The sequence below is a fragment of the Selaginella moellendorffii genome, unplaced genomic scaffold (genome assembly GCF_000143415.4).
Source record: "Selaginella moellendorffii unplaced genomic scaffold, v1.0 SELMOscaffold_0, whole genome shotgun sequence".
In the NCBI taxonomy this organism is placed as follows: domain Eukaryota; kingdom Viridiplantae; phylum Streptophyta; class Lycopodiopsida; order Selaginellales; family Selaginellaceae; genus Selaginella; species Selaginella moellendorffii.
In genome coordinates, this window is record NW_003314261.1 from 973,439 (window position 1) to 1,035,324 (window position 61,886).

Sequence of the window (61,886 nt, forward strand, 5' to 3'; positions counted from 1 at the left end):
CCTTCATGCAGACCAAACCCCTCTGGAAGACCATGCCCCCCACCTGATGTTCTGAAGCATCAACAGATGACCGTAATGCCTCATACACAAAATTGCGAGCTGCCTTCCAGGACAATGTCTTGTATCTGCCTCTCTCTCTTTCAATAGCATCCCAATCAGCTTGTTGACAGCACCTCCTCTTGCAACAAGCAACTGTCGAGACCATTCGAACCTCCATCGCCATTTTCTGCCTTTTCGGTTCGTTGCTCAGATCCCTTTGGCTGCGCTGTAGGAAGGTGTACTTTCTTTTCCCATGAAGAGATGTTCTGTCATCAGTTGTAGTGGTGTTTGATTGTGAATCCTTCACATTCTCAAACACTAAATGCCTCAATTTCCACCGCACAATGCTTCCAATAGTCAGACTGTTTTCTTCTGTGTCAACAACCTCTAAAATCGCAACTCCAATATCATCCCAGCCCAATTCTTGATTAGCAACCGCATCTCTTGGATCGACAACTGTGGCTAAGCCCTCAGCTACCACCTCCCCCTCGGGGTTGTTTAGAAACACCTTTGCCTGAATCCATGTAGCACGGTTCTTAAGATCCATGGAGGGAACATGCGTCGCACTTGCGCTGTCCCTAACATCTACTTTCTTCTGCAGATTTTTCAAGGCAACAACAACATTTACCCCGACGACCATCTCTCCTCGTTCAATAGCGACCACATTCCCATCGAAGACGGTCTCTACTGATACAGCAGCATTGCCTTCCCCAAGCCTTTGACAGTGTATAACAAAGTTCCGATCCATAGACACAAGGGTCCCTTTTGCAACTCTCTTCCCACCATTCAAAATGTAAACCTTTTCCCCAACCCTGAAGGCCATTCTGAAAGTGCAGAAAAGAAGTTAAGACCATACAAAAAATGATTGGAGAATGGCCTAAATCATAACATACCAAATAGCATGAGGCCACATGCCATTATTCAAACATGCTATTGACACCCACGTGAAATTTCGCATTCACAAAATTGGCATGAGCCCTCATGCCATCTTGATATACACACAGCTGCAGGCAAGTAAAAACATACATGACAATACGCTAGCCATGAAATTGCAAGGGCCCAAGATGGCATGTGGCCTCATGCCATTTCTAAATGTGGTCCTAAACCATTCCATGGTGAACATACCAGGAAGCACAAGTGCCGAATATCAAGAGGAAGCGGTAGCCACACCAAAGACAGTGCCGCTCGCAACACCGCAACTACTCGTAGCGCCGCTCGCAACACCGCAACTGCTCGTAGCGCCGCTCGCACAAACTGCCACTCGCATAAACTGCTGCTCGCAATGCCGCAACCGCTTGTAGACGCAAAAACCACAGCTCACAACGCCGCTTACACAAGCAGCGCTCACTGCGCTCAGTGGAACCAAGAACACGGCGCACAAAAATGATAGACCTAGGAATGAGTTCGAGAATTCAAAAATAACACACGCTTGAACGTCACATCAAATCCTCTGACAAACCAGATCTTATGATTCCTCTGACAAATTTCAAACTGAGTAGCTTCTAGACTTTGCTGTCGGAGGTTGAACTTTGTCACATCATGTCCTTGCCTCGATTCAGCTGTGCCATGTCAGTGATTCGAACTTTCCCATGCCATATCAGCGATCCGCGCCAAGATTATTCGCCGTGTAAAGGAATAATTATGCTGTGTGTGTACGTCCATTTATGGCAATATAAGGCCATACGCCATTCAAAGAATAATGCTAGTCGAGCATTTTTTGGTGCATTTTTTGGTTCAAAATTGCATGAGCCCACACGCTATAAAGTTTACCTGTACCAAAAATAGAAATAGCTTTATTTACTTGGGAATTTAAGTGGTTGAGGCATTTTTAAACTTACAAACACATGCCCTACTTACATTCATTTGGTTGCTTAAAATTCAAAAATATTATAAACCTTTCTTTTTGCATTTTCAATGTTTTCAATTATGGTTTTTGATTTTCGCAGGACCAGCCTAGTAATCTATTTGCATCCCGTCATGTTTATAGCTAGCTTTCGTTTGTCCCCTTCGCTAGCCTGAGATACATCTGCTCGGCATCTGCCTCTTACAGCATTTGCCCAGAAAGGGCATCTTTCTTCACGCAGCATTTGCCACATGTTTAGGGTTAGGGTTTAGGGTTTAGCAATTCAGTAGCTTGATAAACATGCAAATACAGAACTTGATGCAAAATCCTTTGATATGTCACAATGCCCCTAGGACCATAAACACATTTCAATAGAGAGGGTCCTTTCATTTCATAACTCCTTACGTAGATCTTGGTGAAACCAGAGTTAGTGAAGTTGGTTTTTTGTGATCCCGCATCTGATTGTGATGTCCCTTTGCAGTGTCGATGGAAAGGTCAATGCACACCAAACTGTAGAATCTTGGAGCAAAATAACGGTCGGATCTATGGCAAATGCCCCTGAAACATTGTAAGGCTCGTGTGGTCTCATGTGGTGTCCGATCGAGATGCTTCTTTGCAGGGTCATTAAGAAGGACATTGTATACCATTCTGTAAAATCTAGTTGCGATCTAACGGTTGGATCTCCAGGAAACTCAAAACAATCTCGCGCGTGTCAGAATATTCTAGGAATATACTCCTATGTGCTCCTGAAAATGGCATGCGGCCCCACGCCATTCAAGAGATAACGCCAGATGACGCCGAGCATTTTTTGGTGCATTTTTTGGGATCAAAATTGCATGAGCCCACACGCTTGAACGTCACATCAAATCCTTTGACAATTTATTTAGCTGAACATCTGGCATTTTTGGAAATACAAGATGCTTTGGAATATCCAATCATGCATGGTATAAATATAGCGAGGGTATTAAATGATATCCCAATCATGATCTTTCTTTTGGATTTCGCGTGCATGCAGTCCGAGGAATGATGACGTTGCGGATTTCTTTTGGATTTCACGCATGCGCGTGCCGATCCAGAAATTAATGGTGGCGCCCAAGTCCGAGGAATGATGACGTGGCGGGATTACCAACCGTTGTGACATTTCGCGCGTGTGAGGTTAGGTTTTGCATTTTGCTTCGTACTCGCGCTCGCATACTCGCCCTCGCATCGCGCTCCCACTCGCGCTCCCACTTCTCTACAGGTTTCTCGTGTGCATCGGCGTCCACTCGCGCTTGCATCACACTCGGGCTCGCATCGCGCTCGTGTGCATCGGCGTCCACTTCAAGACACACCCAGTTTATAACTTCGCCGCCAACTCCGCCGCCCACTCTGCCACCCACACGCAGCCCACTTGGTGTCCCGGGAGATTTCAGCGCCACTCTCCAACTGTAAGTGGCAGAGTAGCCTTGCTGCTATGATCCGCTGCACACACAGTGCACATTCGCCAGCGAGTCCGGTTGTCACGCCTCCATTCGGCTTCAAATGGTAAGTCTTTTAGGCCAAGTAGAAAATGGCATGAGGCCACATGCCATTCAGTAGCAACATTGGCATGCACCGATTGGGCTCTCGAGTGCAGTCCGGTTACAGATGGCGTGTAGCCTCACGCCATCTTAGGATGCAGCCTTAAGACATCTGATGCAGTGGTGAATGGCGTGTGGCCTCACGTTATTTCCAGCTGCTAGCTTTTCATCTGTCAGCTCTAATTGTTGTGCATTTCTGAATAGGCGAGGAATTGCGTTCTTCTTCCAGCCACTGTCAATGTGGATGCAGAGAAGGGGGAGGAGCTCACCAGTTGGACTTTTGGGATGAAAGGCGAGGATCTGAGGCTGTACAACACAGATGGTGGGAGAAAAGAATGCATGGGGATCCTCATCTAAGTGACAGACACTCCATGCAGTTCCATGCAAGAATATGGACTGGCACTTGTGGTAGAGACAGCGTCTGCCTTCAAGATCCACCTTGCACATCCTAGCGGCTTCCCGGAGGGGGGCAGCGGCTATGAGGAATTCCTAGAGGGAGCTAGGGAGAGGTTGTCCAGGAGGCCCACAATTTCAAAGACGCTGCGGGTCTATGAAGATCACATGGAATCCACGGACCTCACCTACGGCGATGTTCAAAAACTATATTCCAACATTGAGCCGTTGAGAGTGCCTCCAGTTTGCGAAGCGAAGGGGAAGGGGGTCGATCTGGAAACTACCCCGAAGCAGAAAAGGGTGGTCAAGCTCAAGCCGACGTCCGACTCTCCTCCAAAAAAGAAGCTACTCGGTGATGCCATTGCCTTGGGTTCGAACACTACACCCACCAAAAAGAAGAGCCGCAAAGAGTAGAAAGAGCAAGAAGAGGCAGCAAAAATCGTCGCAGATAATAGTACTTGTTACTATTCCAACAAAGTATATACAATCGACGTGAGCCGTATCGACATCCAAAGCAAATACAACCACAGGCTAGTATCTGATGAGTGGGTGGAGAAACTGAAGCAGAAGATGCTGGCAAGTCCAGTAACACCCGACATCACAGACGTGATCCCCTACTACCGAACAATGAAGGGCGAGACGAGGTTTCTAGACTTGATCAATAGGAAGGTGTTGGACGATCAGAACATCCGGTTCTATGCCGTCTCCGGGCAGCATTCTAGCTTGGCGATGCAAGAGATAGTTGTGGATATTATGGTGGGTGAGGAGGTGAAGAAAGTTTTCAAGACAAGAGTTGTCCGCCTGATAAAAGGCAACTCGCCCCTCCGATCTATCATATACATTTCCCACGCGCAGAATGTCAAGCAAGAAACGTGCTACAAATCGGGTCTGCACGAGACATTGGCACAAACACGGAAGCTCTAGGTTCAACTGAAGAAGCCACAAAAACCAGGACAAGGACGTGCACTAGCAACTAGCGCCTGGCAGGTAAGCCTCGTTGCATGTGGCCTCACGCCATTTCCATTGCAGGAATTCTCGAGTCTTCTCTCAAAAACACTGGGAGTCAATGACACACTCAGCATCCATAACATTCTACTCGCGACAAAAGTTGTTTTTGACAAATGGGTAGATGTGCTGAGGAGGTACCATGACAGAGAGTTGCCAAACTCAATGGGTGTGGAGGACGGCCGGAAGCCCAATGATTTGAAGCTCAACGCCTTGCGTTTCTCGCGGTCTCTAGACGACGACGACCTTTTGACAGTGGCTAATGCTCTTCTACGTGGTGAGGTAGTCTTCAACAAGACCAAAATGACTCCCGGCCATATTGTGACATACGAGGACTTGTGCACGACTCTGAGAGCTCGTGCGCTATTGAAGGATTGGATCTTCGAGCAAGTGGCCGTGGAGAGGGTGAGCATCGACACCACGCAAGAGATGATGGAAGCGCTAGATTTGTCAAATGAAGACATCGACGAGTACGTGAAGGGGGCCCCCAAGTTCATCGATCTGCTGCGGGATGCCACGAAAAGTAAAGCTGAGAAGTTGGATCAGTATCCAAATTTCATTAAGATTGATGTCGACCGCCGGCTTCAGAAACAGCTCGACCCCGCAGCAGAGGCCTATCGAGAACCTTACCGGGTATACTTGAATTCGGATGAGGATCAAAGGTGGAGGAGCATCGTTTCCCGCGGAGATAAGCAGGTCAAGAACATCTTTTGTGTGATGGACTTTACAAACGAGGAGATCACTCATGCAGACGAAATCAGCTCCATCATTGACTTAATGGTGGGACTTGCGGAGGTGGAATCTTCAGTCCACTATATGATCTACGACTTCGAATCCTATCACAAGTTCTGGAAGGCCTTGAACGAGGTGAAGGCTCGGTTGAAAGGCAAGGAGATGTGGGAGATCCATGGGATAATGGCTAAGAAGAAGATACCGACGAATGTCCGCATCTTCACATTCGCCCTTGTTATTGGTCCTGCAGCAGAGTGGGACTGGAGTGACTTCCCAGCTTCGTTCGACAAGGCCAATCGAATTGATCTGAGGGAGGTCAATTTACCCGTGCCTGAGGAACTGAAGACGGCTATGGAGCTTTCGAATCCAAAGAAAGCTCCAGGTGCAGCATGGGAAATGCTCAGCTGGGTCTTCAACGCAATAGCGGGTGGGTCACCTGCTTCCGACTCCAAGGGCAAATGCGTTGTCGAGTACAACTGCGGTGGACTATTCTTTCAAGCCGCACTACTCAAGGGTGTCCCGTGTGTTGCGGTGACAAACTCCATTGAAGAGGTGACTTCAATGGAGCATATAATTACAGTTGCCAAAGAAAAATAGTATCTTCTCTGCGAACCTGGTGAGTACACACTTTAAGTTTAAATGTTATCTCACAAGCTCTGTATGCAAGAGCGTGGCCACCCCCAGATGCTGAAACGGCGTTAACAGCTACTGTTGAAGATACCCATGTTGGGCCGAGCTCACAACCTGTACAAGGTAAGGTCACGTGAGGCCTCACGCCATTTTGATTATAGATCATTGTGAATATTCAGACACGAGGACTGAAAAGCACACTGGTGGCGCATCGAAGAAGGACAAACAGACAAGCAATAGGAAAAAAGGAGGTACAAATTATATTTGCAATGGCGTGTGGTCTCATGCCATTCCTTGCAGGAGACACTTCTTCAAAGGCAAAACAGGCAAGCACCAGCCAAGCTCAAACTGACAGTGGTCATAAAAAGTGAAAGCACGTTGGACAGTCGTCGAGATCAGAGGCATTTGATTCGAAAAGGAAGAAGGGCAACGAAAAGATGATAGGTAATGCCTCGCGGTTATGGCGTGTGTGCTCATGCCATTCATTGCAGATCAAGGGCTGAGTGAAGCAGGCAGTCACCACCTCCTGACTTAGATTCCTATGGCGGACTCCCCTTCCCCAATCTCAATGGAGAGGTACAATGGATGAGGGATGCTTTTCAAGTCAGGGCCACGTTTTTCTCATCTCGTCGTCTTCGAAGGGTGCAAGAACGTGCAAAAACCATGTTAAGACAGTCGGGTGAGGATACGGTCCTAGGTCACGCACTAAAACAGGCTATGGATGTCTTGTATTTTGAGATGGAGACTCGGCCAGATGATTTTCCCAAGATGGTCCTGGAAGAACAAGCCATCCAGCCTGAGCAGCCTATGGAAGAAATGCAGGAGGGGGATGAGGAGCCAGAGAAAGATAATGAGCAGGAAGAGCAGAAGGACGAAGAGGAGGACAAAGAAGAGGAGGACGAAGAAGAGGAGGACGAAGAGGACTTGGATGGTCCTCACAATGGTGACGATCACAATAACGATGACGACGATGATGACGACGATGGCCAGCCTGAGGTGGCCAAAGAGCAGCGGAGGAAGGTCATACAAGACAAACCATCAGGTAAATAATAGTACATCCATTCCTAACCTTTTACCATTTCTAACATTGTCCATGTAGGTCGCAGAGCAAATGGTAAGTAGAGATTATTCAGTTGAATTTACAAACTCTAGCCTTTAGTGTCGAGGAAGGATAGTGCCAAGCAAGGGTCGAAACGTATGTCCAATCCTTCAGAATCAGCAGTGCGCCCAAGTGATATCGGTCATAGTTCCTCAATAGCAGTTGATGGTAAATACAGTATAGTCGATTCAATGTGCTAATGAGTTTGTTTTTAGTAGCACGGGAGGATACCATCTCAATCGAAGGGAGATATTTGGACATGCATATGGATCCACCAGTGGACTCTACTTGCCTACAAGAGTCATCAGAGCTGGTGGAGGCTACTATCCATATCAACGCCAAGCAAGCTGACCACGCTCCACTTGATGCTGCCCATACCACTAAGTCAATCTTGTCCACGTATCCAACTGACGGTGACTAGGCGCCATTGGACCCGCATGAGGCCGCCCCAGCCGCCGAGCCGGTCGTATCCTCATTTCCAACGGACTCAACGTGTGCCCAATCGTCTGACTACGCGCCGTTGGAACCTCCCTACACCGCCCCTGCTGCCTGTTCGGTCATGTCCACTTTGCCAACGGAGGCACCAACTGAAATGGCGTGTGATCACACGTCATCGGAACCACCCCATGCCACTGTTGAGCCAGTTGTACCAGAGTCTACAGCTGAAATGGCATGTGCCCACACGCCATCGGATGCGATTGACCCCACATTGTAGAGGAGAGTATTTCCGCCCTTCACGTTTCCTCGACCAAAACCCTCTCAACGACCATCGGGAGCACCATTCGCTAATATTGTAGATGGTAAAATTGACTTGTACCATTTTTTATGCTGACGCATTTCATTTCAGAGTCACGGCGAAGGTACTGTATCATTTTTGATCTGAACGGTGTCCTTTTCTCCCATGAGCGTGGCTCGTCCTCGAATGTCATTGCACCCTCCAAAGCCTGCAGTCGCAAGTTGGTCAAAAGAGACAGATTCACATTAATCACACGGGAGAAACTGCGGGATCTAATAATGACTATGCGACACTTAAAACAGAGGGCCGGGTTCAATTTGCAATTGGGAGTTTGGACATCCATGATGCGCCACAATGCATTAACGTTGCTACAGATGATGCACGATCAGATGCGAGTAATATTACCATTTGACTTTCTCCTAACGCAGGAGGATTGCTTGACTATGGTCCATGTGAGGGGTAGCAAGCCCATCTTTGTCAAGCCAGAGGCTGTAGTGATGAACCGGACTGCTAGGTCAAGTGAAATCCTCATCATCGATGACTCGCCGATTAAAACTGCAACGAACACGCATACATATGCAGTGCACCCCATCTCTTGCAGTATGGAAACTAGGGAGAAGAAACCGTATGTTCTGGGGGACCTTGCAAAACGGCTTGGAGCGATGGTGATAGAGAACCGGCCAGTCCAGGAGGTGGCTGCAGAAATCAACCAAATGGCAGATGGAACGGTATATCAGAAGCTATTTGATCGGACAGACACCAGTCATCATTTATGGCATGTATATTGTCTAGCCAAGCACTATCCGCATCTCCATAATCTGCTCAACCGGATGGGTTCTTTGACCACTGAACATGAGCGTGGACGTATTAGAGAAGAGATGGCATTACTATTGGGTTTAAATCCTGATAGTGTGGAGAGTGATGAAATTCCAAGATTATTGTATAGGCGTTGGAGGCAAAAAATAATAGTCTGAGATGGCATGTATTTATTTAAAAATGTAACTTATTATGGCATGGGGTTCCATGCCATTGTATTAATATTAAAAGACAATTCTTTGAGAGGATTTGCATTATACTAGAAGTGTTACAGCATGTTATTGGAAGTCTACAAAGTTGTTTTATTAATAAGGGGAAAGTAAAGATTGAATGGGGACTTGGGCTCCACCTAGACTTGGAGCAATTGAGCCAATATTAAAAGGATGGAAAGAAATTAGACGACGATGACAAGGAGAAGAGAGAGGTGAAGCAGTGGCAGGGGGAGGAGAAGTGATTGAGTAGACATTTCCTTGTTTAAAATAAAATGGCATGTGCCTCAATGCAGTTGAATTTTGTTATATTTATATACTATATAAAGGTTTGGAAACCTTATTTTACAAGTGGGATAATGACAATTCCCACTTTAACGAAATAGAGCTTAAGAGAAATTAATCTGAAAAGTGATGTTCCCACTAGAACATCCTAATTTCCCACCATCTAACCATGACTCAAGTTGAGGTAAACAACTTGTGTTTACATAACCATCTTCGTGCCACCACATCTAGATTTTATTTGCATTTGCCTCATGTTCTTCTTCAAAGGATGCAACTTGCCATTATTTATAGAATTCCTTAAACACTAATTAAAACTCTAGTTTGATAAGGTGGTAATATTGGTTTAGGTTTGAGTCTAGTGGAACTTATAAGTCCTTTCATGACCTTTTAAGGGTTGACCATTCCTAAAAAGTACTCAAACACCATTCCAGTTCACAAGCTTATCAATTCACTTTAGCACAATATTGGAGAGAAACTTCCAAAATACGAAATGCTCAAAGAACGAGCACGAAGCAAGCAATAAGTGAGTCTCTAAAAAAGGGACACAAGAGGACCAACACATGATATGTGGAGGAGTCCGAGATGGACCTGATATGGAGTCCAAGATGGAGTCCAAGATGGACCTAAGATGGAGTCTGAGATGGACCCAAGATGGACCTAAGATGGAGTCTGAGATGGACCCAAGATGGAGTTCAAGATGGAGTTCAAGATGGACCCAAGATGGAGTCCAAGATGGACTGACGTGGAGTTCAAGATGGAGTTTCAGATAGACCCGAGATGGAGTCCGAAGTGGTGTCTGAGATGGACCTGAGATGGAGTCCAAGATGGACCCGAGATGGAGTCTAAGATGGAGTCCGAGATAGACCCCCGAAATGGAGTCTGAGATGGAGTCCGAGATAGAGTCCGAGATGGAGTTTGAGATGGACCCGAGATGGAGTCTAAGATGGATATCCAAAAGTATAGTAGGGAGAGTGTGGAGGTTGCCCAGTGGAGCTAGTTTGGCCAAGAAAGGCTAGTGTGACCCAGAAAGGCTATGCCCACGTGTTGGATGATGATATATTTACTGAGGAGTCTAAAGTCAGATGTAAGCAACCAAAGGGAACGACTCGAGAGACGATCCATGGGGTTCAAATATAGAGGGAAAGGGCCCATGAACAAGAGTGCACCCCCTTTTCCAATCGGTTAAGGGTCTTGGGATAGTTGGAGTTAAGCGTCCTTGGGTTTGAATAGTACTAGGCTGGGTGACCTCCCGGGAAGTCCAAACTTAGGAGCTTACACTAGAGTGAATATAGACAGACAAATGGGGTGGTTTGGTGAAGTGTTCAAAAGTCAACTTTAGTTCCCCTGGGAGATCGAATGGTCGATGCTCCCAGTCCAAACATAGGTGGCACTACCTACTTGGATAGTTGGTGTGGCTCAACAAAACCTCACTCTAGCCCCATGGCTAGAGCACCCAAAGGTGGAAGGTGGGGAGAGTACCCATGATGTTTACATAGGGCCACGAAAAGTCCTAGATTATGGAAAAGAAGAGGGGTAGTCCTCTAATGTAGTGACCAAAGATACGATCACATAGTGAGGAAGTCCCAAAGGATAGTGGGACTTAGTGGTCGGGCTGGTGGGCCTTGACCCAATGGCAGTGTTGGTGAATATGACCATGGAAAGAAAGGGACTTGGTGGGGACTGAAAAAAGGATATTAGGGAAGGTTGTTCTTCATGTTTGTAAGCATCCTAAAGATGCTAAAGAGTGGATTTGAGATGATCACTCATGGATAGCCAACTTAGTTTTTGAGAGATGGGACTGTGATGCAAATGGTGTTGGACCACTAGTGTGGCAAAGATGAATGGACATAGCCTTAGTGTAATGAGCTGATATGTCAGTGGTACCATTGGGTGTCGGTCATGGGATCGGACATGTAGAGCACTTGGACCAAGTGCAAAGGTTGAGTGGCATAAATGCCATTCTCAAAGGTAGCAAGCCCTAAGTCTGGAATAAAACTTATGGAGGTTATGAGTAAGAATCCTTCAAATGGTCAAAGGTGTGGTTAAGTGACTAAAGTAGAATGGAAAATTTAGCGCTTACAATCTGTTTGAGAGACAAGATCTACACTAGAGGTGGGGTCCATTGTAGACATCTTGGAACGATGGGGTGCTTTTACTTATTGACAACTTGGTCTAGAAATAATTTTTGTGGATGAACTCATATAGACAAGTTTGTTTTAGTTCAAGAATGAAGTCAACTTTTTATCACAACTTCCCTTCTCAAGATTCACACATCCAAGATTTTATCTTAAACAATATAATATGAACAAAAGATATTATTGTAACATATAAAATACAACAGACATATCTCCTTAAGTTAGTAACAAGTTATACATGCCATAGTAAGTCCTGCAAGTTAGCCTTGTTTAGTTAAGTCTTTTGCTAATACAGATTGAGTAATGTGATTGCGATAAAATCCTTAAAGATGGTCTTTTGAATATACTTTGGAGTTTGTAGATGAGTTTTTCACAACCTTTTTCTACACAACATTTTTAAAATGGTTGAAAGAACTCCTTTATATCCCTTCTTGCATTGGATATACATATATGCTAATATGCATTATAGCTTTTTTAGCCATTCTATCCCGAGGAAAAAAGTAGTACATTTTGGCCTTGTAGATAGCATAACATATAGGAGCATTTTTGCATAATCGACACTTAAATATAACAGCAATGGTATCATGGGTAGAAAGATTGTTGCAAACCCTTAAAAATTATGGAATTTCTACAATAATCTCAATTGCATACTTCATCCACACAATCCAAATACCTACTATAGTGAACTATACATATTGTGCCTTTGAAATGTTAGAAGTGTGTAATCTTGATTTTACACTAGTTGTGGATATCCTACTCCTTTTTTGTTTGGAACTAATATTGTTGATAAAATCTGGTAGCTTGAAAAAGATGTTGCCATTGTAGTGGGATGGAAGCTCACTCACGAGCCTATATAGAAACAAGTGCATATCAATTGAAAAGCGGGAAAGCTGGAAAATATTGCTAACAACTTTGAATATTTTTTAAGATGGAGTAACAACGTTAATCCCGGTGTGTGGGATTATAAGATGAGCATACCTGGATTGAGAAACCACTCCCTAGGCTATTGGGTAGGTTCATCTCTAAGAATACTTGCTAAGGCATGATAGAAAGTGCAAAGCTATCCTCTTAATCTGGAGGAGAATGACCAAAAAAAAGATGTGAAGCCAAAAGCAAGTAGTAAGAGGATAGAACCAAACCATAGAAATCAAAAGGCATAACCAAGGATGGTTATGCTAGTTGGGAGTGGAAAATCAAGTGGGGGCTCGAGGGTGTTGTTGCTAGCAACCGTGATGCCATGGAGAGTTTAAAGTATGGAATTGTCCATACTAGACCATATGGCAATTAGAAAGCTTGCTTAGAAAGAATTTAGAAAATGTATAGCAACTTTGAATGGCACCTCATAAAGCTTTCAAAATTTTCAAAAAGCCTATAAAACCCATCCTTCTTAACAACACCAAGATTTGGGTGAACTACCTTAGACAGCTCTACACTTAGCAGATAAGAGACTTAATCACTTCCCAATCACAAGCCCCAATCCAATTCAATGAAGATAATAGTCTTGCTACTATTGATCGCCTTCACAAATGAAAAGCCTTAAATGCCTAGGGTCTCATAGATGAATTACTCCAAGTATATGACAAGGAGTTCCTTGCATACATATTCCACCCAATCTTTGAACCATCAGTAAATGAAGGTTTTCCTAGGGTATAAACAATGAATTGTGTGGTTCCTATCTACAAATTTGGAGATCCCATGATCCCAAAAAATTACTAAACTATTACGGTGAGCTCTATCTTCTCCAAGTTATTTACAACCATTTTAGAGGGTCATCGAGTCTCTTGGAGTGAGACTAACTCCAAATGAGCTACTGTAGATCATCTATGCTATAAATTGTGTATACAATGATATACCAATTGTTTTGTTGCTTTGTGGACTTTTGCAAAGCATTTGACATAGTCCCACAAAAGGAATTATTTCAATGACTTTGGGAGTTAAATATTACACTAGAGCTTGTATATGCTATTCAACAGCTCTATGCAACAACTTTTGTAGAATATCCAAGAAGTCACAAATGGAATGCACAATAGGTGTCCAAGCAAGGGTGTCCTTATCCCCCATGTTATTTGGATTGTATATTGATGCATTAGAAACACTTCTTCACAATGAAGATCTTTTTGACATTCTCATAGCTAATCTCTACTTATACCTCCTCCTATATGCAGATGATTTGCTCTTGTTTTCCACAACTTAACAAAGCCTCTAATGCTAGTTAGACTTGCTCATGACCTTCTATTGCACTACTAGTTTATCTATGAATTTTATAAGATATAAGTCATGGTATTTAGCCATCCGCAACCAAGATCCATTTGATGAGTTTGTCAATACAAAACACCATTATATGTTCTTTCTTCATTAGGATTCTTTGTCATATCTTAAATATATAAACTTGCCACCCTTTAAATGTGTAAAGGTGTCTTTTGAAAAAACCTTTATGTAAATATTGGTGATAAAGGAGTTAAAGTCAGGAAACTCTTTAAGCTCATCCAAGAAATCACTATATAACTTCACAAATGAGATAAAATTCACTATCTTAGATAATCCATTAGCCATCATATTACCACCTTCATATTTATACCGAATCTTAATAGATAATTTTTGTAGGAACTTTTACCAATAAGCAAAGTGGCCTTTTGACCACTAAAATATTGGAGAGATTGATAGTTTGAATTTATATGAAAGTTTGATCTATGTTATCATTCCTTCACAATAACAATCATGTCTTATATAAATAATGTTAAAGTTGTGGTTTATATATGCCAAAGGATGCCCAACTTGAAGCAAAATGGATCCAATATATAGCATGTCATTTATATCTATCTAAACCATAAAACACTTCTTAGAATAAAAAGAATCCTCAACACTAAAGCAACATTATTTCAATTGTTGAAAAAACATTTAACACTTCTCATCCCAACCATGAATAGTAATATACTTTAATGTGCTTTAGAGAAAATCATTCAAGAGAATAGCTATCTCTAGGAAGTCTTTTATAAACTGTTAAAAAAATCTAGCCATACCAAGGAAATTACAAAGATTATACATTATTGAAAGCATAAATCAGTCAATTATGATCTCACACTATATAATCAAATCAAATGTTTTAGATATTTAATATCCTCTAAAACAAATTAACTTCAAATAGAACTTGTTGTCTGTCAAAAGTTCCAAAACTCACATCTCATATTCCTCCATAAAGCTACTAAAATATCATCAAAACAATCAATTGCAAACTTCTCTAAGTAAAGTTATAAAACTTGATTTATCAACTTCTAAAATTTATAAAAATATTTGTCAAACCAAATTGGCATCACTAAAAACTTATAATTACCCATACTTGCCTTGGTGGTCATCATTGTATATTCCTCATCCACTCAAGTCAGCCCTTAGAACATTGAATACTCTTAGAATATTCATGTGATTTATGGTCTAATTAAATTGGAAAAGCACGCTATTTGTCTGTGGAGGTAATAAAAAAGTAAAACTACAAATATTTCTTCATTTTACTCCTCCCCAATGTGGTGAGTCACTTCTCAAGCATGCCATCTGGAAGGCAGAGAAGAAATGTTATGAAGAAAGTATAACATTTCTGTCTACATTTTAATTGGTAGTTTTTTCCTACGGAGCTGAAGTGATTGTTTCAAATCCAAATGCAACCTCCAATGTGGATCTTGTCAAGTTATGGAGTTGTAGGTGATAAAATTTCTTTCCTCTTGGTGGCTCATTTAACGTTTGTCACTCTTTTCATGTGAAATTTGCATGACCTGATCTGATCAACACCATAAAACAAAGCTATGGACTCTGCTCTTGCAAAAGGAATCATGAGATTGCAAGCTTGATTCACAGGTTAGTTTTCTAAGAAGCAAACTGCCTCTGTGGCAGCAGCATTCCAGGTGGGAGAAAGCTCTTTTCCATCCAGCTTATGTGATTGCGTTCCAGGGAGTGTGGTCGCCCAAAAGCGGGGGAATGTGGATCTCCTCGAAGAAGGTAGAATCAACCTCTTTGAATCTGCGGAAGAGAATGCTGACCATCTACAACTCACTATTGGGAGTCCCAGTTTGTCTCAAAGCCCACCCGAAAACTTTGCGATCCTCTTGACTTGTAACCAATGAGTTTTAAAAGAAGTTTCAGATCAGTCAATGACAATGGAGAGGCATGTCAAACCTCCATCACCTTTGTGGAACTCTGAAATGTTGGCTGGAATGACGCGCTCGGCAGAGTTTGCGTACAACTCGGCCAGATCGCTTCCGCAAGGATAAGCAGACGGATAGACAAGCGTGTTTCCCACCCAAAGGAGATTTGCCGCACCTTGGTGTGGAGTAAAGACGCAGTCGCACGAATCCATGGAAGCCTTTCGGATCAGCTCGAGCATCTGTTTGGCGTGGAAGGTCTCCTCGGCCAGAAAAGAGTTCCGGCCAAGCGGAGACAAGACTGCAAGCCAGCAAAGCAGCAAGAGACTTTAGAAAACAGAAAGAATACCAGTACCTGATTTTAAGTGCAAGGTTTCAGCAACGTCGATTGGAACAACAGGTATTGGAGAGAAGGCCCGTGCCAGTGCCTCGATTCCTCTCGAGTTTGTCCTCCTAATCAAGGAGATGTAAAAGAGTGAGTACTGAGTTCACCTATAGAGAGGTGCCTTACATGCTCTTTCCAACAAAGAGGGTGTTTTGGACGTAGAGAACATCGCCACCATCAATGGTACCGGGAGGCTCGACGTTGTGAATCTCGAATCCAAGATTTCTAAGCTCTGCCTCCACTGCTTCGACTTCTCCACGCCTCAAACTTGCTCCCTGTTATTGTGAGTTCACTGACTATCTGTGATAGATACGATAGATAACTCACAGGACGAGTGATGAGAGCTTTGGATCCAATCACGACCGCGGTGTCCTCGATGAAAGGGCAGTCGGGGAATTCGTCCATCGGTGAGAGCTCCACGACGTGATCGACGAGCTCTGGACTGGAAAACACGAAATGTGAGAAAATGGAAGCTCGATCGAGAAAGAAAACGAGGGACAAGAGAACCTCTCAGGATGTTCACGTAATCCGAATGCTGCTTTCTCGCGAGCTCCACATCGATCGCCGCCTCAGACTTCTCCATTGTAATGCAGCTGGAGAAAGTGTGTGGAACTCCACGGACGAGCGCCAGGCGTGGCTTGCTAGAGTTCGTTGGCACCGCACCAGCTGCTGGACAGGAATGAGCTGCTGGAAGCGAGATAATCGAGAATACCTGACGCCACGCATCTGGCAGGGCAAACATCGAGCGCGCGCGCCATAGCTTCCCCTAGAACCCTAAAAATTTCCTCTAGAACCCTAAAAGTATGAATTTGGGGGAAAATAGAATCTTTGCGAAATATTTCCTGTGATCCAATCGAGCGCGAATGAATCGAGCACGAATCGATCAACGCGATAGCTGAGATTTTAGAAACCATCTCTCATTACACAAATTACACGGTGTTCTTGGATCTTCTTCTTTCGCGCAGCTGTCTGTGATCCTCGTCTACCTGGGAGAGACGGTGATGTTGCCAGCGTCCACCACTAGCTTCCCATTCCTGAATTCGCTCACGGCAGCCAGCGGCCACACAAATCCCTTCCATATCAAGCTCGTCGCCAGCGGCACATCGATGATGATCTCCTTTTGCGTGGGCTTGGCCTCAGTGCTGACAGCGATCAAGTAGCTCCGCCCAACCCATCCAATCCATCCCGCGATGTAGAGGAAGATGAGCCCCGGATAGACGAACTCGCCCAGGTGCTGCTGATCGCCATCGACGATGAGATGGGGCAATCCATCCGCGCCACACAAGAGCCCAGCATCGCCATAGAACTTGAATCGCCGCTTGGTCTTCTCGATCGTGGCATTGATCGCCAGCGCCGGCGCGCTATCGTCGGCGTAGAGCTTGAGCCGCGACTGGAGCTTCTTGATCTCCTTCTTCTCGCGCTTAGCAAAGGCCGCGGAATCCTTGCACTTGGTGAGGCCGGCTACATCCGCTGCTGCCTCGGGCGGCGCCGCCACGATTGGAGCGCTGCCGATGATCGCCGCCGCCGCCAGCGCAGCCGCCATTCTACCAGCATTGGATCTGGCCGCCTGCTGCTCACCCGAGGTGGAGGAAGCTTGGACGAGGAGAGACTTGGATCTCTTGGCGCTGCCGCTGCTGCCTCGAGGGGGCAATGCCAAACCCGAGAATGTGGAGCGCGAGGAGACATCCATGGCGGGGTTCTTCAAGCTGGAGAGGGCGACGGACGATGCTGCAGCCATGGTAGATGGATGTTGGTGGAGAAGAGCCCCAGAAACAGAGCAAGGAGATAGGATGATGGATGAATGGTAATCTTTGCTGCTACACGTGGCTGTGCTTGAGTGGAGCACACAGGATAGCTAGATCATGTTAAATTTTAAATTAGTACTAGCACTTAACTTTGCCTTCAAATCTGTTTTAGCCTATAGTTTAAAGGTACCATTAGGTGGATTCAAGCTTCCAGTTTTGATAAAACTTGGCAGGTTTGTAGTGGATGTTATAAAAAACTCATAGCATCTGAAAGGTGGAATTTCCATGTTGATGAAATATTTCTACTTCTCATGACATAAAAAAAGTAAGTAGTTCAAGTTTTCTCTTGTGAGGTTCTGATTAGTTGAGTTTAAACTAAGATACGTGTTCTTAGCTTAACTTTACCTTTGGTAGTTCTCTTGTCAACTATTTGTTCATGTCCTGCTGTAGAGATCCGAATGTATTTAACTTTGAATGAGCACCATCAAGTTCAGTTGATATTTATGGCAAGTGAATATAATTGCCTGCTTCACAACTTCCCATTGACTAAAACAGCATCTTTCTTCACCATGAAGCTATTACAAGCCATTGTAGATGCTAATTAAGCATGCAGTTAGCTTGCATCCTACCAGTGACACAAATGGAGTGGCTAAAGCAGTGGAACAAAGTTAATAATGTCACATTTCTTTGTGCTATAATATTACTCACATGCTTCCAATCTATAATAAGTATTATTTTATTAATAATATTTAATAGTTAATTTACTAATTGAGAAATAAATTACACAATCCCTCATATATACTAAGGTTTTTCAATGTTCAATTCAGTTCATCATTTTTATAAATAAGTTCGGTATGTGGATATTTATTAAACTTAGTGTTATATTCATATGGTATAGTCAACATAAAAGTATATGAAATTAAAATAATATATATTAATTAGCCCAAAATAATAAATTAAAAAATTCAAGAGATAAGGAAAATATATAAGTTATAAAAGAAACTAAATTAAATTTCTAAAAGGAGCTATAGTTTTGTAGCTTATTTAATTTTTAAAATGTTTTACTATTCAAAGATATAAATGTTATTTATGAGATTTACATAATAAACGTGGCTATTTTTAAGTTAACATAGAGATTCAATGTTAACTTTGAAAGTTAAAAACTTTATTTTTTAGAAATTAAATTAAATTATAAATTACGAAAATATTCATTAATAAAAATTCATACTCATGAAGATGACCAATTTCTGTAAATATGACTGGTGAAATATCTTGTCTATTAAAGGAAAAAAAGATCAAAATTTATTTTCACATCTAGCATTTTCCAGCTAGTTTAGAATATTTTAATAAATTTTTTAAAAAAAATAAAATTCTCATTATTTACTAAATGTATAAAAATAATTTTAATTTTTTATTAACTATTAAAACTAATTTACTTGTGTTTTTAATAATATAAAAATATGCAATAATAACTATGAAACTATATATATAGGGATGGTAGTGGATATATCTAGAATATGCTTGGATATTCTAGGATATTCTACCATCTAACAGTTATTGTTCATTTAGATTAATTTTGTATTTATAATTTATAAACATGTTTATAATTTATAAACTTTCTTAAACCCTTTCTAGTATATTCTTTTTGATTCTATCATCTAATGGTTGATATGCAATAAGATTAATTTTGTGTTTATAAATTACGAACATGCTTATAATTATAAACTTTATTTGATCAATTGGATTAATAAGTAATAATAAGACTATTATTAAACAAACCAAGTGTTGTTACGCAATTTATTGCATATAAAGGGGTATAAACCCCAATTAATATACTATTCCTTTATCTTGAGCACTCACATTTGTGGAATTGAAAGGCACTACAATTTATCCCTAGAGGACAAAACTTTATGGCAATGCTTTGTTATTAGTGTTTAGGATTGTGTTTTTATTTTAATTCCTTTGTTCTCTTTTAGGTTTAGATTTGTATTAGCTTTTTGCCAAAATTAAAATTCCAATTACCACTATGCTTAGGTTTGCTTTTCCTTTTGAGTTTCATTGCATTTCTTTCCTCTATGCTATATTGTCATCAATCAAGGAATATATCATTTGAGGTTGTTAATGTTGCTCTGTTAAATTGAGTTTTTGGTGTATAGAGTGTATTGGTGATTATATGAGTGTTGTGCCTGTTCTTGGTATGTTGTTGTTTTTAACTTTTATGGGATATGATTACATGATTTTTTTTATTCTTGATGTTCTATCAGCTTTAACTGATATAGAGCATAATTATAACATTGATTAGAGAGTTATGGAGGTTTAAGAGAATGTTTAAGGATTAAATTTATAGTAAAAAAATGTTTATGAACTCAAGTGGATTCCAAATTATGATGAGAAGCTTAATTATTATGGAAATAGCTTTAGATATGAATTTAAAATTTCACAGCATAGGTATCAATCTTTTAATTTGTCATTTGATGCCTTCTCTTTACCTTTTACTCTTTCCTAACATTTTCTTATTTCTCGGCTTGAGCTACTTTCTTATATTCCTAGTGTTTCTTCCTCATCCACAACATTTTTTTCTCTTGACACATTAATCATTTGTGACTCTTATGATTTTTATTCTCAATTTAATATTGAGTTGAGTGTTTCTGTCCTCATTATATTAGTTTAAATATTAACCATGTATGTGAAGTTAATTTTGTTTATTTTTTTATCAATTATAATATTAAGTATTCCCCTATTGCAAAAGTTGAATCACTTTGGCTAGAGTTTTAAGTTGAGTATATATCCCTATTTATGAGTGCCACTAAAAGCCTTTGTTTTATCATTATTACTATGTTCCCTTAAGAATATAAATTTTTCTGTTAATTTTCCTATCTCAAATATTGAGTTATATGTTAAGGAGATTGAATGATGTGAATCTCTTACTTATTTTATAGTGGTGAAAATATTTTATTATAGCAAGTCCTTTATCTTGCTTTAAGCACATTTCTCCCTATTTTTACTTTGTCTTCTGTGTAAGTAATAAAAAAGAATGACTCAAGAGATGATCATTTCTTTTTTACTTAGGATACTTAGGGTTAAATGTCCTTAAGTTTGAATAATGACCTTCCAGGAAGTATAAATTTAGGAGTTTATATTCTAATATTTTTTATCCACTTTTTATTTTTCTATAATATTTCTCTTCAATTTTGCTCATTTTCTCCTCTTTGTCATGACACTTCAAATATTTTTTTCTTTAGAGGAGGGGGTAAAGGGGATAGAAAGGAGTCCAACCTCGATGATGGAGTGAAAAGGAATGGATACAATAGTGGAGTGAAAATGAATAATATGTATTGTGGAATAAGGATGAGCATATTGAGTCTAAATAAAATATTTAGTTTCAATATAATGAGGTTGAATGAATATAATAGTGGAGTGAAGCTGAATATAGATGGTAGAGTGAAGATGAGCATAATGAATTTGAACGAAGTTGATGTTTCAAAACCTTTTTTCATTTGAAGAAAGGATAAATAGAATGTGAAGGACAAATAAAGTGAATCCAACCTCCTTTGTATAGTGTTGGACAAAGACAAATAAAGAAAGTTTGAGTTAACACAGGTATCAATAGTTGACTAAGGAGAAGATGCAAAGGCAGATTTTACTAATGGTTATAAGTCCAAATTAACAATGGTTTAGAGAATGGTTAGTAAACTGAATTAGAAATATGATGTGTTGTTTGTTGTAATAATGCTTTGTGGGCTATAGTGGTGCTTGAAATCCTCTACTTTGGTTTGAAATTAAAACTCCAAGGTTGGTTCAAGCATTTGGTTGCACATGAAGTTATAATTGGTTTATCAGGATTCTGTAGTTGAAATATATTTATGCTAGTCATGGTTATTAGCAATTATGCTACTAGTTCTAAAGGACTATCAAATTCTTATAGTAATTTATAAACACTTAGCAAAAGCTCTAAATGTTCCACCAAACTTATTATCGTTATTTTTTTGTCTTCTGAAAAGGAGGATTGTAAGCCATAAATTTTTCTTTCCAATTTACTAACTTACTTTGTCTATTCAACTACCACGGCTTTAACTTTAGTTAAGTTCTCTCACCAAAGTTCCTGCTTATTGTATTAGCTCCTACTTAATCTTATTTAGTCTTGGCAACTCATTGCATGAGCAATAGAACATTAGTCATCCATCCACAAATTCCCAAATTCTCTCCCAATCCCTCTCCCTAGGTTAAACTAGATTTAAGGTTAAGCTACATTCCCTACAGACACAAGCAACCAAGCACACCAAACCTCCAGGTTCTTAACATCCCTTGGTATAATAACACTTGATCATAGGACTCTCTAAATTTTAAGTCTTGGGTGCAACATTTACTTCGGGTTGAAATTATATTGATTATTAATGATTCTTTTTGTGCTTGTTATAAAGTGAGTTATGTCTTACTATAAATGGATTTATGGAGGATCAATTTGAAGGTCACTTGTTGAGCATAACTTTATTATTCTTATCTTTTAAATTGATGCAGAAATATTTTTCATTAGCTTTGGCATTTTAAAATTTAACTTATAGATGTGTTGAAGAGGATATTGTGGGTTGTACTATGATATCTTCTTAACATTAAAGTTAGTTTATATGAAGTTTGTGATCATTGTTAGGCGAGACCTAACTATAGGCTTCTTTGAGCTTTAAGTTGTAGTGACGACACTACCAAAAGAGGTATTAGAAGTGGGAGCCTTGACCTAGACCCTAAGAAGGGTGAAGACCAATGAGCTGCAAGGTACTCAAGTGGGGCACCACTCCACATGAGCCAAGAGCACTATAATTGATTTCCCTTCCAAGAGTGGGAGTTGCTCTTTAGGTGGCTTTTTTAGAACCACATGAGTCCATATTCACTCCCACCTAAGGCCCTTAAGCCCTAATCTCAACCTTAAGTCAATTTGGAAGCACTAAAGAATTCCTTCAAAACTAATTCTTGGACCTCACTATCCCTACTATACTTTTGGGACCCCCCGCCCCCCCTATTGGGAGACAATATACTTTGGGATTTCACTCTATGACTTGTATTAGTCTTGGACTTGATTTTAGCTCTATCTTAGACTCGATTTTGAACTCGATCTCGGACTCGACCTCGGACTCAACTTCGGACTTGGTCTTAAACTCAATCTCGGACTTGACTTTGGACTTTGTCTTGGACTCGATCTTAGATTCGATCTTGGATCTCGAACTCAGTCTTGAACTCGGTCTCAGATTTAGTTTCAAACTCAGTCTCAGAGTTGGTCTTGAATTCAATCTCAAACTCAATTTCGAATTTGGTCTCAAAGTCGATCTCAAACTCGATTTTAAACTCGGTTTCATCCAATGAACTCTTTATCATTTTGGTCGTGCTTTTGGGGATCCTTCAGCCTACAACACCTCAGGGAATTGGTTCTTTAGAAGGATAATATAAGGTCTATAAATACATATATGTATATAGATGTATTACTTTGCTTAAGTAATATGCTAATTAAAGTACTATAATATATAAACTGTCCATTTGAGACTGAATTTATATAAGTAGGGTTCTAAACTTTAATTAATATATCTATTTCTATATCTTGAGTATTTATATAGAAATTTTTAAAAAATTTTAGAAAACTAAAAATGAAATAGTGAACACTTTAAACTTAAAAAATATTTATAAAATTATAATTATTATAATATTTATATACTATATTATGCATATGGTACATTTCAAGACTGATAAAACTTAAAACTGATAATCTATTTAAATTTTTAATATATATTAATACCTAAATTTTATATATATATGTATGTATGTATGTATGTATGTATATACACACACACACGTATTTACAAACCTTACATTGTCTATATATTTTAGAATACAAGAATATATAGAAGAGAATATAAAATATAAATTTTTATAACAGCTTAATTGATAATATAAGGAAATAAAAATATGGATAGATCTCTTTAAAATATGATGATGTTATAAAAAATGATAAGTTGATATGGTATGTTTAATCAATATTATTATAAGAATATCATTATAAGGAATTTTTTTTAGCATACATTAGCACTCCATTTGAGTATTGAACACTAAAGATTAAAAGGACAGAAAAAATTTCTATTAACATTCATTGCATTGTAGTCTCCAAAACATATATTATTATTATTATTTGTTCAAATCTATTTTATATATATATACTATTTTTAAAGCTTGTAAGCACCCGTCATTGCACGTCACGCCCATAATTGTCAAGTTGCCGTTTTCCACAGGCCAAACTAAGCTCTTTGGTTCCCATTTTAAATTTCCAAGCTCCAGGCGAGTAAAGGAGCATGTCCGTTTCGGAGGTGCTCTAACTTATTAGGGTTCTTCGCTGCCTCTGCGATTATTTTGCCCTTCCCACAAAACCTCTGCGCACAAGTTCCTTTTCTTCCTCTGAGTTCGTTCGTGGGTGGATAAAATCTTCCACGCAAAATGCCAAAACGCTTTTGTTGGTGTTGGGAGTTCCAATTTGGCTGCTTTTGATCCATCGTCTTCTACAGAACCCAAATTCCAGTGAAGTTCTTCGAGAGAGATGTCGCGAATTTAGAGCGAGCGAGCTTTCCAGAATGATTTCTCTCGCGAATGCGAGCTCTCCTTGGATTCCTCACGGCAGTTCCTCAGATTTGAGGTAGAAATTGATGATCTTCTCAACGATTTCCCAAAGTTTATGTGTACTTGGCAGCAGTCCTGGAAATGCGATTCTTGGCATGGATGACGAGCTCGATCCCATCCTCTCCAAGGTGTTCTTCACGCAAATTCTCGCAATTTCCTTACAGATTGTTCTTTTCAGGACGACCACAATGCCGCATTCCCGGACAGCGATTGGTTTATCGCAACGCCGCCACCGCCACCGCCACCGCCGCCACCACCGCCGCCAATTCATCACCCGGGAATTCTCAACGTCGAGGCCCTCCAGCTCCAATCCTTCCTCTGTCGCAGCATTTTCGAGAATTCCTCTGGGCAGCCATCCATCGTGCTCGACAGCGATGGATCGATACTGCTAGACGACAATGGCCACATTGTCAGTAGCAGCAATCCAGCCGCGATCGCGAGCCCCGCCAAGAACAGGGGAGTGGGAGGAGGATTCCTGTGCTCCTCCAGCCCCCTGGGAGGAATCCCAGCGTCAGCCACTGCTGGAATTCCTGGAATTCCACTCGCCAAAACCCCCACAACTCCAACAGCGACGTGTAGCAGCAATCCGGTGGCCATGGCGATCATCTCTCCCAAGAATGCGGCCAAAATCCACGATTCGAGCAGCGGCCGCCCGAGATTTCTCCCCCCGCACCTCAATTCCTCCACCACCACGCTTCTTAAGCCGCTATCGGCATCGCCGCCAAGAACTGGGGCTCGCCCCACGCTCTTCCAGAAGCGAGCACTGCGCCGGGCCGGGGAGCCACACGCACGATCGTCGACGCTGTCACAAATCCCTCCTCCAGCGGCAATCTCCAGCACGCCCGATCTGGAGAGCCCCAACATCGCGAGAGAGAAGAGGTATGGGCATATTTTCGCCTCGCCGCCCAAGAACGCCAAGAATCCTAGCAGCGCGGCGCTGCTCAAGCGGCGAATCGAGGAGTGGGAGCAGGAATTCCTGGACGAAGACGAAGATCACGACCAGGAGAGCGGCGATGGATCCGGCGTGGTTGAGCTGGGGAAGAATCCTGATTCCGGCAAGAAGGGCGGCGGCGGCGGTGGATCAAGGAAGGGAATGCCGGCCAAGAATTTGCTGGCGGAGAGGCGGCGGCGGAAGAAACTCAACGATCGCCTCTACATGCTTCGATCGGTGGTGCCCAAGATCACCAAGGTTTTCTCTTGTCTGCTACGGTTTATGGGAAGAATGTGGGTGCTAACATCGATCGCGCTTTGATTCGCAGATGGACAGAGCTTCCATTTTGGGCGACGCCATCGATTACTTGAAGGAGCTGCTCCATAAGATCAACGATCTACACAACGAGCTGGAAGCGGCGCAATCCGAGAAGCAAATTCCCCATTCTCTTCCCCCTCCGCCCGAATTGACGCCCACCTCCACCGCAAGGCCGCTCATCAAAGAGGAGTCATCCACGTCGCAAGCTCCCATCGCCGAGCCGGAGCAGCCAGCGCGGGTAAAATCTTTTAAAATCCTTGCAAAGTTCTTCCGAGTTCTTGAAGTTTGCGCACTTAGCGCTGTGAGACTAGAGTTTCTTCCTTTCTTGAAGTTCTTCCAAGGTTCTTCCTCTTTTCTTTCGACATTCCCTTGAAAGTTCTTCCGCCTTCTCGAAGATCTTTGTCTTTGTTTTAAACATTTCCTCGAAATATATTCCACCTTCTTCTTCCCAAAGTTCTTTCTCGTTATTTGCTTGAAAAATCTTCCACTTTCTAGGGGTTCTTCCCAAAGCTCTCAAAGTTCTTCCAACTAAAGCTCTCTCTATTCTTCCAGAATTCGCAAAGCTCTTGTTTCGAATTTCCCGAGCGATTCTTTCAGTCTTTGAAGATTTGTCGGATTAACTTGGACGTGCCATGGATGTAGATCGAGGTGAAGATGCAAAAGGGCAAGGATTTCAACATACACATGTTCTGCGGATCCAGGCCCGGATTACTGCTGTCGATGATGAAAGCTTTGGATGGTCTCGGATTGGACGTTCAACAAGCAGTGATCAGTTGCTTCAATGGTTTCGTGTTTGACATCTTCAGAGCCGAGGTATGCTGAAAACACACCCCTTGCTTGCTTGAATCGCACCACCTTTGATCGATTTTTCTATATTGTTCTTTGCTGATGGACTTTGGATTCCTCTAGGCAACCAAGGAAGGAGAAGTCGGCCCAGAGGAAGTCAAGACGGTGCTGCTGCACACTGCGGGTTGTCACAGTGTGATAGCATGAAAAACGAGAGAACGAGAGAAGAGGGAAATATTATAATCACGCGAGGATAGAAAAGAGAGGGTATTTGTATCGTATGCTTTCATTTTCCACAATGTATAAATCAATGAAGTCACAACGGCACATTTCAGATGCAATGTGTTTCAAAGAGGGGCATTCAATTGGCACGTAATGGGAAAAGCATAGAACTCTCGGATCAAGTGTTTGATAGGGATATTAGTTTGTTAGATCATCAAATTATACTTATTTGGATCGCATTTTGTCATGTCCTAAGAATTCAATGGGAGTATAAAGAACATTTGCTCCAAAGGTGCAACCTGGCAACCTCACGGAGAACAAACATCTCTTTTTCACATCGTTTTCCACTTAGCAAAAATGTAAAATTAAAACGTTAAAATTAAATTTTTAAATTTTATTTTGTTCACTAAGATTTCTCATTAAAATGAATTAAGATTAAAACTTAGATGTTTGTTGTTTAGGCTAACCATATTCTAGAATATGCCATTAGAATTGGAATCTTATCCTATCCGTTGGGTTTTAATTAGGGTTCTTCGCTTGGTTGGCTATGGCGGTCCTCGTCTCGTCCTCGTCGCGCCTCGCGCTCAAACAATCGCTCATAGAGCCGCTCCAGGTGAGGCAATCCCCATCGCTGGGCTTCCCGCAGATCCGCGTGGCCCCGATTGGCATCGAATGCTCGTCCAGGCCGCAGAAGAAGGCCACAGCCCACCACATCAAGTCGCGCCCAAAGAAGAAGGGCTATGACAGGAGGAGGAAGGGACCGACGCGCTACCCCCCACTCTCCGAGCGCCCCGCGATTTGGGACATCCTCACTCCCAAATCCTGGGCTCTGCGAGCATTGGGCGTCGACGACCACCCTTCTGTCAGGAAATCCACCACTGCTGCTGCTAGCGATTCGAAGGAGCCGGCCACGGTCGAGGTCGAGGTTGTTTCGTCGTCGACAGAGTGATCGATCTAAAGTTCCACTGCCAGCATTTTGAGAGAAATCAATTCGCTCCCCAGGAACTTTGTTGCTCTTGCGGACTTTTTTTCTCTTGTGCCACGACGAGAGAGCTTCGTGACGTATAAAACCTTCTCTTTTATTTCTTCTCACATTGTCGGTGCCGAGCTAAGGAGCCTCTCCACCTCGTCTGCTGCCTCGGCTTGGATCTTCCATTTCTGCGAGAACAGGAGATTTAAATTCTGCTACGCGGGATGAGTTGAATGATCCAAATAACCAGCATACCTTTTGGAGCTCCTCGACCTCCATGAGCCCTTGAATTTGCTCTTCAATTCTCGCCTGCCAGAAGCCACCATTCATTCCATCAACGTGAAACCTGGAAAGAATGAAAGAATTAAAGGAGGACAGGAGATTTTACCACGGCCCCTGCTGTCTCGGCTGCAATAACATCCATGTCCATCTCCACTTCGATCTCAATCATCGCTGCAATCTGACACGGAGGAATTACGTGAGCACGAGGAAGAAAAAACAAAACAAAAAAATGACTACGCTTGCCTTGGCGTAGTTATCTATCAGTTCGAGCTGTGCACGCAAGCGCTCATCAATTCCTTCTCTTGCTTTGCGCACCCGATCGATCCTCGCACTAAGTTTCAATTGTGCGTGCTCAGAATCATAAAATATAAGAGAAAGTGAAGCGTTCTCACCTGTACATGTCCTGGCCGACTGACTCCATTTTATTTTCCAGCTGACACATTCGAGCCAATCGCACCACCTGCACGTCGGCTGCTTTGGTAAACTAAAACTGGAATTTTTGTTCCTAACCTCCTGGACGGATGCATCCGTCAGCTGTTGAAGGCGTGATTGTAGCATCTCGTACTGCGACAAAAGCTCCTGCCTCAAGGCTATGGCATCAACACTCCTGGAAGGAATCTGGAAGCAAAGCAGTCAATCAGTAGAAAGAAAAGCAAGAGATAGATCGGGCTCACCTGATTCAGCTTAGGCAGGAGAAAAGCGTTCGCTGCACCACCAAAGACAATCGCTGCGCTAGCACCTATAACGATTGCTCGAGGCAGCGTCGGATCTATCAAAGCTGTAGCAGCATTGCTGCTGGCCAGCACAAGTGCTGCAGGGACAACGAGGGAGGTGTTGAATGCAGCAGCAGTAGCTCCGGTCTTCGGTGGTGCTCTCAAGAGTTTAGTTTCACGCCCCGTATCGTGGTTTGTTACTGCCATGGGTTCGCTCGGCTGCCAACCCGGTGTTCTTGCCGCGAAAGAAATGAAACGAAACCCCTGTCGTGCTGGAGCTGCAGATGCGATGGTAACTCTTTCTCCTAACTGCCCCGGGATTTCAGCGCTCTCAGTTGCAAATCTGTGAGTTCGAGCTACTCCGTTAGGCGCAGTTACCTGATTTAACGCCTGAAACTTAGACATATGACTGTTGTATTGCAGCTACTTACGTTAAAGGAATGGACTGCTGAAGCGACAGGTCGCTTCATAAGTTGCAGGAATCGAAGTGCGCGCTCGAGAGCTGAAGTACTAGAACTGCCAACAGAACGTTCGAAGTTAAATGAAGGCAAAAACTTGAAGTCCAAGGCTCAGCACCTCATCGACTCTGACTCGCAGCTCGTCACATCACCGGACATGAGTTCATATTGATATCGGCATTTGGAGCATGCCACAAGCTAGAAAAAAGAAAAGTAGGAAGAATGATTTCGATAAGCCATTCCCATACCTGGATTCCACACTGCGGCTGCACGACCGCCATCGCTACATTACAAGTGGGACACTTGACAACATTCCCGAAAGGAACCTGAAACAACGAGCCGGTCGGTTTCGTGAATCTGGAATGACAATCAAATGACAAATACCTCATCACCCGGAGGAACTCCGCGACGTCGGACGTTGGAGACCGCTTGTATAGCATCCGAAACACGAAGAGAAGCAGCAAGACCTTTGATCACGGTGGCATAAGTAGAAACATCGGGTTGAGGCCACTGCCATGTTCCTTTCGCTTCACCAACTAATGAAAAAGAAACCATAGCGTGACAAGTGATGAACGAAGAAGTTATAAAACAAAGAAGAACACTGACCTGACCTTGATCACTTTGGATGCGAGGTTTCTTACTCCGCATCGCATCCAGTAAAGAAAAGGCCAAATCCACATTGCCATGAGAGAATGCCGCAACGATAATCTCACAGCATTCCTCATTGCTCACAACCCGACCAGCTACCTGTGAGTCTTGCGAAGAGATTATCATCTCCAGCGCATCCTCGGCGCTCGCGGCCGTGGCAGCCACATCCTTACACAGATTAGCGTCCAGCCGATCCAATTGCTCGGCGCAATCCTCGGACGCATTCTCCTCGGGCGTTCTTGACCTAATCGCTGCTTTCCTCCTGACCAGGGAGAGTCGCGTGCACCGTGGATTCATCCACGGGGCCACTGCTGCTGCTGCCGGATTGAGCTTCCTCTTGCCGCCATCGATCGGATTGTCGAGAAGAAATCTCCCGCTGCCGCTGCTCGTTGGTGCGGAGACGACGATCATTATCGCCTCCCACATTTCATCGTCGTCTCCAAGGGAAAGCAATCGCAGCCGTCGGTAGACTTAAAGAATCTGACGTCTCAAGGTCAATGCGATTGCTTTGTGGTTCATGTTATTCTTTTGTATTTTTAAAAGTATTTCAATAGAAATACCAAAAAAAATTCATTATGAAAAAAATTACATATCCCAAAGAAAAAAATTAAAAAATGTGAATTAAATGTCAAAACAATTCTTCAACTTATCAAATATTGTGAGTGCTTGGAATATAGAAAGGGAATACAGAAAATGTGCACATTGATTAACCCAAAAACCCTAGCTTGTGCTTGGAATATAGAAAGGGAATACAAAAAACATGCACATTGATTAACCCAAAAACTCTAACTTATATATAGGAGTAAGTGGTCCAGATTGAAACTAATCCGACAGCTATCAAAATCCCATTATGCTAATATTAATATACAACATTATAGCCATACACTTGACCCTCACATCATTCCCTCCTCTTGAAATAATGAAAGACCATCAAAGTTCTCTTGTAGATGGACCAAGATTTGGAGGAACATCAAAAGGAGGTATTGGCAAATCTGTTGGTGGTATTAATTGCTTTTGATCCCTTTGTATGAAGCATTTCAACCACTGCACATGCACAATTTCTAGAGGATCGGTTTGCTGCATATCATGCCGAACCTCATAAACTTGTGGTCCCACTTGTTGCAACACCTGATACGGTCGTTTCCACTAAGCAAGGAGCCCCTTAAATAAACCACGTACCGTAAGATGGGGAAAATGCATTAACACCAAGTCATCCATTTTGTACTTTGCAAGTGGATAATGATGGGAGTTGTAGTGCCGTTGTTGTCCCACTTGTACACAGCCTAAGTGTTTGGCAAACTCTGCTCGGACAAGTGGAAGAATACTTGTCAAATATTAATCCCACGACTTAGCATCAGCAACTTGTGGCAATTGCAAAGGTAAACCCAGCTCCATTAGTAATATTGAATCATGACTATATAGGAGTTTATATGGTGAAACACCAACATAACTCTACACCCCTATGACATATGCATACTGAAGAGACGGCAAATAATGGCCCAATCTGAATGCTGAAAGTTCACATACTTCGCGATCATCTCTTTGAACATCCGAACGAGCCATTCCACTAGACCATCTGATTGTGAATGATAAGCACTCATGAAAGTGTGGCATATCCCCAACTGAGATGTCAAAACATGAAATGCCTCAGCCATAAATGCAGGACTATTATCCGAAAGAATCCGCTTTAGACAAGAATGCTGGAACACTACTCAATTGAGGAGGAAATATCCAACAGTAGTTGCAAAGGTGCTAGCAAGAGCACCAACTTCCACCCAATGAGTCAAGTAGTCATAAGCAATAATAACATACTCATTGCTAGTAGTCGACTATGGAAAAGGTCCCATAAGATCAAATGCCACCAACTCAAACGGATGGGAAATTGCAATTGACTCCAACAGTCTTTCTATAGCATGAGGGGGGGGTATTACGAGCTTGGCACCAAACGTAGCTACGCACATATTGAATAATATCACATTGCATCTCCGGCCAATAGAAAGACCTGCTCAGCTTCTCCGTCATATGATGATGTCCCATATGCCCACATAGAATAGGAGAATCATGGTAGGCATTGAGAAACCGCGGAATAAAGATAGATGGCACCACCACCCGTAAATGATCATTAGGATCCATCCCCACAAAATAAAAAAGGCCGTCTTCAAGGCAATATTGAGAATGTAAATATCAGAAAGACAAGTCATCAGCAAGTGATGCAGGATTCTCAAACCCATCTCGAAGCCTTTGAATCCACGGCTCAATTTTTTGAGCCTCACAAACCTCATCAAGAAAAGGTAGACCTTGCTCTGTGCCTTGTGGACACTAAACATCAAGTACAACAATCGCCGACAACACAGAATCCTCGTTTAGAAAATCCACAGATGCTGGAATAATAGGCTTGTCAAAAATATGAGAAGAGAGTGGAGAAGGAAGAGGAGCTCGAGAAAGGGCATCAACATCAGCCAAAGAACTCCCTGGGTGATGAACAACATCAAAATCATATATCTGAAGCTTTAAAGCCCAAGCAGTATGACCAACAAGGTTCTTTCATTTCAATAGTGAAGTAACAGCAACATGGTCACCTTCAAGTAACATCCGAGAACCATGTAAATATGCATAAAGTTTCTTGAAACCCCAGACTGGTGCTAAACACTTCTTCTCTGTTGTGGAGTAATTCAACTTTGCTAGTTGTCATGTACAGCTTATATACGCAATGGAAGGGCACTGACCAGACACACTCGGACTCTCTTGCATCAACACACCTCCAAGACTAATATCTGAAGCATCCACATGCAAAATAAAAAGTTAAGTGTAGTCAGGATATGCCAAAACTAGAGGAGTCGTCAATAGCTCTTTGAGATCCATGAACGCCCGCTCACAATCCGGAGACCAAATAAAAGATGATGTTGATGATTTCAACAACGCTCGTAACGGTGCAGTGCGATCAGAAAAATGATCCACAAAATGACTAAGATACTGCACCTTGCCCAAAAAGCGTTGCACATCATTCACACACTTCAAAGTAGGGAACTTTAGAACAACCACAAGTTTATCAGGATCAACTTGCAAACTCTCACGAGAAATACAGTACCCAAGATAAGTTGTGTCCTTGGACCCAAATACACACTTCGACTGCTTCAATTTTAAACCAACGTATTGTAGCTGATCCAAAACTTTACAAACATCACAAACGTGCTCCTCCTATGTCCCCTCCAAGTGGATCAAGACATAATCAATGAAGTCAACAGTCACCTCTAGCATATCGCAAAGAACCTCGTCCATCATCCTCTGAAAAGTTGTTGTTTCATTGTTCAAACCAAACGGCATCACCAAGAACTCGTACAAACCAAATGGTTTATGAAAAGCAGTCTTAGAAATATCTTCTTCGGCCATTGGTACTTGGCAGTACCCAAAAACAAGATTTAACTTGGTGAACCAATGACTTCACACCAAACGATCCAAGAGATCAGTAGTGTGAGGAAGAGGGTACACATCCGAGATCGTCAGTTTGTTTAACGGACAATAGTTAATGTAGAAACAAATACTTTCATTAGACTTCATCACAAGATGAGGTTCACATGCCCAACGACTCCATGACTTTTGAATAACACCCTTCTCCAACATCTCCTTGACGTTTGCACGTAAAATTTTGATTTTCTTGGGTGACTGACGACGAACAGGAACTTTGATTGGATGAGCATCCCCAGTTGGAATTGGATGATGTGTATCAATCTTGGCCCCAGACAATAGGTCAAATTCAAAGATATCAGAATACTCCTTCATGAGTTAGTCAACCGCTGCAACACAAAGATTGTCGGAGGGATTAGAAAAGGGAAGAGCAGAACAAAATAGAAATATGGGGGAACAAAAGTAATAGAAGCAGAGGTAGAAGTAGAGGGAGGAAGAAGTACGAAAGTGAGAGAAATGGATGAAACATAAGGAAGTATGAGACAAAGGAAAGAAACTTTAAAGTCACATTTGGCATGATTGTGATACAACTAATCCATACCAAAGATGAGGTAAAAAACTTGACTCGGTACTACTCGCAATAGCTACAACCCAAGCTCAAGATTGCCCACACACACAACTAGGTTCGCCTCATCCCGTGCACATGCATGTGTGTGATTGTTGCCATAAAGAATGAAAACTAGTTCCACCACATGACGCAAGTGTAGACGGCAATGTGTGGCAACAGGTCGAGCAATAGAAGATAAACTCAAACCTGTATCAACCAACACGGAGAGAATAATAGGGGACCTCTTGTTATAAAAACGAGCTTGGAAAGTAAACACTGGATGAATCGGTGCCAAGTGAACCCCTTAATGATACTTCTAAAAGAAAGATAGAAGGGTCATTGACTTATTCGCATAAGGTCCCTCCATTACTCACGCGACTCCTTATTTTCTGGATGCATTTCGGTGTCCAGACCTTCCACTACAGCAACACCAACAAGACATTGTTGATGCCAAGGTCTCCACCTAGGAAATGGAGGTCGCTAATTTGGAAAACATTGACAACGCCGATAAATATGACCAACTTTATTACACGCCCAGCAGTGAATATCACGGCCATGACCACGTCCTCACCCTTGTCCTTGGCATCGAGCAACAACAGCATTAACCTCTATTGGAACAAGACCATCACCCATAGAAAATGGAGTTGAAGGATGTGCAGCGAGAAGTGGAAGAAGCGACGTCTCATAACATTGTGCCAAATGAAGAGCATCATCAAGGGTGGCGGGAGCAAGTGCATGCACAAATCCGACAAGATCTTGATAAAGTGTTGGCTACAACATTCTTAGGTTGATTTGTTCCGATATATTTGGCTCCATATGAAGCAAAAGACTGCAGAAATGAACGCCAAATTGCATCACCAACTCAGATGGCCCTTAGCAAAAATGATGCAATTGTTGAAAGGCATCATCACAATCATCGGCATGTCCGAATGTGCGTTTGAAGACGTCCGGGAGAACACTCCAATCCCCATGAGTGGCTGCACTCAAACAATTGTACCACTACAATGCCGTCCCTTGGAGACACGTGAGAAACTCATGCAAATATCGAGCATCATCCTAAGAATGATATGTGGCAATCACCATGAAGTGATCGAATCAATGGTACATATCATCCCCAAGATTCCTGCAAAAGAACTCCGGCCGAACGTGAAGATTGGCACCAAGAGCAAAAGGAGTTGTACCACATGCTGTGAACGCCACCATCAACTGAGTTTGGTTGTTCAATTGCAAGCACATAGCATTAAGCAATTATACCAACTACTACTCCAGAGTCAAAGGAGGAGATTGTTGATTTGCCATGAAGATGAATGAAATGGAAAGAGCAAAAGAAAATAAATGACAAAAAGCTAGAAGGAAATGGAGATCTAGACAATGCAAAAAAGCTAAATCTAAACCAAAATCCTGAAAGGAAAGAATAAATAAAAAGAAATGGAAAAAGTTAGATCTAGATGATATAAAAGCTAAATCTAAACCAAAATCCCAAATCTAAGCACTCAGAGAAATCAAAGGTACCCCTCACTTCCACCAATGTGAGTGCTTAGAATATGGAAAGTGAATACAGAAAATATGCATATTGATTAGCCCAAAAACCCTATCTTATATACAAGAGTAAGTGGTCTAGATGAAATCAATCCGATGGCTACCAAAATCCCACTATGCTAATATTAGTATACAGCATTGTAGCCATACACTTGGCCCTCACAGTACAAAAATAAAATTAGATTAAGTACAAAAGTATATCTCTATATACTTATTTATATAGTGTATATAGTTACCAAATGTTAAATTGAAATGAAAAATATTATAAAAATAATAAATAAATAAATAAATAAATATTACCTTTCTGATATTTACTTTGTTATATTTTATTATTTGAAAAATTTCATTTTGTATAACACAAATGCCTTCTATTGGTCATCATGGTTGCAAAAGCAAAAATGAAAAAATATAAAAAAAACACAAAACAAACAATACTTATATAGCTATGACAACTTTAAGTCACACACTTAAAAATAATAGTCATGTGCTAATTTGTTTTAGCATTTTTTACTCTTGCACAAGTACATATATAAATGTTTACAAAAATCAAATTAAAAAGTTATTATTAAATGCTTTTATATATATATATATATATATATATATATATATATAGACACACACACACACACATACTCTTTTTCTTAGTATATTTAAATAAGTATATCCTTTCACTTTCTACTCATTTAAAAGCAAAGAACAATAAAAATATAATTATAGAAATTGTTAAAAAAGTGTGTGTGTGTGTGCGTGCGTGTATGTGTGTGTATATATATATATATATATATATATATCTATGTATATGAGGTCCAAGTGTATAACTATAATGCTATATAAAAATATTTATGTAGTGGGATTTTAGTAGCCATTGGAGTGGTTTTAATCTAGACCACTCACTCTTGTATATAAATTAGGGTTTTTTAGTTAGCACATTTCTATATGTCATTTCTGTATTTTATACATTCATATTTATGGAGGTGAAAGGCATCTTTTATTGTCCCTAATGAGTGCTTAGATTTGGGTTTTTGATTTAGATATAGCTTTTGTATTGTCTAAATCTCACTTTCCTTGTAACTTTCTCATTTTTTATTTTTTTTATTTTTATTCATCTTTATGGCAAAACAATAGTCTCTTCCTATTTTGACTCTAGAGTAGTAATTAGTGCAATTGCTCGATGCTATGCAGTTGCAATTAAACAATCAGACTTAGTTGATGACAACATTCATGATATATGGTACAGTTCCTCCTATTTTTGTTGTAAATCTTCATATTTGGCTAAGAGTTCTTCCATGAGAATCCTAAGGATCATGTGTATTATTGATTTGATCACTTTATAGTGATTGCCACCTATCATTCTTGGAATGATGTTTGGCATTTATATAAATTTCTCACGTGTTTCCGAGAAACAGTATTGCAATGGTAAAATAGTCTGTCCAAGAGAAAAGTATCATTAAGGGTGACTAAAGTAAGTGCATACACAAGTCTCATAAAATTTTGATGAAGTGTTGGTTATAACATTTGCAATTTGATCTGCTCTAACATATTTGGCTCCACATGAAGCAAGAAATTTCAAAAGTAAATGCTAAATTACATTATTGATTTAGACAACCTTTGACGAATTGATGAAATTATTAGAAGGTATCATCACAATTGTTAGTATGTCTAAATATGTGCTTGAAGACGTCTAGGAGAATGCTTTAATTTGTATAAGTGGCTGCAGTTAATGTTATGGGATAACACTTTTTCCATTTCTTATTGCACATCCTTTAACTTCATTTCCTATGGGAGATGGTCTTGTTTTGAATGTTGATGCTATTGCTGCTCAAGTTTAAAGACAAGGGTGAAGACGTGGTCATGTCTGTGATGTCCACTGTTAAACATGTGATGAAGTTAGTCATACATATTGATGTTGTCAATGTTTTCTAGATTGGTATCCTCCATTTCTGGGTGGAAGCCTTAGCGTCAACAATATCCTATTGCTGTTGTGGAAGTTTTGGACACCTAAATTCTTCTAGGAAATAAAGATTCATGTGAATAGTGAAGTCAATTTTATGCGAATAAGTCAATGACCCCTCCATCCTTCTTTTACTAGTACCATCAAGGGTTCACTTAGCACTAATTCATCTAGTGTTTACTTTCCAAACTCATTTTTATAACAAGAAATCTCATGTTATTCTCTTCATGTTGGTTGATACAAGCTCAAGTTTATCTTCTATTGTTTAGCCTATTGCCATATATTGTCAACTACAATTGTGTTGTGTGGCAAAGCCACCATTTTTATGGCAACAGTTATACATATGCATATGTATGGGATAAGACAAACTTAATTGTGTATATTAGAGATCTCAAACTTCAAATATTGTAGGTGGTGCCAAGTCAAGTTTTGGACTTCATCCTTAATATAAATTGGTTGTAATGCAATTATGCCAAGTGTGATTTTAAAGTTTCTCCCCCTTATTTTATACTTCTTCATATTTCTTTCATTCCTCTTATGTTTATTCTTTTTCATCCCTTTATTTCTATTTTTTACTTCCATCATTTTTGTCTCCCCATTACTTTCTACTGTGTCCCTATCTTGTTCCTTTATTCTTTTACCAAATTTCTCTAACGATCTTTGTGTCACAATAGTGGATCAACTCAAGGAGTATATTGATCTTTTTAGTTTTGACATGTCGTCTAGAGCCAAGATTACAATATGTCATTTTATTTCAACTGGGGATGTTTGTTCAATCAAAGTTTCTATTTGGCATTAGTCACTAAAAGAGATTAAGATTTTATGCATGAACATTAAGAAAATGTTAGAAAATGGTGTTATCTAAAAATCTTAAAGTTCTTGGGCATGTGAACCTCATTTTATAATGAAACTTAATAAGAGTCTTCACTTTTCCATTGACTATTATTTATTAAACAAAGTGACTATCCTAGAAGTGTACCCTCTTTCTCACATAGCTAATAAAATATAGGCCTAGTTTTTAATAAATTTCTATATAAATTAACATATTACTTTTTGGTTTGCTTAAGCAAACCTGGAGGGTAGAGGATATACTTAGAGTATACTTGGATATTTTAGGATATTTTACCATCTAATGGTTGTTATTCATTTAGATTAATCTTGTATTTATAATTTATAAAATTGATTAAACAATTTCTAGTGTATTCTTTTTTATTCTACCATCTATATGCAATAAGATTAATCTTGTGTATATAAATTATAAACATATTTATAATTATAAATTTTTATTTGATCAATTTAATTAATAAGTAGGAATAACACTACTATTAAGCAAACCAAGCATTGCTACATGCAACATGTAGCAAATTTTTTAAAATTTAAGTGCTTTAAAGTTTTATAAATTAAATTTTATTTTATAATAATTACAATTTATTTATTTATATAAATAGTCTATGAGTGCAAATTAAGTATTATATATGTATATTTGTAGAAGTCCAACTCAGAATTTCAAGAACTCTTGAGAAGTTGCACTGACTGACCAATTGAACAAGCTTATGTATCTATCCACATCCTCAAAGAAGATACATCCACTCCAATTCTTGAGGCACACCACCTCCTCTTCTCTTTTGCCAGTTGAGTCGACAATGGTGATACTTGCTGTGTGCTCGCTTGAACAAAGTTGACGGACATAAAAACGAGCGAGTCATGAACAGGAACCACAATGTGCTCCTGTTCCTTGGGCCTGTCCATGCAGAAGTTGATGATGAAAACCTGTGCTGAATGCTAATCATGGTAAAGAAGCGCCCTCGTCATGTGCTCGCTTATTTGTGCCATAGTACCGTTTGCAACAATCTCCACTGCAAACTTGGAGAAGTTGGTACCGTCGTGAATAAGAGAGTCACAGCGCATCCCAGACCGCCTCTGATCTGGCACAATCTCCTCCTTGACTTCAGGTAGAACTGTCGCTGGAATGCAAGGATAAGCGTGCTTCAATATGGCCTTCATGCTGCATAGAAAGAGGAACTGGTGCATGTATTCGGAGCACTCGGGCCTGCACATAACTTCTCCGTCCAGGTTCTTGATGGCCTGAAGAAGCAGCCAGACGCGGTCCAGTCAAGTAGCACAAGGAGGTGCATCCACGTCGTCGCAGAGGGTAGTGCACCTCCGGAGCATAGCAGTCCGAAGCAGTGGCGTTGAAATGCATACATAATATGTTTCTGCCCCACTTTCCTCATCGTCACTGTCCCAATCTGTAACTGCGAGCACCCCGTGTGCAATAAAATCGCGGAGTTGCACCAGCGTCTCGGGTCCGCAATATAGACCTGGAATCTCCAGGTACCGAATCAGCAGCTTGCACGCCTTGATATCTTGCTCCTGTTTCCGTATAAAGCCGAGAATCCTATTGTATGTAGCCTGTCCGTATGTAAGCTCCCAGGTGATACGACTCTGCTCGCCGGAGCCAGCGCCTGAACGTCCAGAGCTCCTCCTGAACAAGGTAAGCTAGGCAAGTGCCTGTGAGGCCCTTGTGACCGCCAGTCCACTGCATTATCGACGCTGCAATGCTGTCCACCTCGATGGCCACACTTGGATGATCCGCTGCTGCCTGTTGTAATGCTTTATTTCGTTAAAGTGGGACTTTTCATTATCCCACTTATGGTGTGTGGCCACATGCCATTTTTATAATAACAATAAAAAATTGAAGTTTTAATTTTATAATTTATAAATTAAAAACTTTTCATATGATTTTGTGTTATAATATTGTGAAATATAAAAAAATAAATTAAAAAACTGATAGAAATATTAATAAATATTAATTAAGTACTAGGAAATGGCATGTGGACACATGCTAATTAATGTCCCACTTTACTGAATAAGTCCCACTTTAACGAAATAAAGCATTGTAACAGTTCCCTCACGTGTTCCAGAGTGAACCTTGAGGATGCCAGGACATGGTCGTGCGGAAAGGGAGACAGATGACTTGAAGTAGAACTTGGCATATGCGTGCGCTCAGTCCTTGCTGCATGATTGTTGTATTGTGCTTCAAGAAGATCCTTTACAGTCTCCACCCCAACAAGCAGGAAGCCGTGCAAGTTGTACGCATCCTTGTCGCTCTTGATGCTTCTGATGGTGGCAAAGAACTCGTGCACGATGTCCGACGGTATGTTCAGCAGAGAATCTGCCTCGTCGAGGATGACAGTCACCAGTGTTTGCAGCTTGCTCCTTACGAAGAGCGACTTGAAGACGAGAGGTGTATAGCATGGTAGCTGCTGCTTGGGGAAGAGAGTGGGACACTTCAAGGTGAGGGTGTCACAGATATAGCCCCAAAAGTCATGGCTGCTCCAACTCATCCTCGCACCCTCCAGTCCATCCAGGTAGATCAAAGTTGCTTCGGACTGTAACGTGAGCTTCCTCCGAGCTGCCAGCACCATTGTCGACTTTCCACTCTGTCGAGGGCCACACAGCACGCAGTACTTGCCCTGCGCCAGGTCAGATACCAGGTCGACCATGTCGGGGGTGATATAGTAATTCGACACTGGATCGACTGCAAGCCCAGCTGCAAATCGTCGCTTTGGACGTGACTCATTTCCAGCCTGAACCGTGTAATCGAGAGGTGGAGCGAGCTTGAAGTCTCTCGCCAGAATGATTTCCCCTGCCCTGGATTCCAGCATCAGTATATCACAACTCGTTTCGATCTCCCTCGAGATCCTCCACGCCCACCTCTTTTGTGTGCACGCTTCAATTGAATTTAACTTAACCTAAATCTTGTAATTACTAATAACAATTATTGAGCTATGTTTTTATATTTATGCGTATTATACATTTATAGTTTTTTATGTTTGACTTTTTTATTTTTTATTATATTTTGATTGTGTTCTATATCTCTCATCTGAGGATTTTTTTAATGTTTGTATCACAGTTGAAGCTGTATAAGCACAATACTGAATTTTAGTTCCTAGTTGAATAAATTTATCATAATGCTAATATTGCAGATTAAAAGCATTTTGTTGTATGTATTGTTCTTGCTGCTGCTGGTTGTATAGAAATTGTGTTCTTGATAATGTATAATTATTAATTTTTTATTTGTATTCACTTAAAACATGGCTCGAATTATGGAATTTTGTGAACATAATTGTTTTCCTACTATATCAATTTCAAATTTTATCCATAATATTTCTTTATTTTGAGATATATATTTCATACTAAGCCATCTTGTGTTTTTATATTTAAAGTATCTCAATTTTTATTTCTTTTTTTATTATTAAGCTTCCTGGAACATTTTGTATTACTTGATCATTATGTTTCTTTACTTGTTTATTTGTATAAAGTACAATTTGTTGTTATTTTTTATTAATTATCTCTATATTTTCTTCATTTTGCTCAGATGTTCTTATTCTATTTAGTTATCATCCTTTTGTCTCATTATTTCTGTAAGTTCGTCCTTCCATGGATGTATAACTAGTAAATGAGTAATAATAACTCATATTGTTTATTAGGAGAAAACTTCACTGTGACAGGCTCCATAATAGAAAAAGTGTTATAAAGCTTGAAGTGGGTTTTCTATCATATTAGTCATGTTTGTAATTGCTATTGACATTTTTGGTATGGACAAAGAAAATAAAAAAGCATAAAATTAGCATTAACCATCATTAAAGATGACCTTTTTATTGATTTTTATCCCAGGTATAAACCATTTTTTATATCTTATCCACCAACACCACCATTTCTGTTAAATTGACCATACAATATCCATCATTAACAAGGTTGAGAAACCATGCAACTACAAGCACACACACACACACACACTTCCAGAAACTTCGAAAGCATGTGTTTAATTTAATAGATCCTTTTTTGTCATATCAACTTGAGACTACTGGATCCTTAAGCTCTACAAATGGCTAAGATTGCTTTTGCTTTGCAAATATTCCACTGGTCAGAGATTAGGTCCTCCACCAAGAGGTTGGCCCGCATCACGTCATGGGAAGAGACGCTCGACAAGATCCAAGCTTGGCAGTCCAACGCTCTCCATCACGTAAGTTTCAATGTTGTTTTCTCATAGTTCTCTCTTTTAAGTTTTACTTTGTCTCACTCGTTAGGGGGAGGATTGCTGTTCTACCCGATCGGATGCTGGATCATTGAAGCTCTAAAGCTGTAGACCAAGAGCATATGTGCCAAATACCAAGAGTCATGCCTGGCTCACAGGTTCGTCTTTGAGATCTTCACTTGCTAGAATATCTAGGTGCTGCCAAGACGATCTTTTCAGAACAGTTACATTGGACGCACGACTCATCGCCCTCGGAAGTTAGGGCTCAAGAGTTGGAGGGGAAGACCCAAAGTTTTTGGAGAGGAAAATCCTTTCGTCCAATGTTATGATCCGGCGCAAAAAGACAAAGATCTAGCTGCCCTAGACTATGCTATGCCACCTCTTGAGGTTCCTCACCACCCAACCACCCCCGAGCTACTTCAAAAGCTCCATTGTGCCGCCGCTCCACTGTAAGCCTTAGGGTAGGTTTTGTCCCTTACCCTAACATGCCTTAATATACCCTTGAGCCTCCCTTTGACCGACATTGACCACGTAGTCAAAGCTGGTGCCTAACAATTCTTCCCCCCCAAGAAAGTCCTTGTCCCAAGGACGAGTTGTACCGGTGATCACCCTTTCTGAGGAATTCTGCTCAAGCTCCTGGTCCATCTTCCACAGCCGTATACATCAAGGAGGCATTGGGTCCGTCCCTCCGAGATAGTACACTTTTCAACTGGCTGACATAAAATACCGGATGAATTTTCAATCACTCTTCCCTATCCATAAAGGCACCAAGGTGTTCTGCCACTCACTTGACGGAAAGATCACTCGCACAAAGACGAGATCACCCACCTTATATTCCTGGAATTGGTGATGCTCATTAGCAAACTTCTCCACTCTATCCTGAGCTGCTTGCAAATTCCATTTGCACACCACCAGAATCTCATCAAGTTCTGTGGCTAGATCAGTTGCCTCGGAATCAAGCTTATCTTGAACGTCTTTGCTCAAATGCAATCCCAATTCCACTGTTGTTCGAGGATGCCTTCCAAACATAGCAAAGTAAAGACTTAGCTTGGTTCCACAGTGTTAGCTATTGTTATAAGCAAATTGCACCAACGGAAGATATAGATCCCATTGTCCTTGCCTTTGACCAATGCTACAACATAGCATATCCTCCACCACCTAATTCACACGCTCGGTTTGCCCATCCGTCTGAGGATGATCTCCACTCGAGAGTTTCAAAGTCACTTGCATAGCCTTTGCAAAGATTTTCCAAAATCCATTGGTGAACTTTGAATCTCAATCACTAATGATGTCCTCTGGCAAACCAAAATCAGGAAAAACCTTCTCCAAGTAAACCGTAGCCAAGTCTAAGGCAGTGACAATCTTCCGAAGAGCTAACAACTGCACATACTTCGTCAACTGATCCACTATGACCCATACTTGCTCCTTTTGTCTCTGTGTTCATGGCAAACAAGTGATGAAGTCCATAGAGATAATACACTAACGGCTCTAAGGAATAGGTAAAGGTTGCAAAAGTCCCCCCGGCTTCTCCCATGGCACCTTAACCCGCTGACAAAGCTCGCATGATTTACAATACTTGAGGATATCAGCCTTCATATTCCTCCAATAAAAGTTGTGTTTAATCAACTCATACGTCTTCTTCCCCCCAAAATGACCGGCCTCTGGACGATCATGATAGTGGAATAAAACTTGAGTAATTATCACATCCACCCGTGGCAAATATACACGGCCATTGTAGTAGACAATCCCATCCACCAATGAGAAAGGGGCTTCCATCTGGGCTCGCAAAGAGGCCACCTCAACATCCTGAGCCTGAGCATGCTCAACCAACTGCCCAAACTCGCTGACCACCTTACTCAAATGATGACAAAATCGTTATCGTAACGTCGTCACATGACAAACATGAGATAAAGCATCTGCCACCACATTTGATTTTCCCGGATGATGCTCAATAGGAAACTCCCCAAACTCCATGAGTTTAACCATCTAACAAGCTTGCCTAGTGTTTAACTCCTTCTGTGTGAAAAGATACACAAGTGGTTTGTGATCTGTCAACACCACGAACACTGCACCATAAAGATAATGCCGCCACATCTGCAAAGCATGAACAATAGAGAGTAACTCTTGCTCATATGTGGAATAGCGTTGCTCCGCGGAATTCAAAGTTTGACCCTCATATGCAATAGGCTGTCCCTCTTGCATGAGAACTCCTCCCAGTGCATAACCACTCGCATCGCATGTCACCTCGTAAGATTTCGATGGATCAGCAATGCGAAGCACTGGAGTCTCGCTCAACAATCGTTTCAGCGCCATAAAACTCTCCTCTTGTGGCTTCTTCCACTCAAATGGCACATTCTTGCGTAACAACTGCGTTAGGAATAGCCACAAAGGAATAGCCACCTTTGCAAACTTATGCTGGAAACATTGGTAGTAACTAGCCATACCAAGAAAACTGTGCAACTCGGCTACTGTAGTCGGTATAGGCTAGTTTTCCACCACAGCCACCTTCCTTGGATCCGTCTTGACACCCTTAGATGTCACAATATGGCCTAGATATTCCACCTCTGACTTTGCAAATTTACATTTGCTCTTCTTCGCATAAAGTTTGCTGTCTCGAAGTAACAAAAGAACCTTGTGCAAATGCACCCTATGCTCCTCCATATTCTTGCTAAAAACAAGAATATCATCCAAGAAAATCTCCACAAACTCATGAAGATAATGCCCAAATACCTCCGTCATCAACCGAGTAAATGTGGCAGGTGCATTTGTCAAACCAAACGGCATAACTGTAAACTCAAAATGTTCAAAGCTTGTGTTGAATGCCGTCTTGGAGATAAATGCATTATCCATTGCAATCTGATGATATCCACTCCTTAGATCAATCTTGGTAAACACTCGTGCTTCACCAAGCTTGTCCAAGATATCATCCACACGTGGCATCGGCATTTTATCCTTCACTGTCTTCTTGTTCAAAGCGCAGTAGTCAATACACATTCACATTGAACTGTCCTTCTTCTTCACAAGCAAGACCGGAGCACCAAACAGAGACTTACTTGGCTGAATAAATCCAAACTCAAGTAACTCCTTGACTTGTCGTTGAACTTTTTGCTCCTCCGCATAACTTAACTGGAATGGACGCCGGTAAATGGGTCGTGTCCCCGGCTCCAATGTAATCCCATGCTCCACACCTCGTAATGGAGGCAACCTTTCATGTGGAAAAACATCAGAAAACTCATCTAGTACATCCCGTACTGCTACTTCTCCCCCACACATGCCTTGGTCGCCCAAGTCACGAACAAACAGCAAGTAACTCAAAAGTGCTTTTTCATTACGACAAGCCCGCTTCAAAGATATAGCAGAGAGCATAATAACTAGTGGTTGAACGCCCTCGCCAAACCACACATCTTTAACGCCACTATACTTCAGCGAGATATGCTTAATGCTCCACTTTATCTCTGGATCCACCTTCACCAACCATGGCATCCCAAGAATGAGATCCACACGATGGATATCCGCGAGATAAAAAGTCTCCACAAGTGTGGTTTTGCCAACCAACACTTCCAGCCCCTCGACACAAGCATCGAAATGCTAAGCAGAGGTAGCTGCACCCTCCACTGTGTATGGAAGAACGCCGCGTGTGACCAGGCCATAAACTTTGCCAAAACAAAGTTGTCATCACTCCCACTATCCAGTAAAATCCGCACTGGATCGCCACGGAACACGCCCTCCAGCATTAAAGCTGATTCACACATATCCTCGAGCTCCATCTTGTTCCACACACAGTTGAGTTGACGAGCAACGATCGAAAGTCACTTCCTTCGACCGGAATAGTCGTTCTCCTCATCCTCACGCTGCAAAGTTTGCAACTTTTTAGTATCTGACTTACCGTGAGAAGAAGATTGGCCATTCTTCTTGTCCTGCTACTTGTTCTTCAACTACAGACAATCAGCCTTGTAGTGTCCAAGTTCGCCGCAATGATGACAACCCTGTCTATAATTCTTCACAAAGAACTTCTACTTCTTGGACCCCTTTGCATCCGAGGTAGTCACCACCGACTTCAACTTGTGATGCTTGTTCCCATCCTTGTGTCCACGGTGATCATCACGACGATTCTCGACAGAAGGACTCTGCAAACATTTGCAAGACTTGTGCTTGTCATTATCAAGTCGACGAGCCACATCAAAGAGCTCCTCCAAACAATTTATAGGCTAAGAATGACGCAAGTGTTATTGCATGCTCTCACTATATAGTCCATCAATGAAGTAGGACTTGTTCTGATCCAGATCCTTCGTTGGAACACGACTAATCAAGCGAGTAAGCTTCTCAATATAGTCCCCGAGCGTCATTTTCCCTTGCTGGAAATGTCGAAGTTCTATACAAGCATTCTCCATGTCGTAATGAGGGGCAAAACGTAAACGAAAAGCAGCCTCAAACTCATCCATGGTAGACACTGGTGGTTTCTTATCCGCAACACGGGACTCCTCAAGCCAATTCCACCATCGGAGACCCGCATCACGCAAAACCATTGGAATAGCCACTAAAGCCTCTGCATCTGGAGTTCCTCTAGCAGCCAAGAACTTCTTCACATTGGCTAGCCAAGTGAGACACTCATCCACACCACCATCACTGGAAAAGGTTGGAATCTTGAGTCAATCTACCAAAGAAAGCTTACTCGGAGCACTACCCCGTCTAGCCTTGAGTGCCTCAACACGCCCACGCATGGTATCCATCATGCCATGCATCTCATTTTGCATCTCTTGCTGATTTCGATTAAGAGCTCGCAGCTCATGAACCACATCTTGAATGGTCCAAATCTCGGCACCATCGTCAGCACCACCATTGGCAATAGGATTTTAGCATTCAGCTTGGTCGGATTAAGGCATGTTAGGGTAAAGGACAAAACCTACTCTAAGGCTCATAGTGGAGTAGTGGAGCTTTTGAGGTAGTTCGGGGGTGGTTGGGTGGTGAGGAACCCCAAGAGGTGGCGTAGCATAGTCTAGGGCGGCTAGATCTTTGTCTTTTTGCGCCGGATCATAACATTGGTATCAGAGAATTGGTTGTGATGGACGTTGACCACATAGTCAAAGCTGGCACCTAACATCAAACTCGAAGCTTTCAGTGTCTTCTCTTCCAAGGGAGAAGATGATCAGGCAAGTTTCTCAGCTGACACCACGACCAAGTGGCCCGATTTTAGATTCTTTCCAAAGCGGAAGGTGTTTTCAAGAGCATTTTCCGCAGAGGCTCGCAACGTAGAAGTGGAGATGCGAGCGCTCTTGCCGGGAGGCCCAAGCAACTACGATGGTCTAGAGTTCGCCAAGGATATGCTCAAGGGTTTGACAGCGAGGCAATTCGCACAGCTTAGCAAAAGTTTGCGACGACGGCGTCTATCACTTCCTCAGCTAACTAAGAGTTTTGGTGATGGCGGCGGTATGGCGAGCTGAAGGAAGGGCCGGTAAGTCTGGGCGAGCAGCGGCGAGCAGCACTATCCCAGCACAGCATGGAGTCCCGTGATCAAGAACAGGAGGGATCTATACTGGCGGAGCTAGACCGAGCATGGCAAGAAGAAAATTTAAGAAGTGGAAGACTGAAAACTTCCCATTCTTCGTCGAGATCCTGGCTGAGAAGCAGCAGCTCAAGCCACTGATTGGCAGAAGACATAACATAGACAAGAAGAGCTTGACAAAAGAGCTGAGACGACGAACGCTGGTCCTCTCATTCCTCTTTATTGTCTAACGGCTTTCATTTAAACAAGACTCTGGAGAACAAAAACCAAACTTTTCTACCAACAGAATCTTATTGATTTGCCCGGGCTTGCGAAGGACAGCAATCTATAGTTGCATGAACGTTCAAACTTTCACTAATAAGGTTTCTATTCCTGCCTGCAAAATCTATGAGGAGAAGAAAACAAGGGAAAAAAAAATCCAGGGGAAAGCTCTTTGCCACTGCAGGCTGCGGAAAGAAACACTTAAAGACGAGCTTTTGCGATTACCACATGAGCAGCAGCCACTGCATCATCGCTTCCACTGATTGACAGATTGCCTGCAATCTCTGACAACTAAGAAGAGTGACACCTCTCTCCAAAGTTTTCTCGTGCGAGGCAGATCCAATGCGTGATCAGATGATATTTCCCATCAGCTGGCTGTACAAATTCCGCACAAACAGAATCAAGCACGGTGCAAGCAAAGTCCCTTGCAAAAGTAGAGTACACATTATCGTCAAGAACACGACCATCACCTGGATCGCCACACAGTAGCTAACAATCGCTCGAAAGCTTTGACAGACCATTTTGAGTTTGGAAGCACCTCCACCATCGTCAGTGTCAGCTTCCTGAATCATCGATGTTCGTGCCCTCCCTCATTTCAGGCCCTGGAACCTTCTATCAACTTCATCTAGATCGTGATCTAAAGGAAGAAGGAAATCCATCAAAACTTTTGCTTGGCCACACAAACCATCGACCACTATAGAATATTCTCTATATTATGGTACAACATGGATCTTTTAGGGTTGGTCAATCTGGAATGGAGGAGCACGCGAATGTGGATAGCCTCTTCAAGGGTGTGAAAGTGCCGCCGCGCTTGAGAGAAGCCGTGGATGCCACGCTCGAGTTGCAGAGGGTCATCTCCGCCTTCAGGCACAGTTGCTTCTTCTCTGTGGAGGGTGGAGCTCTGTTCGAGACAATTCAAGCGTGGTACGTGAAGAAATACGTGCCCAGTTCCAACCTGAAGGAGTACCCCAAGGTACACACTGTTTTTCTCGCTGTAGAGTTTAATTTGCTGCTTTAGGACCTGGAGGAAAGGAACCCATATGCACGGTATAAGACTCAATTCCCAAATGCTGCAAGGGCGTGGTCCTCAAAGCTGGATTTCTTGCTTGATGAAATCCCGCTCTGCGACTCATCGCTGCAGTCGCTTGAGCGATGTAAGTTTCCCTCGCAGCCAGATGAAAATACTGACAAAAAGAACAACAGGGACTGTAAGTGCAGCGGAGCTGGAGCAGCTCCTGCTAGACCTGGGTGACGGCGGAAGGCTTGCTCCTCTTATTACTGTGTGCCCTTACCTTACACACTTGGAGAACGTCTACATGGCCGTGTTAGACGCGCGGCTGTGGCTCAGCTATTCAGAGCTTCCTGTCGAACCTCTTCGGAATAGCGGATCATGTGAGTGAGCCTTCAGCATTCTTGACTTTTTAGTTGCTCATGCATGGTTCATAGACAAGGCAATTCGTATGGGGTCCGCTCCACCTGTGCGGCAGCTGCAGGGCAAGCCTCCCTCCCCCTTCTACGCCCTCGTGATGCGGCGTGAAGCGAACAACTACTTGGGCATGCTCGGCGACCCGGGTTCGACGGTGTACTACGTGACGCCAATGGATTTTGAGCCAGGGAGACGAGGCTGTTACATGGCGAGGATGTCGAGATTGGGGCGGGGCTTCATGCGCAAGCGCGGGATGTCACCAAAAAAGCTTGCTGCAAGCCTGGCTGCAACGCCCATTGATGATAAGGAGTTCAAGGACCGCTTCCTCAAGCACAATAAGATGACAGAAACATCTTCCATGGCCAAGCTCCTGGCTCACCACATATATGACATCAGTGTCTAGTGGCCTGTTTTGTTTCTGCTTGTGTGGTCTTTCTTTCAGTTGCTGCCCCTTGTAAGCTTTTATCCAGATCTTTTTTAAGATTGAATAGCCACTGGACCTTCATGCACCGGTTGTGATCGTTATTTATGATAAAAAGAAGTATCATGTCTATAGCTTGAGTAGCATTATGGTAATAACTGAACTCTAGATATTCCATCTTATGAATTTAATAATTGATATTATTTAATAGTATTGTGAGGTCCAAGTGTTGTCCAAACTCATAGAATTTTTTGGGCTTTTTTATCCTAAATAAAAATGGGAATATTGAAGTTCTCACGAACTTGAAATTTCTATTGTATATTGATATTTCAACAATTAATTAAAACTATATAAATAATTTGAACACTAATTCACTAATTCATTTGTTAGGGTTTTACAAATATAGGAAGTAAGGAGGATAAAAAATCTAGGAGTAGTTCTAGCATATATAAATATGAGAATGTTAATGTTGTTTCACCACCACAATCTTTATATTACACTTCTAGTCCTTATTACTCATTTGGAAATGTAAAAACCACTATCACTATTAATAAAAATGCTTTTGTTACTTTCAAAACAATAGTCTCAAGTAAGAGAAAAGAAGAAATGGACAACATAGCAAAAAGCATTAATAAATCCATTTCATAAAGCTTTCTATAGATTTTGTAATCCACTAAAATATTATATAGAAAAATTTTATATATATATATATATATATATATCTCCTTTTCCTCTTGATATATTATATAAGTGTATATTATATATGATTTGGATAAATCAAAGAGTTAAATCTATATATATTTTTGAGATTGAAAAGTAATCTTGCAAAAAGGCATGCTTGTGTGCTTATGTGCATTTGCCATTATTATATATGGCAGACCAGCTATATAAAATAAGGTTACATATTAATCATGTATTAGTTTTTAACTTCTTGAACCCTATAGCCATTTGTCTCTAGTAGTAAGTTGTAATTATTGAGACTGACAATTATGATTCAATATATTGCCATGTCATAATAAAATGTCATTCTCAAGATTGAAATATAGTATATTAATCAAAGAATTATTATTGTTAGAGAGTTTAATTCTTCTTGTGTATTGCAATAATTTGGAAGAAGTTTACTTTTGGTCTTGGAGACTTCTCATATAAGTCTCCACCTTCATCTCTAAGCTCAACCAATAATCCATCTAAACCTCTACATAATAATCCTCTTCTTCATTTTGAGGGGTGTTCTGAAGTTCTTTCATTTGTGACCTCGAGTGCAATTGAATGAGTGTTCCCTTTTTATGATGTTGTTAAAAGAGTTGGATTGCCTCTAATACTTCAAGAGTGATGTCAATATTTTCTTCAAGATCTTGCTTTAGATATGGCAGAAAATCTTGATGTAGATACATATTATCTTTCGTATCCTATATACTATTTTTCTTTGAACAAGATACATAGTTGCATGGGTTTGGTAAATTAAGAAAGAGTTAAGAGCACACAACCATTATCACTTTATAGTAAAGAACAATATTCCATTAGTAAACACTACATCTAAAAGTGCTAAATATGGTATTTTTAGGCCACCCTACTAAAGTTCATTATGATATTATCCATCCCCTCCCCCCAACCCCCCCTCCTCCCTTTTGCCATTTTCTTTTTTTAAAAAATGGTATTAATTGTAGGTAGCATATTCATCATTATGAAATTTGATAGACTAATACTATAACTATCTTTGACATTGCCACTATCTCTGACACTAACATTGACACTATTTTTGACATTGACACTATCATTATCGCTATCATTATCATTATCACATTGACATGTGATATGCTTTTCTTATTGCAAGTGGATGCATTCAACTCTTTTTTACTGTATCATCATTAAATAGATTTTTTATATGACTCCTCAATTCAAAGGAAGACTCATAGCATATGTTGTGCCATGCATACTCAGAAAGACTTCTAGGGCTCATTGTATTAGAGATTTATGATAGATATAGAGGAAAACCAAATTTGTATTGCATATAAATTTTAAAACATCATAAATTACCTCCTAAAAGCAACCAATAAAGAAGGACGAAAAACTTTAAGATGGCTTTTGAAGAGTTTATATTTTTGAATTGCAAACACCAATCTATCAGAATCATGTACTGCCTCAACCATCGAACCACTACCTATTGTGCAATCGATGACAACACCCCTAATTGGATAATAAAGTTCAAGTAGGATATACATCACTGATGGAGATCAAAACTAATACCTAAATAATGTATCATAAATGTCATCATCTATGAGATTTGGTATGATATCAGTAGAGTTATCATACCCTGACAAGACCCATGTAACACACTCACTATCACAAATTTTCTCTTTTGCAAAACATATGATAGGTCCACATTATAACTTAAATAATAAAACTTTTAGAGACAACACAAAACACAAGATGATTTCTTACTTTCTTTGGCATGCTTAGGATGCTTTTGGTCTTGACTCAAACACTATCCATGATGCACCCAAAAGAGAACCTCAAAAGGTAAAATGTGAAATTAAGAAAAATTTACATATTGTTATGTGGCATGTTGTAAATGTGAGTTTGTTTAGGTCCTCTTCTCAGGCATCAAAACAAGCTAGAATGAAGTTACTCTCGATAATTCTTGTTACAACCATTTTGAAGAATTAAGAATAGGAGAAATTAAAAGAAATATACCACAAGAAGTTCCCTGGTTATAGGTATATTTTAGACAATCATTATCACTATTGACTAATTCTTCTAATTGTGGATTTGCACATCTTTGTTGTGGTAGAACTTCTTATATGTCCTGGTTCTCTTGCTACACTTTCTCTTGTGGAATTTCTTGCAAGTCATTCTCACTGCCATCTTCAATCTCCTCACTATTGGCATTGATAATGTTGACATTCTCATGGTCACCATTTTTGTCATTCGGCATGTCTTCATTATTGCCTCTTGCAGCCTCTTAACAGGCTAATGCATAGTTTGACAAGAGTGGTCTACGCTCCATCAACAGAATATTGTTCTTCACCATAAAAATATAGTAGCTGTATGTCTTTAACATTTTCTTGATTTTTTGTACATCTGTGTATGCACACCTTAACTAGCTCTTAGGCATTTGTGATAGTGCTCAAGAAAATTTACTAAACCCATGCAACTATTTGTCTTATTTAAATAAAAATAGCATCTTTAAAGAACAACTTTGGCCAAGTTTTCTATATCCCTATATTGAACAAATAATGCCTTCAGTGTATTTTTTGGATTATTGATATATATCTTCCATGAGAATGTTTTCTCCTATTCTTCTTTGACATTTAAACCTTGTCCACCTAGGATTAGTTGGGAAAAATGAGGTTGAAAACAGAATATAAAAACAAAAATATTTAGTAAGCTTACTAGCTTTAGTAGACACCTTTTTTATGATTGCAAGTTGTAAATTTTTTTACATATGCGAGTTCCACATTTCTTGATCCCCCTTTAACACCACAAAAATACCAAAATTTAGCCACCCAGGACAATTTTCTCTCTTATAGTTTGTAATTGCAATACCTTTAGGTAGCTTCTCATCCCCATATATATAGGTAGGTGAAACAACCATAACTCAATAATGGTTGGAATTGCCATCTACATATATTTGAAGTACCTAAAACTTAAAAAGTAAAAAGTGTTACTTGTATATAAGATGCTGGAAAGTTGTTTCGATTGGGGAGTGATGCTGAGAGAGAAGCTAGGGTTGTCTCCTTCAAGGGCTTTGTTAGGGAGAGAGATGGTGCCAACTGCTATGGCACCATCATCATGGAGCTGTGCGGCCCAAACCTATGCAAGGGATTGATCAACTGTAGGCCGATGAGGGAGGAGGATGCAGCAAAAATCATTAAGAAACTGGCTGAAACGCTTAAGGAGATCCACTCTAGGGGAATTATCCACTAGGATCTCAAGTCGAAGAACATTCTTTTCAAGCTTAATGCCACTAGCATGCACAATGTTCTTAATAAACTTTTTATATTATTGCATCATTTGTTTCATCCCTTAGTTTTTATCATCATCCTTTTCAATCTCAACTTTATTAAGCACTAACTAAAGCTATGCCTAAATCTGTCAAATGCAAAACTTGAGTTTGCACTCTCCAACACTATTTGGTACTTCAATTGGTTTACTCTAGTTCTCCACCCCACTCCTACACATACCTAATCATATTCTCCACCACATTAATATTAGCACAAGAGGGATTGATGAAGGGTGTAACAATATAAATCTTATGCCATTATGGCAGTAAAAGAAGAATATCTAAAAGAAGTTATTGATATATAGCTTTCAATATCTACAATCACATTTGCAACATACTTTATCACTATTAAATTCAAAAGAGTTTATTAATAATTGGGACTAAGGAATAGACAACTTTAAATAGTTTGTTGATTGCTCTCAACTCTATAAATGTCACTAGCTTGTAGAAATTTAATAAGCTCAGATACGGATCTCTTCATTTAGAATAGAGGGAAAATAAATATCTCATAGGAAAGATTCGTCTTTATACTAGAGAAACCCTCATATATCTTAGTGCTTTTTTTAATGGGGAAGTTCCAAGGAAAGAAATCAAGGGTTACATTAGATAGATATTTCTTTCTATGGAATAGGTTTTCCCTCAAAATATTATAGAAATTTTCTCTGGGCAATACAAGACTTAGAAAAAAGAAAAAACGAGGCGAATACTCTAGAAGTAATATGTACATTTTTCTTGCCCCATTCTATAAACTCTACCAGCAAACCACAAGGATTAATGAGTAAAGGTTACTAGGCCAATAAGGAAAAAATAATCCACAATATGTTTGCATACAAAAGTAAACAAAGACAAAAGAATAAAGCTTAGGGCTAACATAATAAAGCAAGGTGACTTAGGTAATTTGGAAGTGGCTAGGGAGTTTTTTTTTCTCTCTCTCTTTCCCTCTCACTTACTCTACACCTATGCCTTTGCTAAGATGCTCTTTGACATTTGCATGTAAAATTTTATTTTCTTTTGATGATTGACAACGAATAAAAACCTTGATTGGACGAGTATCCCCACTTGTAGTAGGATGATGTGCTGTAATCTTGGCCCTAGATGATAGATCAAATTCAAAGAAATTGACATACTCCTTAATGACTTAGTCAACCACTACAACATAAAAACCGTAAGAGGGATTTGAAAAGGGAGTAAAAGATGGAAACATAGAAGGAAGTAATAAGGAGATAAAAATGATGGAAGTAAAGGGACAAAAAAGAACAAAAGTGAGAGGAATGAAATAAATATAAGGAAGTATGAGATAAGGGGGAGAAGCCTCAAAGTTATACTTTAAGTTATATCTTTAAGTTGGCTTAAAGAGAAAGAGATAAGTGCTACATGTGGTATCAGAGAAAATGACATGGCTACTTAAAATATAATATACCCTTGAGCAACGTATATTCTTACCCCTAAAATTGAAATCATACATATAGTTCCCCTTAGCTCAGTAAGGGTTGTTAGTCAATAGTTAATAATCAATAAGGACATTGACATCTTTAAAGGGGGGGGTGAGTGTAGCATATGTGATCATAGGATGAGATTTAGATATATTGTCACCTTGGAACCTTGGGGGATAAATGGGGATAAAATAGCCACTAAAAGCTTTTTCATCAAACAATTACCTCTTTTTCAATTGGCTTAAGAAGAGAAAGATAGGATGCACTATAGCACTAAGATGTTGTTGGTGCTAAGATCTCCACCCAAGAAATGGAGATTACTAATTTAAAAAATGTCGACAATGCTGATAAATATGACCAACTTCATCACATACCTAGCAATAGACATCATAGCCATCACCACATCTTTGGCTTTGTCCTTGAACTCAAATAGCAATAGCATGAATCTCTATTAGAACATGATTATCTCCCACAAGAAGTAGAGCTAAAGGACATGCAATAAAAAGTGGAAGAGATGATATCTCATAACGTTATACTAAGTGAAGACCATCACCAACGGTGGCTAGAGCAAGTGCATACACAAGTCCAACAAAATCTTGATAAAGTGTTATCCACAACATTTATAACTTGATCTGCTATGATATATCTAACTCCGCATGAAAATAAGTTAAGCACCAAAAGCTAAATCTAAACCAAAATCTTAAATCCAAGCACTCTTTAAAGACTATCAAAATTACACTTCATCTCCACAAATGTGGGTGCATGGAATATAAAAATGTGCATATCAATTAGCCCAAAACCCTAGCTTATATATAAGAGCGGTCCAGATTGAAAATAATTAAACAGCTCTACACTAATATTAGTATATGGCATTATAACTGTAACTTCTAATTCTAGAAACTACTCAATCAATATTTTATTGTATAGGTCGCATTAGAAATTAGAATTTTTCTAATTTATGGTTAACTATGTTGACTAGCATTGACTTGAGCTAAATTAAGCTCAACTAATGAGCTCAACTCAAGTTTGGACCATCCCCATTGGTGAATATTGCATTAGTGAGTGTTAAATGTTGGGATGTTTAGGCCACCCTATAATGTAATATGAGAGCTATGAGAGTCATGGTTTTTTTCAAAAGTTTAGTTCATTATATGTAAAGTAGAGAATCTTATATTTTTTAGCATGATAGTATTCTAGCATGTATAAAGACATTATTATATATAATTATAATACCAATGGTTGTGACACTATTATAATTCTAAAGTCCCATTTTCAAGACTAAAATCTAGACTTCCAAGAATCTGTGTATTGTTAGTGCCATAATAAAAATTCATTCCCTAGAGTTCTTTTTAGTATAAATATTGACAAAGGATGTTTTCATCATTCAAAATTCAATTTATTTAGAGTATAGAAATGGCTAGGGAGAATTTTATTGTTACTCACACTTGGCCTTCATGCATCTCATATAAGTCTCCACCTCCATCTCCAACTTTTACCAACATTCTACCCTTCCTTCCACATAATAAATGTTGTGAGGATTTTCTTTTATGGCTTTAAGTCTTTTTTGGATAATGTTTCAGATATTGTTACTAGAGATGAATTGCCTTATGTGCTTTAAGAGTAATAGTAGATGTTTCTTCAAGATTTTGCTCTAGATATGGCTAAATTGTTTTTGAAAGAATGAACATATATTATCTTTAGTGTTCTATATGCGATTTTTGGTAGAGTTGGTTTGGAAGGTGTACATATATGGATGTAGAAAAAAATTAAGAAAGAGTTAAGGATATGCAACCATTATCACTTTATAGTGAAGAAGAATATTTTGTTAGTAAATACTACATCCATAAGTGCTAGATATAGCATTTTTAAGCTGCCCCTCTAAAGTTATAACTAACTTCTTAAATTGTGATATTGTCCATCCTCTCTTGCTTCCCCCTCCCACAAAATAAATAAATAAAAATAAAAAATGATATTAATTATAAATAGTATAGTTGCTATTATGAAATTTGATAGACTGACCTTGTAATTATCTCTGACACTGACACTATCAATGTTGCTATCTTTGACGTTGCCACATGTGAATAACAACAATATTAAAACTCCCATCATCATCCACCTACAGAATATAAAGTGGATGATTTGGTGTTAGTCTAATTTTACAATGTATGGTTTATATAAGAGGCTTCTTGCTTAGAGGAAGGGACTGTATCGAGTGTTGCGGCAAATTAAATTGCAAGTTTATGAGGTTTGGCATAACATCTAATAAATCGATCCTCTAGAAATTGTACAGCTAAAATGCTTTGTAGAAAGGGATTAAGAACAATTTGCACCACTTACAGATTTATCGATGCCTCCTCTTGATATTCTTTTAGATCCCAGACCATCCATTAAAGAACCTTAACTGTCTTTCACCATTCCGAAAGGAAGGGATGATGTAAGGTTTAAGTTACGATACTGTATACTAATATTAGTATAGTGGGATTTTGATAGTTATTAGATTGATTTCCATCTGAATTACTCATTTCTATATATAAGCTAAGGTTTTTTGTGTTAATATATATGCACATTTCTATATTCCATTTCCATATTCCATGCACTTACAGCTTGTGTTTTTAATATTATAAAAATATGCAATAATAACCTAAAATATATATAAATATATAAAATCAAAATAAAATTTAAGTATGAATACATATTAAAAATGTAAATAGATTGTCAATTTTACTACCTCTTTTCATATTGAAATGAATCATATGTATAATATGGTATATAAATGTTATAATAACTATAAATTTTATAAATATATTTTTAAGTTTAAAGTATTCACTAATTATTTTCTAGTTACTATGATTTTTTAAAATTTATCTACATAAATGCTCAAGATATAGGACTAGATATATAATTAGAGTTTATAACCTTGCTTTAGATATGCCAAATTACATAAATGTATTTCTAGATCATACACTATCCTCCCCTTCAAAAGATGAAAAAATGATGACAATAAATCTGATGGAATATCTAGTGCTTTTATTAGATTATAAACTACTATAAGAACTTGATGCTTCTTTGGAACTAATAGCATAATTCTTAACATCCATGACTGAAACAAAACTTAAAACTATAGCATAAATAATAAATTAATTACAAATTCTCAATAAACCAATTGCTTCTTTATATGCAGTTACTAAATGTTTGAACTAATCTTGAAGTTAGAACTTTGAACCTAATCAAGGGACTTTGAGAACCACTACAATTCACAAAACATCATTACAACAAATAACATATCCCGTTTCTAAGTTTATTTGCTAGCCATCCTCTAAGGCCACCATTAACTTGGACTCATGACCATTAATAGAATTTTCCTTTGGTAAACTTTTAAGACTTATGTTAACTTAAATTCTCTCTATTTATTCTTGTCCAACATTAGACATAAGAGGTTAGACTCACTTTATTCATCTTCCACATCTTATTTATCCCCTTCTTGAATGAAAAAAAAAATTGAAACACCAACTCCGTTTAGGCTTACTATACTTATCCTCAATCTGCCATCTATGTTTAGTTTCACTCTACTATTGCATTCGTTCAACCTCACTATGTCAGGGTTAGATGTTTAGTTATACTCATCCTCATTTCACAATCCATGTCATTTATATTTGCTTCACTATTGTATTCACTTTATTAGGGTTGGACTCCTAAATAACACTCAACTTACACCAAATTGAAAATAAGAATCATAAAAATCACAAATGATTATTATATTAAAAAAAGGAAATGTTGTAGATAAAGAAGAAACACTAAGAATATAAGAAGATGGCTCAAGCCAAAAAATAAGAAAATGTTGGGAAAGAGCATGATAAAGAGGTAAATGTTATATCTTGTGTATCATCCTAGATAGAGCAAAAGAAGAAAACTTAGGTGAAGTAGAGTTACTTTTAAGCTTAGGCATTCAAAGAAAAAAGACTTGACTTAGGCAATATTTGTCATAGATAAGTGTAAAGCAATTAGGAATAGTTATAAAATCATGTAGTATATAAATAACACTTAAACGTGTTAGAAAACAACCCCCACTTACTATTATATGCATTTATATTGAAATAACCATTTTTTTCCCACCTATAATTGTTTATACAATGTAGAGTTGAGAGAGTGATATATGTTTATCTTTCCTTATGCCTTTGGGGTTCAAAGTTGAATTCTTTTTTATTCTCTTTTCATTCTTCTTTTTTTCTTATCTTCTCTACATTCTTATCTTTGTGTTTTTATCACTATTTTGTAGGCAAGGGTAATAACACGAGTATAGGCAAACAAAGCCTTACTCACTTTTGGTGACCACGGTGGGATAAGTCATCACTTTTTGGCTTGAAAAACAGTTGAAAGAAAATCATTTATGAATTTCAAACATCCCTAGCACTAAGAATTACAAGTAGATCTCTTTAATGATTACAGAGGCCCTGAGCTTAGACAACATTGAGCAAAGAAGTTCTTTTTGTGACTACAGTGGCTTAGTGCTTAGATAACACAAGAAAGATAATTTTTCAATCATCATCTAAACTACAAAGCATGGGATGAGTTGAAATTAACACAAATTAGAGCTTGAAAAGATATGATTTAAGTCGACACTATTGTGCTAAACTTTGTTTTCTTTTGAAAAGCTACCTAAGCTATTTAGTTTGGCATATATTCCCAAGAAACTCAAGTTCAAATTATTTAGCCAGCAATTTCTTGAGAAAAATCCAAAAGAAGAAAAAATGAAGTTTGTTTAATGTGGAAAACATTTTTTAGCAACGTATCACAATTTTTCTAGGTATATATAAGTAGGAAAATTTAGCACTTATAACTCTTGTCTTCAACTCTAACTTAAAGAGAGCTAAAGTTAGTCTTAATGAAGAATAAATTGGGGAATTATTCACCTAAATTTTATAAAGCCTTGACAAAGGCAAAATCACAATTAGAATATTGTGCTGTCTCAAAGTTTTAATTTGATGTCCTTTAGCTTGGACAACTACTTAGACACGGTTTAAAAGTAGATTTATCCCGAATTTAAGTCTTCTATACATATTGTAAGAGCTTATGAAACTTGAATAAGACTCACAAGTTAAAAATTCAAAAACAATTATCACAAACCACTTTAATCGTTTGAACCTCTTTATGTTTAGTATACCTAGGCAAATTAATCAAGGCTCATCTCTTATATATAGAGAGCTTACTTAGATTACAAATGCTACTCAGTGTGAAAAATGTCACTTTCCTATAAATTTTAAAAGCATTCATATCACATCTAGCCTTATAGGGAGGAATTAAGGGCAATCACATGAAATGTGCCTTATATTCCTTGAACTGAGGCTTAGATAAAGAGCAAATATACAAATGAATGGATGTGAAAATTTATATTTCAAACCAATTAAGCAATGTTTAATTATTAAGGGAAATACTTGTCACTCTATGCATGAAACACCTTTTGCAAGGTGTGAACCACCCTTTGTGAAATGTGATCCACAGATGTACATACCTCCTTACATAAGAGAATTACCACCTAGTAAATATTTTCCATATAAGCAAAATTGTATAACTACTTTAGTAAAAGTTATAGTTCAATTTCCACCTACATTTAAAACATACAAATCACCCTGTGTGCTAATTGAGTTTTTGTTAGATGAAGTAGTTAAGAGGCTTCACGCTATAAATATGGAACAAAGAGCTATAGAGATTGTTGTTAGGCATAGACATCAATCTTGGAGACACTACTACCATCGCTTTGATCTCTAAAGAACTAGAACAAGCTTAGAGATATTAAAAAACAAATTAAAAAAAGAAAGGGTTTTGTCTAAAGAGGTGAAATAACCTCAGATACTCCTAAAACTTCTGAAATACATTGCAAAGTTTAAGAATTTATCATATAAATGAGCAAAGATTTATATTAACCATTATCACTCGTTGACATAGAGGCTAAAGAGAAATTTAACTTGAAAAGCAATTTTTATTTAGATTTGAAGCAAAGTCTTCCATAAATTAACTATTATATGCTTGAAAAGCTACTTAACGTCATTCCACAAGCAAATTGATCTAGAATAAGATATCATGCACTAAACAATTTGACCTTTATGTTGATTTTACAAGGCAATTTCATAGAATGGTCTCCACACCCTATTTAAATTAGTCCCTAGTATTGATCCATTTAAAAATAGTTTGCCTCAAATTTGCCAAGAGCAATATGCTACTCTTTCTAATTCTACAGTTGTAAGGGCAAAATTGGTTGTAAGCTAGAGGGTAAGACCCATTGTAAAGTACGCAAGCTACTTTAACTATCACATGCTAGAGACTTTGCAATGAATTAATCTTAACCACACTAGGCACAGGTAGAAAGGAAAGATCCTTCTATGCACACAGGTGGAGAGATTAAAAATTGACAACCCTTCATAGTCCTGATAGAAGTTAAATAAGGGAATTAGGGTAGATAAAATAAAAATGTTTACCAACAATCCACCACAAGTATCAGAAGATGTATTTTTCTTATAAACCTACAAAAGTTGGTTTATCCCCACTCTGTGTGACTAGGCAAAAGTATAGAAAGCA

At 39.8% G+C, this 61,886-nt stretch overlaps 6 protein-coding genes across 7 annotated transcripts; 3 read left to right on the plus strand and 3 right to left on the minus strand.

Moving 5' to 3' along the window:
• Positions 1 to 15,575: 15,575 nt before the first annotated feature.
• Positions 15,576 to 16,941, minus strand: LOC9663103 (N(G),N(G)-dimethylarginine dimethylaminohydrolase 1). 2 transcript variants are annotated; one of them, XM_024671933.1, is made up of 6 exons: positions 16,709 to 16,941; positions 16,504 to 16,662; positions 16,324 to 16,433; positions 16,123 to 16,271; positions 15,967 to 16,064; positions 15,576 to 15,912 (listed from the first exon to the last, which is right to left on the minus strand). In XM_024671933.1, the coding sequence occupies exons 1-6, from the start codon at positions 16,908 to 16,910 to the stop codon at positions 15,614 to 15,616; spliced, it is 1,017 nt and encodes a 338-aa protein (XP_024527701.1). In that variant the 5' UTR covers positions 16,911 to 16,941; the 3' UTR covers positions 15,576 to 15,613. The 2 variants fall into 2 exon arrangements, with proteins under 2 accessions (XP_024527701.1, XP_024527694.1); XM_024671926.1 differs by having other exon boundaries at positions 16,504 to 16,665.
• LOC9633303 (photosystem I reaction center subunit III) lies at positions 16,805 to 17,805 on the minus strand. The gene has a single exon (XM_002960734.2). The coding sequence runs from the start codon at positions 17,732 to 17,734 to the stop codon at positions 16,979 to 16,981; it is 756 nt and encodes a 251-aa protein (XP_002960780.2). The 5' UTR covers positions 17,735 to 17,805; the 3' UTR covers positions 16,805 to 16,978.
• Positions 17,806 to 24,987: 7,182 nt separating this feature from the next.
• LOC9633304 (transcription factor ICE1) lies at positions 24,988 to 26,758 on the plus strand. The gene is made up of 4 exons (XM_002960078.2): positions 24,988 to 25,584; positions 25,655 to 25,882; positions 26,287 to 26,457; positions 26,554 to 26,758. Exons 1-4 carry the CDS (start codon positions 24,991 to 24,993, stop codon positions 26,635 to 26,637), a joined length of 1,077 nt encoding a protein of 358 aa, XP_002960124.2. The 5' UTR covers positions 24,988 to 24,990; the 3' UTR covers positions 26,638 to 26,758.
• A 388-nt stretch (positions 26,759 to 27,146) lies between these two features.
• Positions 27,147 to 27,741, plus strand: LOC9633305 (50S ribosomal protein 6, chloroplastic). The gene has a single exon (XM_024675022.1). The coding sequence runs from the start codon at positions 27,200 to 27,202 to the stop codon at positions 27,599 to 27,601; it is 402 nt and encodes a 133-aa protein (XP_024530790.1). The 5' UTR covers positions 27,147 to 27,199; the 3' UTR covers positions 27,602 to 27,741.
• Positions 27,711 to 30,175, minus strand: LOC9663104. Its single transcript, XM_024675004.1, has 12 exons — positions 29,687 to 30,175; positions 29,460 to 29,611; positions 29,324 to 29,401; positions 29,194 to 29,273; positions 29,049 to 29,133; positions 28,579 to 28,995; positions 28,415 to 28,522; positions 28,297 to 28,364; positions 28,148 to 28,235; positions 28,011 to 28,082; positions 27,878 to 27,931; positions 27,711 to 27,810 (listed from the first exon to the last, which is right to left on the minus strand). The coding sequence occupies exons 1-12, from the start codon at positions 30,147 to 30,149 to the stop codon at positions 27,742 to 27,744; spliced, it is 1,734 nt and encodes a 577-aa protein (XP_024530772.1). The 5' UTR covers positions 30,150 to 30,175; the 3' UTR covers positions 27,711 to 27,741.
• Positions 30,176 to 48,775: 18,600 nt separating this feature from the next.
• Positions 48,776 to 50,007, plus strand: LOC112345655. The gene is made up of 4 exons (XM_024672880.1): positions 48,776 to 49,003; positions 49,049 to 49,184; positions 49,234 to 49,422; positions 49,477 to 50,007. Exons 1-4 carry the CDS (start codon positions 48,785 to 48,787, stop codon positions 49,857 to 49,859), a joined length of 927 nt encoding a protein of 308 aa, XP_024528648.1. The 5' UTR covers positions 48,776 to 48,784; the 3' UTR covers positions 49,860 to 50,007.
• Positions 50,008 to 61,886: the final 11,879 nt, after the last annotated feature.

Excerpts from the sequence above, each read along its gene's own strand:
- LOC9633303 (XM_002960734.2), bottom strand. The coding sequence starts at position 17,734 with ATGGCTGCAGCATCGTCCGTCGCCCTCTCCAGCTTGAAGAACCCCGCC.
- LOC9633304 (XM_002960078.2), top strand. The coding sequence starts at position 24,991 with ATGGCGATCATCTCTCCCAAGAATGCGGCCAAAATCCACGATTCGAGC. Across the intron at positions 25,585-25,654 it reads TGGTGCCCAAGATCACCAAG|ATGGACAGAGCTTCCATTTT; the intron begins GTTTTCTCTTGT and ends TTTGATTCGCAG. Across the intron at positions 26,458-26,553 it reads TTGACATCTTCAGAGCCGAG|GCAACCAAGGAAGGAGAAGT; the intron begins GTATGCTGAAAA and ends GGATTCCTCTAG.
- LOC9663103 (XM_024671926.1), bottom strand. The coding sequence starts at position 16,910 with ATGGTTTCTAAAATCTCAGCTATCGCGTTGATCGATTCGTGCTCGATT. Across the intron at positions 16,666-16,708 it reads TGCCAGATGCGTGGCGTCAG|CAGCTGGTGCGGTGCCAACG; the intron begins GTATTCTCGATT and ends ATTCCTGTCCAG. Across the intron at positions 16,434-16,503 it reads TTACGTGAACATCCTGAGAG|AGCTCGTCGATCACGTCGTG; the intron begins GTTCTCTTGTCC and ends TTTCCAGTCCAG.
- LOC9663104 (XM_024675004.1), bottom strand. The coding sequence starts at position 30,149 with ATGTGGGAGGCGATAATGATCGTCGTCTCCGCACCAACGAGCAGCGGC. Across the intron at positions 28,523-28,578 it reads TCCTGCCTAAGCTGAATCAG|ATTCCTTCCAGGAGTGTTGA; the intron begins GTGAGCCCGATC and ends CTTTGCTTCCAG. Across the intron at positions 27,932-28,010 it reads CCGAGACAGCAGGGGCCGTG|GCGAGAATTGAAGAGCAAAT; the intron begins GTAAAATCTCCT and ends GGCTTCTGGCAG.
- LOC112345655 (XM_024672880.1), top strand. The coding sequence starts at position 48,785 with ATGGAGGAGCACGCGAATGTGGATAGCCTCTTCAAGGGTGTGAAAGTG. Across the intron at positions 49,185-49,233 it reads GCTGCAGTCGCTTGAGCGAT|GGACTGTAAGTGCAGCGGAG; the intron begins GTAAGTTTCCCT and ends AAAGAACAACAG. Across the intron at positions 49,423-49,476 it reads TCTTCGGAATAGCGGATCAT|ACAAGGCAATTCGTATGGGG; the intron begins GTGAGTGAGCCT and ends CATGGTTCATAG.
- LOC9633305 (XM_024675022.1), top strand. The coding sequence starts at position 27,200 with ATGGCGGTCCTCGTCTCGTCCTCGTCGCGCCTCGCGCTCAAACAATCG.